At 38.0% G+C, this 72,089-nt stretch overlaps 2 protein-coding genes across 2 annotated transcripts; one reads left to right on the top strand and one right to left on the bottom strand.

The window, feature by feature from the left end:
• Positions 1–22,790: 22,790 nt before the first annotated feature.
• Positions 22,791–37,545, bottom strand: LOC121391143 (LHFPL tetraspan subfamily member 2a protein-like). Its single transcript, XM_041522871.1, has 2 exons — positions 36,065–37,545; positions 22,791–23,308 (listed from the first exon to the last, which is right to left on the bottom strand). Exons 1-2 carry the CDS (start codon positions 36,432–36,434, stop codon positions 23,094–23,096), a joined length of 585 nt encoding a protein of 194 aa, XP_041378805.1. The 5' UTR covers positions 36,435–37,545; the 3' UTR covers positions 22,791–23,093.
• Positions 37,546–50,185: 12,640 nt separating this feature from the next.
• On the top strand, positions 50,186–62,431 carry LOC121391154 (C-factor-like). Its single transcript, XM_041522877.1, has 5 exons — positions 50,186–50,350; positions 52,911–52,962; positions 54,201–54,388; positions 57,175–57,324; positions 60,642–62,431. The coding sequence occupies exons 1-5, from the start codon at positions 50,213–50,215 to the stop codon at positions 60,861–60,863; spliced, it is 750 nt and encodes a 249-aa protein (XP_041378811.1). The 5' UTR covers positions 50,186–50,212; the 3' UTR covers positions 60,864–62,431.
• The last annotated feature ends 9,658 nt before the right edge of the window (positions 62,432–72,089 follow it).

The raw sequence follows: 72,089 nt of genomic DNA on the forward strand, positions 1-72,089 counted from the left end.
TTAGGTCTCAGGTGCGTGTCTTGAGTGGGGTCTAGACTGTGGCGAGCGATGTTTTTAAGAGGGGCGGGTCATGCTACCCCCCAAAAAAAATACATTTAAAAAAAACCCCAATTAAATACGCTTGAAGCAAGGGCCGAGTTTTGACACCCCCCCCCCCCCCCCCCCCACACACACACACACACATGCGCCTGGATTTATATGCGTATTCTAATTTATACCTTTTATTTTTTAGTAAACGAAGTGACTTCTATTGTAATAAAAAAAAGAGAAAGAAATGTTTTATTTAACGACGCACTCAACACATTTTATTTACGGTTATATGGCGTCAGACATATGGTTAAGGACCACACAGATTTTGAGAGGAAACCCGCTGTTGCCACATAGGCTACTCTTTTACGACAGGCAGCAAGGGATCTTTTATTTGCGCTTCCCACAGGCAGGATAGCACAAACCATGGCCTTTGTTGAACCAGTTATGGATCACTGGTCGGTGCAAGTGGTTTACACCTACCCATTGAGCCTTGCGGAGCACTCACTCACGGTTTGGAGTCGGTATTTGGATTAAAAAACCCATGCCTCGACTGGGATCCGAACCCAGTACCTACCAGCCTGTAGACCGATGGCTAACCACGACGCCACCGAGGCCGGTCCTTTTGTAATAAATACATGTACTAATTTATTTGGTTGAATGTTCATATTGTGATACTCAAATGGCACCTTGCAGTAATATTTACACCTTTTGAAAATAGGGGAAACAAACACAATTCTTTAGTAATATTTAAACACATTGCATACTGGTGTAGCGCTAAACATTAGTCAATTTATTCAATACTGCGAGAAATAATAGTCTCACAGGACAGCACATACCGCAGTCACTGGGCACTGGTTAGGATGGGAAATTAATCCCCACTGAACTCAATTAGCCATCTTTAGTACAGGGCTTGAAACATTCTATCATATTATACCATTTCTGTATATCCATAGAGTTACGTGCTAAACACGATCAATGTGTTTGATTTCTTTATTATTCTTAATATTTTTATTTTTTATTTTTTATTTATGTGTAATATTGTGAAGTTGTTATGCTTCAGGTATTTGCATAATGGGAACTACATTTTGTTTGCGCGTATGCGTAATTCAGTTTGTAGGCGCATTATTTATGAATGGGTCGATAATGAGCCCATTTTAGTTTTTAACATTTTTACTACTGTTGACAAGCAGACGATAAAAAGAATCGATAATCGTTTTGTTCAGTAAAAAATAAGTCAGTTCCTACCGACGGGATGACATGCTGTGCAAGAGTTACCACATAAATACTTTATGCCTTAGCTTGGAATTACCTTATGTTAACATCACAACCGTGTCTCTGTGGGGTAGTGGTTAAGCCATAATGTCTAAGGCTGGCTGGTAATAGGTTCGAATCACGGTACCTTCTGCCACCCAGAGTAAGTTCCAACGGCTCAGTCTCAATGTGTAAAAGTTTGCTTGTTTTATTTAACGACACCACTAGAGCACGTTGATTTATTAATCATCGGCTACTGGATGTCAAATATTTGGTAATTCTGACACGTAGTCATCAGAGGAAACCCACTCAAACATTCGGTAATTGTGACATATAGTCTTAGACAGAAAACCAGCTACATTTTCCCATTAGTAGCAAGGGATCTTTTATATGTACCATCCTACAGACAGGACAGCAGATACCACGGCCTTTCATGTACTAGTCGTGGTACACTGGCTGGAACGAGAAATAGCCCAATGGGCCTGAATGTGTAAGAGCACGTACCACATCGACATCTCTCTCATTAACCACAAACAACTAAACAATAACTAAACTAAACATTAACCAGCACAGACGTACAGGCCACCATTTTTGTTCCGAGGGCAGGCTGATGTTTGCCCAAATTAAACGAAAATGACCGAAATAACTTTTATTCATATTTGTATTAATTACTATCACACAGATACACAGGGTTTCAAACGAATCCGTACTTATTATTACACGAATTGCAAAATTCAGTAAACTGATAGAAATATATGGTGAAACGTATTCACGCCAGCTCATCCCTTCCCCCTCCCCGAACATCTCCGTTGTTTTCGCCCGAATACGAAGAAGATATGCTCCAATATTTGGAGGCCAGTTGACCCACTGACCCCCACCCTCCCTCTATTACGTACGTGTATGTTAACTTGTGTCCCGGATAAACAGTTCAGAAAGCTGATGTGTTCCCAGAGCTGCACCTGCATGTTATGAAACTAATTGGATATAAGCACGGGAATGGAAGTTAAAACGAAAGTGAGAGAGTGTATTATTACTATATCTACGGTTTCACTGAGAGGTCATCATGGGGCCAGTAGCACTTCATGCGAGAGAAACTCTACCTGTGGACTGCAGCAGGTTTCTGATATTCACAATACAGTGTGTCTCGACAAGGATTCACCAGGGACTAAGTCAGACAGTAATAAAAGCAGACATGCACTCTGGCACAACTATCTTTTATAACGCACCACAACGCTCTGTCGAATGACATCTAGCAAACGATAAATAAATCATGATGGACACGTCCACCGCAAACCGGTATTCCCGTCTCTGGTGTTGCAGCCTATTGTAATGAAACATGCAGTGCATTGTGATTTATCGAATACTGTAACATCGGATAGCGCTTGTATTAATGTTATTTAATCAAACGTTAACATGTTGCATTTTAATAAACAGAATAATGGTGTTTTTTTGTAATAAGCAGGTACAATTTATATTGCTTTGTGAAGGACACTTGGATCGAATGACAGGTTTATGTTATTGGATACGACCGTAGAATGCTGAACAACCTTATAGTTGCGTTGCCTTGAACACAGATCAAATTTGTATTGCATGCGACTTGTAATCAATCTTAATAGTGACACGTAACGTATTTTAAGTGTAAGCCGTTAAATATGTGCAGTTTAGATTGGCATGATGGAAACCAGAGGTCGTAAAACACTCGTTGACAATGCGTCCTCTAGGGTGTATACAACCAAGTCAAATCCCACAGACGACAATAGTAACATATGTGGCTAAAACCACTGGGTATTAATCGACATATGTACGTTTGTTTTGTTTAACGACACCACTGGAGCACATTGATTAATTAACCATCAGCTATTGGATGTGAAACATTTTGGTATTCTGACACGTAGTCATCAGAAGAAACCCGCTGCATTTTTCCTAATGCAGCAAGGAATCTTTTATATGCACTTTAACACAGACATGACATCACATACTACGGCCTTTGATACACCAGTCGTGGTGTACTGGCGGGAACGAGAAATAGCCCAATGGGTCCACCGACGGCGATCGATCCTAGACTGACCGCGCATCAGGCGAGCGCTTTTCCACTGGGCTACGTCCAGCCCCCTAATCGATATACACAATGGATATAAATACTACCACCACTCACACTTAAAGTAAATCACAAAAATGGATGTCAAGCTGCTCATTTCAGACATGACGGGTAGCGTATATGCCTACTCTAGTTCCTCACCAAAATTGCCATGCTATTTTTTAGTAGGACCACACACGTTTCAAGCACAATGGTAGTTGGTACATTGACACTAGTTCAAACTTAAATTACAGGAATTTACTGGACATGAACCAATATTTTATTACAACACACACTTTCACGTCTGTCACCAATGGCAGGACTTGTGGTGTTAACGGCTCTATCAAAAGTGAGGTGCAGCTCGAACTTTGACCTAGCAGGATGTTATTTGGCTTAGTACTACCTCTAAGAGTTATGGCCTCAGAATAGAGTTATCCACTCCTTTGGTTGCCAAAATACGGAAATTAATGCGAGAAGATTTAGTTTTCTTGTGATTGGATTCTTGGCTGGTTAGTTGCTTTGTATTCTGAATTGTTACACTGGGTTTGACAGGGAAGAGGATGCAGTTAGTGAATATGTGCACTTGGTTTACCCTGGATACTGCATAATGTACCCCACAGCACCTTGAAGTCATGCAACATTTGTGTAAAATGCACAGAAATGGGTGTGATTCGATGCCTTAGCCCACGTGTGTTTGTTTACATTGATAAAATTACGTGAAAAAGAGCTGGCCCCAGGCAGGTAAAGTTTCTTGAGAAATGCCAATGGCCTGGTGAAATTAATAAAACTACTACAGCCTCGTAGTGTAATTAATTGTGTTCTGAGGCCTTATCGGTCTGAATTTTGGTTTTAAAAAAAGTTCGTTTTGATTAACGACACCACTAGAGCACACAGTTTAATTAATCATCGACTATTGAATGTCAAACACTTTTTAATTCCAACACATGGTCTTCAGAGAAAACCCTCTACATTGTTCCATTGGTAGCAAGATATATTTTCTATGCACTTTCCCACAAATCTCTCTCTCTCTCTCTCTCTCTCTCTCTCTCTCTCTCTCTCTCTCTCTCTCTCTCTCTCTCTCTCTCTCTCTCTCTCTCTCTCTCCCTCACACACACACACACGCACACCACAACAAAACATCTGCTTTGAAAGCATGACGTAACATTCGACAAATACACGGGCGTGTCATGTCGGTCTTTCACGCTTGAACGAAACCCTGGAAGCATGGCTGCCAGCTGCTTCCCAAACACGGGCTGTCGTTCCATCGTGTATCTCTACCTTCTAAATCAGCCCGTTACTAGCTCTCGTCACATACTACATGCACACAGCCGCTGTTAACATCGGAAACAATTCTATTACCGAAGCAAAATAAACATTTTCATTACAATGCGATTTCTTTTTTATGTTATACCCAATTACGGTTCAAAACAGAACAGAACATAACATAACAGAATAGAACTTTATTTACTCTCTTGGCCACCAATGTAGGGTGTCGTTTTGTAATAAAGTGTAATATCAGAGGAACATATATAACAATAAATACAAATAATCAAGACAACTTCAAAAAATAGTACATAAATATAGACCTATCCTATCAAACACCTATCTTGTGCATATATATATATATATATATATATATATATATATATATATATATATATATATGATAATTATTTCTTTAAATAATATTTTAAATACATATATACTGTACACTTGTTTTCTTTTATCATTTTTATTTATATATATATATATATACTTGAGTAGTACTACATTGTCTGTCCGGGACAGGGGCTGAATAGTTAGTAAATGTCTGAACCGTTTCTGGATATAGGCACGTTAATAACGTTTCCCAATCCTAATAGTTAGTTGTTAGTGGTTAGTGGGAGTTAGAGTTTGATTTGTTTAATTACACCACTAGCGCACTGGTGATAATTGAAAATTATTATTTTACTCGGGACATAAACGTGATACGAAATGGATGCTCGTTTAATATCCTATAAATATAATATGGTCGAGATGAATTAATTGTATTAATGTATCACAAATAAACCGTGATAATGGATCTTTAATCAATACTGAAAAATCGGGGCGGGACGTAGCCCAGTGGTAAAGCGTTCGCTTGATGCGCGGTCGGCTTAGGATCGATCCCCGTCGGTGGACCCACTGGGCTATTTCTCGTTCCAGCCAGTGCTCCACAACCGGTGTAAGAAAGGCCGTGGTATGTACTATTCTGTCTGTGGGATGGTGCATATAAAAGATCCCTTGCTGCTAATCGACAAAGAGTAGCCCATGAAGTGGCGACAGCGGGTTTCCTCTCTCAATACCTGTGTGGTCCTTAACCATATGTCCGACGCCATATAATCGTAAATAAAATGTGCTGAGTGCGTCGTTAAATAAAACATTTCCTTCCTTCAATACTGAAAAACGAATATGTTGAAGTGCACATGCTGTAAAATACCCGTAGAGCTGAAACGTTTTTAAGTCATGACAAACGATCTGGAAACTTCTTATTTTATCAGAACAGATGAATCTCAGTTCACTTAATCTCGCTATAAGTAGCATGTAATGCACACAACTAACACTCCTGTTACTGTGTTAATTGACAAAGCCAGGATTGTGTGTTGGTGTTGAAAGCAAAATACAATCAATCAATTGAAGCGTTGGACAGTTTCACAACTTCTGCTATTAAAGAGACATTTGAAACCGAAACCAGTATTATTACAAAATCTGCGATAATTCTCATATTGGGAAAGAACATACTAACTTCCCATTAGTTACAATAAATAAAATCCAATGCAATATTAACCGAGGAACGGCAAATCTACAATGATCGTTTTACTATGTATAAATATTATTTGGATCCATAAATGCAATATTTATATTCTATAAATGACGATGTAGATGTTAAAAACAGTTTTCAATAATAGGAATACATGCACGTATAACACCTGTCTACAACATCAAATGTTTTAATGATCATGGCGAATGTTCAATACAGATCATGTCTGTAAAAAGTCGCTTACCATGTGTACAATCATTTAAAAAGCCGTCCGTTTCTGTTAGTTTCAATATTATTGTTTTTCTTTGCATGCAAAGCAGTTGGTTTATGCCTTGAAATGTCAACACGCCTGCTAGCTATTCGGTTACGTGTGTAAATAAGTAAAGTCTATTCGCTAGTGCTCGTCGTGCAGCACACGGTCAGGAAAAACTCACTACAACGTCGCCAATTCGCACCATCATCTTTGCGGTTCATCGACAGAGCTTCGTCTGGGTACAGCCAATCACTCCCACAGACGTGTGTTCCTGGAAACGGTTTTTACAAATGGTCCTTGAAAGTACATTCGCAAGAACCATCGATACTAACGAGCACTTGAGAATAAAGTTCACGGAAACAAACCACTTAGAAAGACAGAACTGTAGGTGAAATGTAGATTTTTTTTGTCAGTAACGTCCGACATAGTTTGCTTTCAAATGGGACAGCAACATTAAGAAGTACAATTCTATGATTAGTGTGACTCCAGTTTAAAGTGCATTTGTCTGTGTACGAGGTAGATAAATTTGCTTTAGATCTGAGGGAAACCGGCCTCGTACTTAAGGCTAGTAGGTACTGGGTTCGCATCCCGGTACCGGCTCCCACCCCGGACGAATTTAACGCCACTACACCGACTTCTTTCTCACTAACCACTAACCCACTAACAGTAACAGACAGACAGCCCAGATAGCTGAAGTGTGTGCCAATGACAGCTTGCTTTAACCTTAATAATAGGATATAAGCACGGAAATAAGTATAAACAAACGAACGACACAGATCTGAGGCTGTACATGAAACAAGCAACTAACATACACGTAGATGGCAACTAGAAGTTTGATTACGATAATTACTAGTAATAAGATTTCTTAAAAAAAATTAAAAAAAATAATAATAATAAATAAATAAATAAAAAACCCACCCAACTTTGGTGTCAAAATGAATCTATTATACCTATTATTAAATAGGGTAGCGTCTAATAAAAAAAAAAATTCAGACGATTTGCGACTTTGAATCGAAAATATGGAGGAAGGTCTACTACTCCTGCTTTATGTATTCGGCAATATTCGCCTCGAAAATCAGCTGGAGAGGTTAATCACAGATTTCTCAGATACCATTGGACAAATCCGAGATGTTTCGAATTATTATCATTATCATTATTATTATTATTATTATTATTATTATTTATTATTATTATTATTATTATTTTGCAAAAAACCCCACACCAACAGATTTTAAAGCATAAACGGGATATGGGCGGGGCGTAGCCCAATGGTAAAGCGCTCGGTTGGTTTAGGATTGATCCCCGTCGGTGGACCGATTGGGCTAATTTTCATTCCAACCAGTGCACCACAACTTGCACATCAAAGGCCGTGGTAGGTGCTATTCTGTCTGTGGGATGGTGCATATAAAAAGATCCCTTGCTACCAATGGAAAAAAATGTAGCGGTTTTTTTCCTACTCCCGTCCCGAAATTAGCCAATGGCGAAGTCAGAAGTTAAGTCCGGGATAGGCGTGCCTGAACCTTCAGTGAATATGGACACGTAAAAAAAAAAAGAGTTCCCATCCTATGTAGCGGGTTTCCTCTCTAAGACTATATATCAAAATTACCAAACGTTTGACATCCAACAGCCGATGATTAATAAATCAATGTGCTCTAGTGGTGACGTTAAACAAAACAAATGTCATCTTTAACATTAGATGACTTCTTACGCCTGCTTTATGATTGCTTTTCAGGCCGATTGTAACACTGAAAAATCATCAGGGACAATCAGTCAACGAAAAACAATCCTATTGTTTATAAAGATGAAAGTGGCCTACCAATAAAATCTGCACTGTAAATAAGGCAAGCCATTCCATGTTACAATATTTCGTTTCCGTTTCCATTATTCGCTTGTAAGTAAACTCCTCCTTGTAATTGAAGAGCTTCATCAGAGACACAGACCGCAAAAACTGCACAACGTCTGTCAACAGTGCAACCGAGATCAAAGAGGCCGTAAATGACTATTTTCTGCCTGTGTGGTGCAGGGGGTGTATTATTTACCTTTGGACGTCAATGAAGATATCTAACAAACGTTTTTAAGAGCTCCGTATCCTTGATCACTGTGTGTGCGTTTACAATTCGCCGAGTGTGCGCAGCCTTCTAATAATAATTTTCTGTGGCTGTCAATCTATTGTGTAACAGATCACTCACTGTCATGGGCGAATCGAGACGACTGGGTACAGAGCGTGCGTTAGAGATCGTATAATATCCGGCATTTGCGATAATGAGTGTAGCTTTACACTGTGTTTACACCGTTTCTCTATTGCATCTATGGAGGCATGGCGCCGGTGCACCTTTAGCCATCACTCAAAGAAACGTGAGTGACGTGCGGACTCTGTAAGTACGATCAGTATGTTAAGATGTCCCCGAACAGCACTAGTCATGTCTTAACTAATGCATGTACAGTCGGTGATACTTAGGAGGAGGATTAATGCATAACTTAGTTCAAAGGACCTGTCCTGAGCACGCAGATGAGTGGCCTGGAATACCTTACCAGGTAAAATGAAAAGAAAAGAAGGTTACTGGGTTAGAGTAAGACTGGCGATACTGGCTTACAGTAAGACTGGCGATACTGGGTTATACATGTTGTAAGACTGGCAATACTGGGTTACAGTCAAACTGGCGTTATTGGGTTATAATAAGACTGGCGATACTGGGTTATACATGTAGAAAGACTGACGATACTGGGTTACAGTCAGACTGGCGATACTGGGTTACAATACGAATGACGATACTGGGTTACAGTAAGACTGGCGATACTGGGTTACAGTAAGACTGGCGATACTGGGCTACATTAAGACCGGCGATACTGGGTTACAGTAAGAATGGCGATACTGGGTTACAGTAAAACTGGTGATACTGGGTTACAGTAAGACTGGAGATACTGGGTTACAGTCAGACTAGCAATACTTGGTTACAGTAAGACTGGCGATATTGGGTTAGAGTAAGACTGGCTATGCAGGGTTACAGTAAGACTGAAGATACTGGGTTACAGTAAGACTGGCGATACTGGGTTACAGTAAGACTGGAGATACTGGGTTACAGTAAGACTGGCGATACTGGATTACAGTAAGACTGGTGATACTGGGTTACAGTAAGACTGGAGATACTGGGTTACAGTAAGACTGGAGATACTGGGTTACAGTCAGACTGGCGATACTGGATTACAGTAAGACTGGTGATACTGGGTTACAGTAAGACTGGCGATACTGGGTTACAGTAAGACTGGCGATACTGGGTTACAGTCAGACTGGCGATACTGGATTACAGTCAGACTGGCGATACTGGGTTACAGTAAGACTGGCGATACTGGGTTATAGTAAGACTGGCGATACTGGGTTACAGTCAGACTGGCGATACTGGGTTACAGTAAGACTGGAGATACTGGGTTAGAGTAAGACTGGCGATACTTGGTTACAGTAAAACTGGCGATACTGGGTTACAGTAAGACTGGCGATACTGGGCTACAGTAAGACCGGCGATACTGGCTTAGATGCTACTTTAAACAACAATATCCAGTGCGAAGATGGACGACTGAAATTTGTTCCCTTTTTGCATAGTTAAAAATACAATGTGGCTCGAATGTAGAGAAATGGAAGGAACGTATCCGTAATATTAGCGAGTTCGAGTCTTCGGTAGCGTACTGTTAGCTATCGACTAACTAAATTCTCACTAAAAAAAATCCACCTCGATATTATTCTTACCTGTAATACCAGCTTTTACCAATCTAGGAATTTAATATATACCTTATTATTTATTTATTTTCTAAGGGTATAGCGGATCATGCGAATGAGGTGCGATGTCTTGCGGACTGATCTCACCGATGGAAAAAAAGAAATGTTTTATTTAACGTCCTACCAGCCTAACCACAACGCCACCGAGGCCGGTTGATCTCACCGATGGATTCGTTGTTGTTTTTTCCCTAGTTCAGCCAGCACTGTACGATTGATAATTAAAACGCGATGGTCTTACCCATGGGAAAGTATAAAGATGAAAATGACCCTTGTTACTTAACGGAAGAAATTGATTATGGTTGCAGCGGTGTTCTTTCCTAATTTAACAATGTGTTTGGACACAGAAACAATTTGCAGAACAAGCACGCAAGGCATTATTTTCAATATTGAATGTATGCAGAAACAATTTCTTCAATATCGAAACAGTGCTTGCTGTTTTCGATATCCTTAGTTATGGTGCTGAAGTTTGGGGCTTTCACTCGGGTCATGATGTTGAAAACGTACATATACAATTTTGTAAAAGATTATTGGGAGTAAGAAAAGGAACGTGTAACGAATTTGTTTATAGCGAACTGGGACGGTTTCCACTTCAAATAACAAGAAAATTAAGAATTTTTAAATATTGGATAAAATTACGTGACACTACAAATTGTATTCTAAGGGGTATGTATGAAGAAATGGCACACTATGACGATAATTGGTTAATTAACATTAGGCACGAACTGTATTCACTTGGATTAAACTATATTTGGAATTTATCCAATGTTGACGACAGTATCTACATTATAATCAAAGAAAGGATATTAGATACGTTTATGCAATTATGTTACAGCAAAATAATGACAACGCCTAGAGGACTTTTATATCAACATTTATTAAATGAATTTAGATTACAAACATATTTAAGATTGCCAATGGAAACGCGTTATATAAAAGAAATATGTAAGATTAAAATATGCGCTTATAAATTAAATGTAGAACCTGGCAGGTATCGAAACATCGAACGATCAGAAAGAATATGTACTCTGTGTAATGCTAATGTTACAGAAGATGAATATCACTTTATAATAGAGTGTCCACAATACAAAGATTTGCGTTGTAAATATATAAAAATGTATTATTATAAACGGCCAAGTGTGTATCGTTTTATACAGTTATTAACCACCGGTAACAATAAGGAATTGAATAACCTAGGCAAATATTTACGGTTATATGGCGTCAGACATATGGTTAAGGACCACACAGATTTTTTGAGAGGAAACCCGCTGTCGCCACTACATGGGCGACTCTTTCCGATTAGCAGCAAAGGATCTTTTATTTGCGCTTCCCACAGGCAGGATAGCACAAACCATGGCCTTTGTTGAACCAGTTATGGATCACTGGTCGGTGCAAGTGGTTTACACCTACCCATTGAGCCTTGCGGAGCACTCACTCGGGGTATGGAGTCGGTATCTGGATTAAAAATCCCATGGCTCGACTGGGATCCGAACCCAGTACCTACCAGCCTGTAGACCGATGACCTAACCACGACGCCACCGAGGCCGGTCTTATCTAATGAAGCGTAAGAAGGATGTGTAATTACTGAACCCTTTCCAAACAGGTAATTAACAACACCTGTTAGCGTGTTTGAAATTAAAGCTGATCAACTACGATATACACAAACATTAGCAAGGCACTTACGATGCCTAATCACCGATTCATAGCTATTCTTGTACTACAAATGTCAGCAGTTGACATTTGAGAAGAAAAAGTGAAGTTTATGGTTTGTGTACGTATCAATAATTAAACATACACAGCAGCTGTAAACTGATTAGGTAATACTGTTAAGAGAGAAATAATAATTTATAACACGACTGAAAACCATATATTTATAACACATTGGTCCGGACTGAAGTCTATGCCTTGTATGGAGCCCCCCCCCCCCCCCCCCCCATTAATACGATTAATACCATGTTTAGTTGGGTGGTTTTTTTTTTTTTTGGGGGGGGGGGGGGGTTGTTGTTGTTTTTGGGTTTTTTAAACTACACCGCTGTTATTGACTACTGGTTGTCAAATATATTGTTATTGTGACACATATTCATAATTCAAGAGAAATAAAAACGCTACAGTTTTCCATTAGCTACAAGGGATAATTTATAAATACTTTTTCACAAACAGGACAGCACATACCACGGTCATTGATGTATCAGTCGTGGGACACTGGGTGGGACGGGGGAGACAACCACAATCAAGAGTATGGGTCCACCGAGGGGGTTCGATCATTGGACCCCCAAGTACCTCAAGCTAGCGCTCTACCGACTGAGTTCATTTCATTTCATTTCAACTTATTTTTGTGCTTATATCCAATTAAGGTTCAAGCACGCTGTTCTGGGTACACACCTCAGCTATCTGTCTGGATTAGTTGTTAGTTGTTAGTGAGAGAGAAGAGGGTGTAGTGGTCTTACATCTACCCATTGAGTCGTTAAAACTCGCTCTGCGTGGCAGTCAATACCTACCAGCCTTATGTTCGATGGCGTAACCATCCGATAGACTGAGTTGGATCCCACCTGAATAATGTATTAACCCAAATCCCCAATTAACAAACGTATACGATGGATGTGGTCTAAAGGTTGGAGTACATGTTACATCTTTTTCTGTCTTTGTCTTATATTGCTGCCACATATTTTTCTCCACATGGTTTGCTTATTCCATTCATTAGCGCGTGCCTCGTAATGCAAGTTGCGTTGTTTATTGCCACAAAGCACGTGTTTATTTGAACACTGTGAGGCACAGCGAGTCTTAAGACACCTAACTCGACACAATCCTGGGGGTCGTGGTGTAGACGAATTACAGCTCCGTGTGAAGCGACTACACACCTCTTCACCTACTGGGTAACTTAAGCCAATATCTGCAACTCTATACAAACCTCTGGCAAGCTCACATTTCGGCTCTGCTTTAAAACTTTCTTTGATAGTGTTCTGTTCCATTTTCACTTTCAACAAATACTTGTCCACCCAGCTCGTGATCCCGTTCGCGTGATCAATTTCAAAAGGAACCGCTTTTCTGTGGCGGAGGAATTCTTGCATACACCGCTCGCAGGTTTTGGTGTTACGGAAACAACATGCGTAAAAGCAATTCCCCAGCACTCATTATTCTACAGCTCTGTTACCTGTCTATTTAGAGATGGTTTTATTTATGAAAAAAAAAAAAAACCCGTCAGGAAACTACTCGACATCGAATATATCAGTTACATTTTTCCTTTTTTTTAATACGCAAAATATGCTGGTGGTCCCGTAGTTAAGCAGTGAAAAAAGACATTACAAAAGAATTAAGTATACGTGTCTGAAGAAAATAGTGTTTGTTTAGGTCATGGCATTGACTTTCCGTCTATTCCTGCTTTCTAGATCTTCACTTAGAAATACCAGGGCGACATAGGTTAGGTTTCTATACATTATGGCAAACATATAGCAATTCAGGCAAATATTTTAACCCTATTTCATAGTAAAAAAATGGGGCTAAAGGATAGTGAAACCAATGAACACATTAGGGCAGGTTTTCCCTGCTGCCAATATCATAATCTCTAGGAGAATGTTTCATGTTTCACACAAAGCAGAGGGGGGACGTAGCCAAGTGGTACCGGTCTCGGTGGTGTCGTGGTTAGGCCATCGGTCTACAGGCTGGTAGGTACTGGGTTCGGATCCCAGTCGAGGCATGGGATTTTTAATCCAGATACCAACTCAAAACTCTGAGTGAGTGCTCCGCAAGACTCAATAGGTAGGTGTAAACCACTTGCACCGACTAGTAATCCATAACTGGTTCAACAAAGGCATGTTTGTGCTATCCTGCCTGTGGGAAGCGCAAATAAAAGATCCCTTGCTGCTTGTCGTAAAAGAGTAGCCTACGTGGCGACAGCGGGTTTCCTCTATAAAAAAAAAACCAGTGTCAGAATGACCATATGTTTGACGTCCAATAGCCGATGATAAGATAAAAAAAAAATCAATGTGCTCTAGCGGCGTCGTTAAATAAAACAAACTTTACTTTACGTTCCCATCTAATGCACCACGACTAGTATATCAAAAGCCATGGTATGTGCTATCCTGTCTGTTGGATGGTGCATATAAAAGATCCCTTGCTGCTAATCGAAAAGAGTAGTCCATGAAGTGGCGACAGCGGGTTTCCTCCCTTAATATATATGTGGTCCTTAACCACATGTCCGACGACGTATAACCGTAAGTAAAATGTGTTCAGTGCGTCGTTAAATAAAACAGTTCCTTCCTTCACACAAAGCAGTGGACCATGGCAACAATTTCAACTTCCCAAGGTTTTTTTTTTAATTTTGAATTATACTGAGCAGTGTTCTTCCACAGCATTTCCCTTTGAACATGTTGGAACTTGTAGCATATTTATAGTGCATGTATGCGCTCTATATTAATTTGGTTTTGAGAACTAAGACCAAATAAAATAGAATTCTGGTCTCTGATCAGCGCGTGCGTTGATGTTTACTGTCGCGCGTCATTTTTTATTTTTATTTCCAACGGTATTATATCGATTTTTACCCGGCTTTTCTTGCTGTGACATAAAACTGCATTTGGAGCCAATGTTCCATCGCGCATGAACTAGGACGTGAATTCTAATTTCTATTTAAATATGCCCCTTATTTCGATGTCAAATATACCCACCTTTTCCTACAATCCCTGTTTAAACTAAATTATTAAAATAAAAGACGCTTCGCCACATTAGTTCTAGAACTTTGGTCTGGCCAGAGACCAACTGTTTTGGTTTTGTTGCCTAACCATTCAAAGAATATTTCAGAGTAAAAGTTAACACGTATTCTGACTGAATAAAAAGTCTATTCATGACCGAGTAAATGGCAAATCGTTAAAATGTCTCGAATTCGGCGAAGAAATTAATTCAGATTTCAACTACCACCGTTTGAAAACGATTGAAATCTCAAAGGGACGTAACTGGTTTGAGCTCTGACGATAACAACCAGATCACATCTAGAAGACGAATGCCATCTGCAACGCTCACGTTGTCGCCAGCAAACTGTATCACCATTGACATGCTATGTGACACAGTCGACTCATGAATGAATGAAAACCAATGAATTAGTGTTTAAACTATATTTTACATGTATATGCTAAAACACCACTTTTCATTTAACTGCGATGTCCCACCCTGCCACTACAAAATCAGCCCTGTACCAACCTTAAAGCGCTCGTTCGATGCGCTGTCAGTCTGGGATCGATCCCCGTTGGTGGGCCCATTGGGCTATTTCTCGTTCCAGCCAGTACACCACGACTGGTATATCAAAGGCCATGGTATGTACTACCCTGTCTGTGGGATGGCGCATATAAAAGAACCCTTGCTGCTAATCGGAAAGAGTAGCCCATTAAGTGGTTTCCTCTCTCAATATCTGTGTGGTCCTTACCCATATGTCTGACGCCACATAACCGTAGATAAAATGTGTTGAGTGCGTCGCTAAATAAAACATTTCTTTCTTTTTAGCAACCTGGGTATAAAATTAGAAAATGGTTAATTTTTGTTTGATTTATCAACTTCAGGGCTGTACCTACAGCCTCGCTTATTTTCCCCACAAACTCTAAAAAAGCAACAACAAAAACAAATGCAGGGGCGAATCCAGATTGGCATAAACCTGGGTGGCTGATGATCAAGTATGCGCCAACTAGACTATTAAATAGTATAAATATGTGAACCAGTGTCAGTTGGCCCAATATTGATAGGAAAGAACACATTATATTTGCGGTTATATGGCGTCAGACATATGGTTAAGGACCACACAGATATTGAGAGAGGAAACCCGCTGTCGCCACTTCATGGGCTACTCTTTTCGATTAGCAGCAAGGGATCTTTTATATGCACCATCCCACAGACAGGGTAGTACATACCACGGCCTTTAATATACCAGTCGTGGTGCACTGGCTGGAACGAGAAATGGCCCAATGGGCCCACCGATGGGGATCGATCCCACACCGACCGCGCATCGAGCGAGCGCTGTACCACTGGACTACGTCCCGCCCAATATTGATAGGATGCAGTCCATCACGAAAAGGGTTGGGACGGTGCCAATTGGATTACACTATATCCGCGTTTGGAATTTTGTATGTGACTGTAACACCATGCGCTTATTAACGTTTATGCATCATCTTCCCCGATTGGAAGTCTTTGGGCTTCTACCTTCATTCCTCTTTTACAAATTGGTAATGAAAACAGTTCAATGGCTAGAGGAATGAAGAGGTCATGCGGGTTACTTCCTGCATATTCCATGTTGTGACATTTAACTTGTATTCAGCATGTAATATTCAGCAAAATAAGCTTTCCTTTCAGCACGGTAATCCATGCTGAATCCACCAGAATTACCTCGCGAGGTTTCCCGTTCCCAATTACAGAGAAATTAAACTTAAATGGCAAACCCGGCTTTCTTTTCTAAGCTCAGCGGATGAAACAAACTGCAGATGGCCCACTAACCACAAGAACCGAGGGTAACAGTAAAAAAAAAAAAAAACGGAAGGAAAGTGATGTTATTTTGGCGACATCTCCGCTCCTTGTTCACATTTGGATGTGGGGTGGGAAATTTGCACAGTAATTATTATTTTATGCGTGGTTTAAAATAGTATTCAGTGTGTAGTATACAATGTTTATACCCGCGTACTCGTATTTAGTTCTAGAACAGCCACAATATATTTTAATTATTAATTATAATTATAAAATATTTAGTAATTGTATGTTTGGTTTAGGGTTTTAGATAAAAAAAACTCGCCACTGCTACATGTACATACTACTCGTTGCGATTAGCAGCAAGAGCTCTTTTGAATATACATTCCCACGGCAGGTCAGGTCAGGTCAGGTCATAGGGCTTAACGTATACATTCAGAGTAAGCTATTGTAGCGCACGCCTGTCATGGGCGCAAGTGTAGACTTATGCCGGCTCCTCCGTTTAGGACAGGAAAGAGTTTGGGGTGGGAGGGTGGGAGAGTGGAACGCCCGCGCTGGCAAGTGCAAGAAAGCGCCAGCAGCTTGACCAGGATCGGTAACTGGCGGCGGCATTTGTGGTGCTAGTGAATTCTGAACGTCCCTTAGGATTAAATCCAAATATTAGAAGATTGCGCAGTGTTTATGAGGTAACTTGGCGTATAATTTGGAACGGTTCATCAAAAATGAATGGAGCTATTTGAGTAATTTTGACGTAATTGGCCGAATTGTAGCTCATACTGGAAATTTCCACGACCAACGGCTTTTAATACACCACACATGGCGACTGATTGCTATGAACTCAATTCAGAATTTTATCACCATTCAGCTCACTCTTTCACAAAAACGCTCTCTACAGATTCAGTTGTTTCTCGACCCAACGTGGTTGGTACTGTCTTGTCTGTGGGAAAGTGCAGATATTTCTGTCCCGAGTCAGGCTACCGATCATATCGCAAGTCGGACTCGGGATAGGCGTGTCCCTTGTGGTATATGCGCACGTAAAACTGGGTACCTACCTACCTACGGTAGCGGAGTTCTCTCCCACTTTTCCCCGAATAAATATCGAAAGAATGATATATTAAACACCAAATTGTCGCACTTTAACATTTGCTAAAGGAAGGAAGGAAGGAAGGAAGGAAATGTTTTATTTAACGACGCACTCAACACATTTTATTTACGGTTATATGGCGTCTGACATATGGTTAAGAACCACATAGATATTGAGGGAGGAAACCCGCTGTCGCCACTTCATGGGCTACTCTTTTCGATTAACAGCAAGGGATCTTTTATATGCACCATCCCATAGACAGGATAGCACATACCACGGCCTTTGATGTACCAGTCTTGGTGCATTTGCTAAAGAGTCCTTAACCAAATATTTCTTTCTTTTCAATTAGCACACCAGACATGGCTGCTGGTTGCTATGAAACTCGTTTCAGAATTATCGTCATTCAACTCACTCGTTCGCTCCGGAAATTACAGAATCCACAAGCCTGTTTCGTAATCGTAGTTAATCTCTAAATATATGTCTTCAAAGTAGATATATCTGACTGGTGTCAAAGATATTTAAAAATTATAGAGATTGTTGTGTTTTTTTAGAGGATTTTTTGTTTACCACCGCTGAGCATTTCGACAGGGACAACGCGGTATTGATTCCGTCAGGACCAGACAGTTCAATCCATCTCCTCAGCATTGATCAATAAAAAAAAAATCACTTTAGCTTTTCTAAAAAAAAAGGAAGGGACATCAGTGAAAAAAGCAGTGCAAATTAACTGAATTTGATAGATCGTTTTGTGTATAGCTAAATCACAGTGACAGTGTAAAGTCTTTGAATAGTGTATATCCATCTTTCTTAGCTTTAAAGAGCTGCAAGTAATGGTGCTTGTTTGACACCATCGTTGTTAAAAAGACACAGGGAAGAACGCAAAGCGGCACCTGTGTGATTAGATTAAGTCTTGCTTTCGTGACGCTGAAGGCATTGGAAGAGTGGTTTGTTAACGTGTATAGTAATGATATACTGGTTTGGACCGGGCCCGTGCTTATAAAACTTTTAGAGTCCAGACTCAGTCTCTAATAACGTCACACGCATGCAATTTGTATGGCGTTGCCATGACGATAAAGTCTCAGACTCTATGAGAGTCTTGAGTTCAGACTCTAAACGATTTATAAGCGCCAGACCAGTTCTTCACGACATACGATACGCCACAAAAACATTCATGTAATCCTATAACATTAATTCTAAATTGTACAGCATATTGTGAAGGTAGAAAAAAAGAAAGAAAATGTTTTGAAACACAAAATATTTCCGATGTTTAATATTTTTGCAGTTATAAAAACTTTGTTCAGATGTATTTTTTATTATCGTGGCAACGTAATCCAAATGAAACATTATTAATTAAAATAATATTACATTTTGTTTACCAGGTTTTTCATTTATTTAAATCATGTCCCTGTAATTGGAGAAATAAAGACAGCAGGAGCCGTAAGAGGGGGGGGGGGGGGGGGGGGGGGGGACGTAACCCAGTGGTAAAGCGCTCATCTTTGCACGGTCGGTCTGGGATCGATTCTTGTCGGTGGACCCATTGAGCTATTTCTCGTTCCAACCAGTGCACCACTGGCCGTGGTATGTGCTGTCCTGTCTATGGCGTGGTGCATATAAAAATGTCTTGTTACTAATGACAAAAATGCAGCGTGTTTCCTCACTAAGATAACATAAAAATTACAAAATGTTAGACATCCAATAGCCGGTGATTAATAAATCATTGTGCTCTAGTGGTGTCATTAAACAAAACAAACTTTTACAGTGGCCGTAAAATACCAAATTTATTGTATATATAATCACAAAAGGGCTCAAAAGAAATTTAAACGTGTTTTCCAACCGTAACTGCAGTTGCACTTGGATGGTTAATTTACTCCACAAAAGTCGGGGGGGGGGGGGGGGGGGGGGACGTAGCCCAGTGGTAAAGCGTTCTCTTGATGCGCAGTTGATCTAGGATCGATCCCCGTCGGTGGACCCATTGGGCTATTTCTCGTTCCAGCCAGTGCTCACAACTGGTGTAACAAAGATCCCTTGCTGCTAATCGAAAAGAGTAGCCCATGAAGTGGCGACAGCGGGTTTCCTCTCTCAATACCTGTGTGGTCCTTGACCATATGTCTGACGCCATATAACCGTAAATAAAATGTGTTGAGTGCGTTGTTAAATAAAACATTTCCTTCCTTCCACAAAATCGGTTTCGATAGTGTTAGGTGTGACTTTGACGTGTTATGTGTGACTTTATAATCCATCTCCCACAGACGTTGGATATCGGCATGTGATATCACAAATGTCACACAGTGTAAGAAAACAACTGTTCGTCATCCGCTTCCTCTCCAAGTCTTAGTATAAGATTCTCATCGGGTCCGCGTCAAGAGTAGCGAAAATTCCATTGGCCGGAATTCGTATGCGTATTATACGTATACATAATTCATAATGCACAGAGTGACCGAATCCGCAGCCGCATGTACGCACAGACGTACAGATACGCGCAGATGGAATCTACTCAACCCATTCGCATAGAAAAATGACAGCTACGGATTATGCCTTACGGATTACGGATTACGTATACGCACTGACAAATGGAATTTGCGCTTTAGTGTTTGTAAGTATGCTTTCAAGAATGGGAGAAGGCACATCTCTTTATAAATAAACAAAAAACACGACCACAACAGGAGCTACTTTTCGATCAACTACGTCAAATCAACCAATTAGCTCCATTCTCAATTTTGATGAACCATTCTAAATTACGCGTCAAAATTGCATTCAAGAAATTACGCAACATTTTTTTATTTGGCTTTAATCCTACAGGACATTTGCACATTCAATAGCACCAAAACCAACCCTCGCCCGCTACCGACCCTCGCCCCCTACCGACCCTCGCCCGCTACCGACCCTCGCCCCCTACCGACCCTCGCCCGCTACCAACCCTGGTCGGGCTGCTTGTGCTCCCTTGCACATGCCAGCGTGGGTTACCCCCACTCCCAACCACCCCAAACGTTTTCCTGTCCTGGACGGAGGAGCTGGCGAAAGTTGACAACTGCACCCATGACAGGCGTGTGCTACAACAGCTTGTTCTGAATGTGCACGTTAACAACCACCACCACCACCACCACCACCACCACAATCACCACAAACAAATATAATGACGCCAACATAGGCCCCTTCACATAAGGTCAACTGTTTGCCACGATGAGATAAATTTTGATTATGAAGGTACCTTCCACAAACAAACAGATGGAAACCTTGGGACACGCTCCTTGCTATTCTTTCTTACCCGGGAAACTTGGCTAGGGGCCATCATCTTGTAGTAATTTTTTTAAGCTTAAGTAAAGTTTGTGCAAACATCACTGACACGTCAGAGTTATAGCAGTTCAAACATAATCTGGGAATAGAAGCAGCGTACAGTAGAATCACTGACGATGTGTCTATAAACGAGAACACGTGTTCGATTCACCTGATCAACAGCGGGTGTAAAGTCGGGCGCTCGCGTTCATTTACCTAACACATTGTTTATATAAAACTAATTTTTTTCTAATAACAATAATAACAACAAAAACAGCTACAACAACGGTGATAACGACGACGACAACGACGACAACAACAACAGTAGTTCACCACTATATACTTGGGTAACAAAACACCTACTATAATTACCCAAACAAACCCAACAACAACCAGAAGAAGAAAAAGTAAGAAAGAAACAAAATCATCAACAACAACACAGAAACAATAACAACACCACAATACCGGTTTCGGTGGCACAGTGGTTAAGCCATCGGTCTACAGGCTGGTAGGTACACGGTTCGCAGCCCGATACCGTCTCCAACCCAGAGCGAGTTCTTAAGGGCCCTATGGGTAGGTGTAAGGCAACTACACCCTCTTCTCTCTCACTAAGCACTAACCAACTAACAACTAACACACTGTCCTGGACAAACAGCCCAGATAGCTGAGGTGTGTGCCCAGGGCAGCGTGCTTGAACCTTAATTGGATATAAGCACAAAAGTAAGTTGGAATGAATGAACACCACAATCCACCATTATTCTTGTATAATAAAAGATAACTAACTACTAAATGTTCTGACATTATGGACAACAGCTATTCTTACTGGTAAGCTAGTGTGGGGTTGTTTGGTTGGAAAAGGACTTGTTAACGGGATCTCAGTACTGCTGTGTCACATAGGCAACTCCTTCCCACTACCAGAAAGAGATTTTTAATATCCACTAGTCGTTAGACCGGACAGCATATACCATAACCTTTGATGCTGCCAAATGTAGGTCACCGACTGAATTGTCTTGTGGGTTCAATTCTATGCCTTGTGGGTTCAATCCTAGGCCTTGTGGGTTCAATCCTAGGTCTTGTGGGTTCAATCCTAGGTCTTGTTGGGATCCAACTCAGTCGGTAGACGACTCGCCTGAGGCTCTTGGATCGTAGGGTCGAACGTCTGCGATGGACATCTTCTCTGGTTGCTTTCCCCCATGCCAATCAGTGCTCGACGACTGGTATTTCTAAGGCCGTGGTATATGCTGTTCTGTCTGTGGGTAAATGCATATAAAAGATCCCTTGCTTCTAATGGAAAAAAGGTAGCGAGTTTCCACTGAGATTATTTGTCAGAATTAAGAAATGTTTGACATCCAATAGCCGATGATTGTGCTCTAACGTTAATACGCCAAAGGGCGGGATTTAACTCAGTCGACTGAGCGCTTTCCTGGGGTTCTTGCGTCACAGGATCGAACTATCTCGGCGGCTCCATTCAACTGATTGGGTTTTTTCTCTCTCTCTTTCTAACCAGTGCAAGGTCCAAGGTCGTGGTATGTGCTTTCCTGTCTGTAGGAAAGTGCATATAAAAGATCCCTTGATGCATTAGGAAAAATGTAGCGGGTTTCCTCTTATGACTACGTGAGTTATCAAATGTGAGTTATCAAATGTTTGACATCCAATAGCTGATGATTAATAAATCAATGTGCTCTAGTGGTGTTGGTAAAACAAAACAAACTTTAACTTTAACTGCATCAGATGGGCGCTCTACCACTGAACGAAATCCTGATCTGGTTTTTCTGTTCCAATGTCGTTTTAACTGCACAGGTTAACTAGCACAATAATACGTCACAACAAATATTTACAACGCTTAAAATTATTTTTATCATTAGCAAAATGTACAGAAATATTACATTCAACAATAATTAGAAACATTTGTTCACATAGTACTATCTAGATATCATTTCTTAAATTAAAAAAAAAAACGTATTTCTCTGAAGTCGTACTGTTCCTCCACTGTCATTGCGCACTCGCTGGTAGCCAGTATCCATATAAGCACAGAATGACACATATAAACATAATTTACGTCTTCAGATGTGTGTACAACATTCATTTTACAAGTTAAACATTTTTTTTTTTTTTTTATATATATTATTAAATTATTGAGGGTTAAGAAAATATTTCACTTGCTTTCATGTCTGTGAATTGTGATAAGAAGGGACAGAACATTGAAATAGCAGTTCCCATAATTCCTAGCATATAGCTCCAGCCAATCAAACAGTGTCCCGCGTTGAACGCCGAAGCATGGTCTCCACAGTAATGGCGGAAAAATGTTGACCCGGATCCCAGCGGGAAAACCAAAAGTCCTGCGATCATTGTGAGCACTGAAACGAAACAGAATAAATGCATTTAAATATTTATTAATGTATATACATGTTTACTCAACACAATTAATTGCACTTTGCTTTTGTCATATTATTTTCGCAAGTTTTGATAACAGACGATTTTTTAATAATTGTTTTAGTAAAATGTACCCGTGGATTTTTGAAGTATTAGTTACAGGTTGGTTCTAAATTACCGTTTAAGAATATGCTATAACGTGGACACCAAACAATATCTATTGACCCCCAATTAACTGTGCTGAGTATATTACATATGTTAGTCATGGAGGCAGGGAAGGAATTATTTGTTCAACGGCACCTTTACTACTCAGCACATTTTAAACTATGGTTATTTTGTGTTCAACACATGATAATTTCGACAAATGTGTGTGTGTGATGAGAGAGAGAGAGAGAGAGAGAGAGAGAGAGAGAGAGAGAGAGAGAGAGAGAGAGAGAGAGAGAGAGGAGAGAGAGAGGTGGTAGAGAGAGGTAGGGAGATAGAGGGGGGGGGGGGGTACTGTTCTATCTGTTGAAAAAAATGCATATAAAAGATTCCTTTAAGTTTCTGTCTTTCGGTGGGAGCATTCGCTCTCTCTCTCTCCATATACCTCTATACAACATATTTTAAGATTCTAGGAGGAAACCACGTTTTCCTCATCTTTAGCTCACAGATTTAAAACAGCAGGTTAAATAAACGTGAATAGGCTGAACGTTTGCCAATCCAATCCGTTCGTTGGCGGCGTCAAACCCTCCGGTGCCGCATGGCTCTGGGTGGAAACCGTCTGTCTCATGGTGAATATCTTAACTTTAAATTACATCAAGTCTCGGCCATTACAGCTCTCTTATTTAGCGATTTAACCCTAGCACATTCGGTGATTTGTACAATTTGAGAATAATCTATTTATATTTTGGGAGACACAATTTGCATAATCACATTGGCGTAACCAGGGGTCGAATTGTGCACAAATACGGTTTTGATTATGGATAACGGGGTGAGGGTGGGGGTGGTACGGGGTGTGTGTTTGGAGTGTCGCAAGGCAACTGTTGCGTTCGGTTCAATAACAAGACTTGGAATACCAAGGCAAGTTGGATGAGCACATGGTAAACTTCCTTCTAAAAAGGGACACAAAGAAAACATACTATCAAGTTTCTCAGACAAAAATTATTTCACTCTATTGGAATGGCAAGGTTGCAAATCAGTTAACGGCCTGTCGGTGGTGTCGTGGTTAAGCCATCGGACATAAGGCTGGTAGGTAGCTGGTTCGCAGCCCGGTACCGACCCCCACCCAGAGCGAGTTTTGTCGATTCAATGGGTAGGTGTAAGACCACTGCATCCTCTTCTTTGTCACTAAACAGACAGCCCAGATTGCTGAGATGTGTGCCCAGGACAGCGTACTGGAACCTTAATTGGATATAATCACCAAAATAAGTTGAAAAAACAAACAAAAACATTTTAAGTGTGTGTGTGTGTGTGTGTGTGTGCGTGCGTGCGCGCGCGTGTGTGCTCATAAACTGTTCCTTAAGCTAGGTCCGGCCCTGTGTATATGGAAACACCTGTACTGGTTGATCTTATCTTGGTGATAGGGAGAGACAAGGCGAGTCTTAAGAAGTCTTCATCTTTTTGTCGATCTGCCAAACTAGTCATTTGGTCAAATGATTATAAGGCACCTGACTAATACCAGCTGAACGGTGCAGGTTGTGTGCGTGTGAATGTAGGCTGTATTCTTTCAAGTGTTTATTCGTTATTTCAGTTCAACTTATTCCCGTGCTTATATCCAATTAAGATTCAAGCACGCTGTCCTGGGCACACACCTCAGTTATCTGAACTGTCTATCCAGGACAGTGGGTTAGTTGTTAGTTGGTTAGTGGTTAGTGAGAGAGAGAGAGAGAAGAAGGTGTAGTGGCCTTATACCTACCCATTGAGCCCTTAAGAACTCGCTCTGGGTTGGAGCCGCTACCGGGCTGCGAACCCTGTACCTACCAGCCTGTAGTCCGATGGCTTAACCACATCGCCACTGAGGCCGGTTTTATTCGTTATGTAGTCGTATTAAAAAAATTTATAAGTAACCCAAACGTTTGACTAAATGATTGAGTTGATGAATGATGAATGAATGATATTAGCATATTCACATTTTTAGATGTTAAGGAAACACAAAATGATACTTTAAATTTAACAAGCATTCTCTGAGAGTACTGCTAAAGCATTACATGTCCCCGATTCAGGTTACCCCCCGGTTTCAAATTACCCCCACCCAACAACCAGTAAATTTTCACAAATAGGGTATATTTTTTACATCGAAACGTTGATGTATATATTAAGTATTCCTATAAAATATGAAAATTCATATTACACGAACACATATTTTGCATAAAAAGTATGGAAACCTAGATAGAGTAGATATCAGAATTTATGTTTAAGCAAATATTCTCTATTTCTTGTATACTACTACCTAAGTTCAGATATAAACTGTTAATAGTTAATACGTAAATAATAGAACACATAATATGTCTGTCCTATTATATTTTACGTATAGCCCCTTCCTGCGTCGACATCACGTCGTTTGTGTATATACACGGACGTTAAACAATGATTCAGTCACTCACCGTTTTTCTCCCCAGGAAATATCACTATGTAAAATTAGTCTAATTCACAACACGTTCATGAATCGCCGTCTAGTTTGAGATATTAAATGGGTTAATCCGAAACTTGGGGTAATTTGAAACTACCATATATGTGCAAGTTACCCCCCCCCCCCCCCCCCCCCCCCCGTTTCAGGCTACCCCCGGGGGTCGTTTGAAACTAAGGGGGGTAGCTTGAAACTAGGTTCAAACTACCCCGGGGGTAATCTGAACCTAGGTTCAAACAACCCCCGGTAATCTGAAACTAGGTTCAAACAACCCCCCGGTAATCTGAAACTAGGTTCAAATTACCGGGGAGTAACTTGAATACGGGAGGAATTTGAAACTGGGACACCGAGCCCAAAACAATTTCGTATCTCATAAGTACAAGGGCCATAATTCTGTGAAACATTAGTAAATCGCCATGAATAGAAAGTCAAACTTGATCTGTAACAGTACACGATAAAGCTACATACCAAATTTCAGCTTAAGGTCTCATTACACAGTTGACTTCCACTATAGTTCCTGATTGTGACACGTTATGGTTCACATATTCACTTCTAGGAAATGGTGAAGAATTAAATCAATATGTATGTTTAATGGTAAGACTTCTGACTATTATGCCCACGTTATTTTGTAATATTGTGCATTGACCTTTTGAGACATGGGTGTATAACGCAAGAGACAGCCAGAGTGAATCGGTTAATGAACCACCTGTTCGGACCGGTACTATAGCCAGATGTGGTCATATAGCAAAAAACTGAGATGGAAATGTTCTCAATACTGGAGTGAAAATAAATGCTTATATAATGTATGTTAGCAGTGGTGTATATTGTTAGTGCCAACGAGAACTCGATCTATTGTCAATTTTCATTTGAAGTTAGGCAATTTACATGGGTTTCAATGGCAAATGACATCTGTGTTGTGAGACCTAATATCTTGAAGCATTGTGAAAAAAGGCCGGAAAACTATACAATACATACATACATACATACCAGTCCAGGCAGTTAAGTAAATTTGCTTATTATTTTGCCCAAGTCAGTAAAATGTATTTCTTTTTATTCTTAAGACTATCCAGAATTAGAAATCCATTGGTAGCATTTTTTTCAGTCATTTGATCATGGCGGCCATCTTGAAATTCAAAATGGCCATAATTTTGGGATACTTTACATATATTTTGACTCCCAGTTAACATAGAAACACAACTCTTGTGTCTATATTTATGAGGGCAATGAACTCGCTGATAACAATTTTATTTAGTCATTTGGGCATGACAGCCATCTTGAAATGCAAAATGGCCGCCAATTAACTATTCTTATATATATGTTTACTCACAGTTGACTCACAACAACAATTTAGGTATCTGTTTACATTTATGAGCTCAGTGAATGAAGTTGTGAAAACAAAATTTGTTGTCTGACCTAAGCGCCCATCTTGAAATTCAAAATGGCCACCATTTTAATATGTTTTTCTATATATCTCAGCTCTCGGTTAACATAAAAACACAATATGTACATTTATGTAGCCATGGATTTATTGATGACATTTTTATAGTCATCCAATCGTGGCAGCCATCTTGAAATTCAAAATGGCCACCATTTTAATGTATTTTTCTTACATCATAACTTCTGGTTAAGGCAGAAGTACAATTATTTTTATAACCATCCTCCAGTCATGGAACCATGTTAAAATTCAAAATGGCAGTCATATGGAGATTTAAAAATGGCCACCAATTTTATCATTTTATCCTAGTCCACATACATTTTATGTGAAATAATTAAAATATTGCATTACTAATGACTTTCATGTTCTAGATTTTAAACTAATGAAATAGAGGAACAGACAAATTGTAAACTGTAATTCACAATGACACATTACCAGGGCTCACCCATTTAGTATCTGGCTAAATGAATTTTGTTTAAATTAGCCACTTTTTAATAATTTCTAAAGAAATATCCTAATTAATGTACATGTATCTGAAAATTGACTAAAATTAATTATTTTCCATTGTGACCACTGATTAGGCATCTACTTCGTCTGTAATGTCATGTGTATTACAGTAACCATCACCACTTGTAGAGTTCTGTACATTGCAGGTTGTATTTCTTACAGGTTCATCTACCTGAACACTTACTGAAATCACAGTTGCATCTTATCAGTTCTATCACAGCCTCTGGTGCAGTTGCACCTACAACCACATTTACAAATATATCCTCCTTGGTCCAACCATGGGTCTAGATCACTGGATGTAGCATGGAATCCTAAGCTAGGATATTTGCTTGGAGATATGCTCTTTGGGTAAGCTGTTATTTGATATTTGGCAGCGTTTCCACACTTTGGTTTGGTGATGGTGTCTTGAACTTCTATCCTCTCAGAATAGAATAGCTTAGTACCATGGAGTACTGACCTCTTTGTATGATTCATGAGTAATTTCAAGCTGGCTAAGAGCTTCAGATATAGCCAGTGGAGCTTTCCCGAATACATTCAATAGCATTTGTTTGCATATATCGGTACCATAGATTTGTCCTGTTGTGTCACATCCAGTCACTACATGCAACCCTGGTACTGTTGGTTTTCTTTCTGAACCCACTTCATCATCAATTAGTTGCATGTTGATCTGGTTGCGACTTATGTCTGTACCGATAATTAATGGGATCAGTGTGTGTGTGATCTTCTCATGAGCCACATGGTTTGAAAGTAAATAAACTACTACTACTCAGGATAAGAACTAAGTCTGTGTCTGGTGCAGAAATTCACTTCTAATCTGCTATATATCTTGTCGGTGAACAGAAGCATTTCCTGCATGTTTTGATTCACTATTAGATGGTTACATGGGTGTAAGATTTATTTTTTAACACAATAATATTTATGAAAGATGACATCAGATATTTCCACTAACCAAGCTACAGATTTTCGAAGCTATCTGAGCGCTACGATATCGAAAACTATTGCAGGCCATGATGTGACAATGACACATGATTCCTCATACTTGTGAAGTAATCGGGCCAGGCAATCAGGGTTTTATTACCATTAGGATACACAAATAATTATATGTAAATCACAACCAGATCAACCTGCAAACATTGTATAATGAACTGTATCTAGATATAGGCTCGGATTACCAGATGTTCATGCTGTAACTGAATATGACACAACAGGGCAATTGGTGATGGTGGACATCAATAAAGAGAATTCAATTTATTCACTAAAGCTCCATATATAAGTAACACCAAAGTCAGGTTAGAATCGGTGATGAACCATAGAAAGAGGTCAGTGAAAAATGTGAAGATATTACTGCATGGAACCAAGCATAAGAGTCATTTGTACAACTGATGCAGCTACTCTAAGATGAAAAGTTCAAGAAACCATCACCAAACCAAAGTGTGGAAACATTGCCACCTACCTCTGGGGTATGAAAACAGCATACCCAAAGAGCACATTTTTGAGCTCAAGATGCCATGCTACATCTGGACATTCTTGATCCAAGCAAACTTGGTTGGGTCAAGGGGGGGGGGGGGGGGTATATTTGTGACTGCTGTTGGAGGTGTAAGCTGCACCAGAATATGTGGTAGAACTGATCAGATGTAATTGTGGTGTCAGTAAGATGATAGATGTACTGTAATTTAGTGTAAGCGACACAACCTGCAATGTACAGAGCATTGCAAATATGAAACTGAGGAGGCATGCTGCAATGTGCATACTATTACAGATGAAGTAGATGCCTAGTAGGCCATTATGCATTACAATTTACAGTTGGTATGTTCCTTTATTTCATTAGTTTGTCATTAGTATTGCAATATTATAATTATTTGACCTAAAAATGTACTAATGAAAACAAAAGTTGCATTTGTATGTAGACTAGGAGAAAAAAGTACTCCCCAAATGATTACCTTGGTGGCCATTTTGAATTTCCATATGACTGCCATTTTGAAGTTTAAGATGTTTGCCATAATTGGATGACTATAAATCTAAAAAATTGGATTCATTGACCACTGAAATATACATCTAGACAACAAAATTGTGCTTCTCCATTAACCATGAATTGACATATTTGAAAATATATATATTAAAGTGGCGGCCATATTGAATATCAAGATGGCTGACAAGACCAGACAACAATTTTCCTTTTTACAAAATAATCATCTGAGCTCATAGGTGTAAACTGACACCAAAATTATTTTTCTGTGTTTAATGGGAGTAAAGATAGAGAAAAAATATAATTGAATGACGTCCATTTTGAATTTCAAGATGGTTGCCATGTGAGATGAATAATAAAACAAATGTTTTAATTCATTAACATAATATGTTTAAATAGTCCCCAAAAATATGTTTCTATGTTAAATGGGAGTGGAGATATATAAAGAAATTATATGAAAATGACGGCCCTTTTGAATTTCAAGATGGCTGACATGATAGTGGTCAGAAAAAATGCTACCAATGGATTTCTAGTTTCATGGGAACATATGACCAAAATTTTATTAACTTGAGCAAAAAAAAATGCAACCTTCAAAAAATGAACATAACTCCCTAGACTATACAGACAGACAGACAGAAGGACGGCGGCAAAACCTGTAGTCCCCTCCGTTTTGACTTATATGGGACTAATAACGATTGCAAATAATTATTTGAACAATTACAAAGAAGTATTAGAACAATAAAAAAAGTAGTTTTTCTCGACATTTATGAAAAGACTCTTTGCGAAACAAACTGAATAAAAAAAAAAAAATATATATATATATATATAGCTTTCTAGTATTATCAGACGAATAATATTGTTACACAGAATATATTATCTCGTAAATTCCACCGTGGTAGTTTGCGCACCCACCTTATATATATATCATTAAAATATACCGGAACAAACTAATTCCAAATTGCTACCGAGGGCATAATTTAAAGTCGACTTCTGTTTTACGTCCCATTTGCTGAAGACACGAGGCATGCTTGCCGCTATTGTAAATGACTTTACAAGCCAGTAATGAGCCTCACACGTAGTGCCCGGACTTCGTTTACGACCAGACGACCACGAGTGATGAAGTTGCCTGTTGCCATCATAGGCCAACTCTATTCTTTGGTGGAATTGATCGGCCAAATCCAATTACTCGACAAAGAGCGAGAATGGGTTTTAGGTTTTTCACCGTCTCATAAAGCGTAATGAAAATAGAACCCTAAACGAAATACTAACACATATACGTTCTTCTCAACCGTATTACCTGGTTTCAGTCAGTAATAAATTTGCTCTAGCAGGAAATTGAAAACTGGAGGGAAAAACACCAAGTACTAGTTATGCCAAAATATTCAGGGAACAGGTTGATGTTTTGGCTCCCGGCCTCGGTGGCGTTGTGGTTAAGCCATCGGACGTAAAGCTGGTAGGTAGCCTACTTGGTTCGCAGCCTGGTACCGGCTCCCACCCAGAGCGAGTTTTAACGACTCAATGGGTAGGTGTACGGCCACTACACCCTCTTGTGTAACTAACCACTAACAATTAACAACTAACCCACTGCCTTAGACAGACAGCCCTCATAGCCGAGGTGTGTGCCCAGGACAGCGTGCTTGAACTTTAATTGGATATAAGCACGAAACATAAGTTGAAACAAAAAGAGATGGGTTGGCATTGTTTGGTACAAGAATCAAATATGTTTTGCCTTAATTAATAGTCCGTCCCACGGGGAACGCCTTTTTTTCTGCGCCTATTGCACACCAAAATAATATATTTTTGCTATTTCCAAAACACTTTTACTTTTATTTTTACGTCAAACAAAACTGAAATTATTTACAAAAAAAAAAAAAAGAATAAACAAAATGTAGGAAGATGGGACGGACTATAAATAGATAACTACATTTGCTAAATCCAAGACTAAAGTTAAACGTGCTTAAACGACCATCTCCACTGAGCTACCAAAGTGTCCAAGGATATCATATTCTTCAAAATGATCTAATACCTGTATTGCTATTGTAGTTATGGTGTTTAGAGAAGCAATATGAATTTAATGTTTTTCAGTTGTTAGGTAAATAATGCAATGGGATGTAATTTTGTTATTTGGCTATTGCAAACGTGCTGTGCATCAATTATGATGATTTATTATTTATTACATACATTGACATGGAATGTATATATTCACACAAACCATAAAAGTGATATTCTGTGAAAAGTCACGATTTTTACTGTAAAAGTCATATTTTCACTGCAGTTAAGAATATTCACATTTTTATTGCTGGAAGTTTTCTTATATGAAACATACTACAGGTACGTCCCTTGTACATTTTTACGGTTTAATTAATGAGGCGAATGTAGAAATTGTAATTGTTTAGTTTCATGATTACCAGTGCATCTGATGGTATTTGAAAAAAAACAGTACCGGTAATTTAAAAAAAAACAGTACCGGTAATTTGAAAAAAAACAGTACCGGTAATTTTAAAAAAACCCTGTACCTATCACAATTGGATATGAAGTGCAATAACGGTGATATAACTGAAACTGATTGTGTGTGAAGGCAAACGAGGGTGACACAATGTCCTGTATTGCCTTTAAAGAGACATACCCAAGTTTTTAAACACTAAGACATATTTTTGACTTTATAGCCGTTTTTTGATAACTGAAATCATATTTTACTTATATTTTATGGTTTAGATTATCAATTTCCGTACATTCGAAGTGTTTTTGGTCATCCTGGTGCTTTTAATATCACAAAATGCATTTCTCATATTTTTAAAAACGAACTTGCGTCTGAGAAGTAACAGTTATGGAATCGAGTTTTAGTCTATTTTTGGAGGGTATTTCACCATTTCAAAGTCACAGACTCATGTTTCACTCAGTTGTAACTGTATACAAATGTGTTACAGGTTTGTAGATTAACTAAACGTAGTGTTATTTTTCACGGGTTGAAACTAGGGTATGTCCCTTTAAGTGCTTCGATTCAGGTTTTGGACGATCTCTTTGCCAGGCACATTTACACAGCAGTTATTAAACAGAGGCTAATGCTGACTGGAATTTCTTTTATAAGGAAAGAAATGTTTTATTTAACGACGTACTCAACACATTTTATTTAAAGTTATATGGCGTCAGACATATGGTTAAGGACCACACATATTTTGAGAGGAAACCCGCTGTCGCCACTTCAAGGGCTACTCTTTCCGATTAGCAGCAAGGGATCTTTTATTTGCGCTTCCCACAGGCAGGATAGCACAAACCATGGCCTTTGTTGAATCAGTTATGGATCACTGGTCGGTGCAAGTGGTTTACACCTACCCATTGAGCCTTGCGGAGCTCTCACTCAGGGTTTGGAGTCGGTATCTGGATTAAAAATCCCATGCCTCGACTGGGATCCGAACCCAGTACCTACCAGCCTGTTGACCGATGGCCTAACCACGACACCACCGAGGCCGGTTTCTTTTATAAAGTCCATGATCAAGTAAATTTTCTGCAAAAGTTCCCCTCCGTTTCACCAAAATAATTGCATAAACATACCAAGGCACCATGTGTTTTTAATCTAGTTTTTGTTGTTGTTGTTGTTTCCTTTTCTAATAGAGAGATGAGGCGGTGTTAAAAAGTACAAAAAAGGTATATACTAAATAAACTATTTCATAGTGTTTTTTTCGATTACGATTTTTATATCAACGAGTGATGTGTAAAAACCATATTTTCACTCATCACTCGTTGACATAAAAGTCGTAATGGAAGAAAACACCATGCAATAACCTCTATATCTTCTGTTTTATAGCTTTAACAGTAAAACAGGCGACCACTTTGGAAATATTGAAGTTTTTTAATCAGTGAAGTAGGTGAAATGCTTTGCGTTGTACGATTAAAACTTTTTTTTCTCTATCTTTTACAGACTCCGAAACTAGTTTCATCAGACGCTAGTTACCAGGACCTGTTAATGTGGAACCATGTGGTTCTGTTTCTGTTTAGTTTTATTACTAGCTGTTGAGGGCTTCGCAGTAACTAACACTCGAGATGTTCTACCTGGCTGTTTTGCTGTCTTGAAAGTCACAAAGCTTCCCCGTTCAAACAACAACAACAACAACTCTAAACAAAAAACAAACAAAAAACAAGAAGCAAAAAAACTAAAACAAAAACAAACAACAAAACAACAAACAACAAAAAATTCACCCAACGAAAGCACACACACACACACACACACACACACACACACACACACACACACACACACACGATTAAAAAACAACCCTAACATGCCCCCAACAAACCAACTAACCAACAACAACAAGAAAACAAAAAGGGTGTTTTAGTGTGTTAGGGGGGGGGGGGGGGGGGGGGGGGACAAAAAACCCAAACCATATTGTTTCAGAAAACTTAAAACTATTTTTGTTAATAAACCATCAGAACCACTACAAACACATGAAACACGTGTGAATAAATTAATCTTAGATTAGTTTTCAGAGTGAGCTAGACACAGGTATAACCGCACTGACTCCTAAGATGTAGATCAGACCAGAATGGCGGAAACTGTCGAATTCTTCTTGAATAAACTGATTAACCGTATTGATACGAGAGAATCCACTGAAATGGATATTACTAACAACGGAAAGACGCTAGACAGAGAAAGCAATAAAGATTATAATTAGAGTTTTCTAACTTTATAGGATCGGCTTTACGTCGCCAAAAGAAATCAGATCAAAGTGCATCTCTGTGATATGCTTTCAAACAGTTCCAATTAAGAGTAAAGATACGTTAGTGTTTAAAGATTGCCTACACATAATTTTATTATTTCCAATCACATAACTATTATAGGTTTTCTTTTGCTGTGAAAACAACTAATTTGATTAAATACCAATACAAGCTTCTTTTTCTAAGTAGATGAATGTACATACCAGCCTTGTTAAATAATCGAACAAAAATCACGTTATTCAAAATCTTTTAATTTGCGAGAGAGAGAGAGAGAGAGAGAGAGAGAGAGAGAGAGAGAGAGAGAGAGAGAGAGAGAGAGAGAGAGAGAGAGAGAGAGAGAGAGAGGGGGGGAGGGAGGGAGGGGGGAGAAGGAGAGAGAGTGACAATAATTATTTTCTGTTATTAACACATCGTTATGGTTATTTTATTGACTACAAATAGTGGGAATGTTTTGGGGCTCAAAAATATATTTTAAAACGTTATTATAAATGTTTAAAAAGAAATAGTAAGATGTAAATAACTTAAAATATATACTGCCCGTGTTTAACATTGGGCTTACTGTGAAAGAAAAAAAGCAACAACAGTAATACATGTAGGTTGTAAGCGGAGGCATCAACACTTTATAGGAACTTAAAGGGACATTCCCGAGTTTTCTGCATTATAAGATGTTTCCTACTAATTAAATATTTCTACGATTAAACTTACATATTAAATATATTTTCTTGTTTAGAATATCAGTGTCTGTATATTTAGTCTGTTTCTGGTCCTCTGAATATTTGTAAGAAGCCCAAACTGGATTTTCTCGTCAAATAATTTCGTACGTACAAAATTTTTATTTTATGACATAAAATGAAATTTAACCTAGTACAAATATTAGAACAACCAGAAACACGTTTAATATACAGCCACTAATATTTTATGCAGAAAAATATATTTGATATGTAATTTCAATCATTAAAATGTGTCGGTCAGTCAATAACATCTTAAAAATTGCAGCAAACTCAGGAATGTCCCTTTAATAATTTGATGAAACAGAACCTCATGATAATGCCAGTGAAACGTTTTGGTTTTGTGAGTTAAGAGCGGGTGTTAGTCATATTATACCCTGTAATCAGGCGATCTTATACAGACAAAACAGTTCAGCAATTCGGTACTACTGCATTATGCATGGACCTCCAATGACGTGGTAGTTACGCATTTCATTTTGTATTGGAAATCCCATTATTTATACCGACCAAAGACGCATCAGTTAAATTCCAGTGTTTCATTTCACTTTGAAAGTCACAAGTTTTCTTCAATGTATGCAAATTTACAAAATTAATAAAACCTTGTTTTGTCTTAGTATATTTACAAACCAGCAATGAGTTCGAGATGGTTAAAATTAGTTACTTTTCTGAACAGATAACCAAAGTGAATCAGCAGAAATTAGTTTTACGCTACATAATAATTAAGATTAGAGGCATTAAGTGTGTATTATCTATGTGACAAGCCATACGTGGCTGACCTACCTCCCACCGCCTGTATGTACCCGGCCACCAGGGACAGCCTCCTGTTGCTGAGGGACTCTCTGACCAAGCCGAGGTCGTACAGCGCCAGCACGGCCGACAGACACAGCAGCACGCACCCCGTGCCGTACAGCACGCACGCCGCCTGCCACGCCCCGGACGGAATGTTACCCAGGTGGTAGTAGCCGCCGTACGCCGTGCACACGTCTTTATAGTTCTCGTACAGGGAGTCCATGTAGCAGTAGCTGACCATCCCGAACGAGTGCGTGTAGTCCAGATGGATGATCCAAAATGGCTGCAAGAACGTGAAGCTGCACGAGCCAGCCACGAGCACAGACAGCACGGTCCACAGAACTAAAATCGGCGAAACCATTGGTGATATCGGGCATGATCCGAGATCCTTTTTGGAATTAGGTGTTTTGAGAAACAATCGTTTTGTATATTTCAGGTGTTTAAAACATAGAGGTACTAAGCTGCGTGTTCTGTTTTGTCATAATGAAACCACATCCATTAAAACAACTTTAATTTAACAAACATAGACCTACGAAACTGTATGTTCTGTTTTGTCAAATGAAATCACATCCATTAAAATAACTTCAATTTAACAAACATAGACCCACGAAACTGTATGTTCTGTTTTGTCAAATGAAATCACATCCATTAAAACAACTTTAATTTAACAAACATAGACCTACGAAACTGTATGTTCTGTTTTGTCAAATGAAATCGCATCCATTAAAACAACTTTAATTTAACAAACATAGACCCACGGAACGGTATGTTCTGTTTTGTCAAATGAAATCGCATCCATTAAAACAACTTTAATTTAACAAACATAGACCCACAAAACTGTATGTTCTGTTTTGTTAAACGAAATCACATCCATCAAAACAACTTTAATTTAACAAACACAGACCCACGAAATTATATCTTCTGTTTGTTAAATGAAACTACATCCATCAAAACAACTTTAATTTAACAAACATGTCATGTCACAGAGCTAGTAAGTCGAAATCCAGTAAAACACTTGAGAGTTTGTATTGTCATTGAAAACAGATTCAAGACGTGTATAAAAAGATCTTTTCCATCTTTACCACCTTGTTTGTAACAAGAAAGTGTCACTAAGATGCAATACTTCATTCACTTCAACTCACTGGTTTATTATACTTGTTTATTATTTCTGTAAGAAAAATCGATGTTCCAGAGGAGCGTAATAAATAAAATAATAATCAGTCGGCTGTAAATCTTCAACATCCTTCGTTTTTTCCTTCACAAAAGAGAGAAACAGTCACAAACAACGCACAACTTTGTCAATGTCAACCTTCAAAAGATGCCAGACGTTTCACATATAGGATTCGTCCCCATTTGAAATTGTTTGCTACAGTTTTCGCATAGCTTTCGGCATTGCGGCAACTGTTGCTGTATGAAACCGTGGTACGAATTCCATAGAGTTCCGAATGCACACGAGTTCGCCGAAGACTGCCTAAAGCCCCGCACCGCTGTCTTAGACGTATATACATGTAATTGCAAAACCTGCGAAGACTTCACAAGACTTGCTCGGCGCCTCTCGGCTCATTATTCACGAGTTGCTCAAATTGACGAGCGATTCATTATGAAGCGTTGGTCGCTGTTAGTATATGAAAAGGTTTAGATTAGTTTCACATATGGCTTGTGAATAAAATGTACAGATACAGTTAAAAATGTAGTGTGAAAAGTTAGATGTACAATTTATATCATACAACTTTTCTTTTAGTTTTTGTGGTTTAAAGGTACATTATCATGGATTTACACGCCCTTATTTCTCTAAAAATTAATTATAAATGAAAACTGCATTCATTTGGAACATAAACCCTCGTTATTGTATCACCCAAAACGATTTAAATGAACCACGGGGAGCGAAATCCGTGTCAACCCGCTCGGCAATTTTTATTTTTGAATTTGGGAACTCTTCTATTAAAGGCAGCGTTGTAATAGCTTATTGAGCTAAATATAGCAGGCACGGTGAATACTAATATACTATGAAATTACCTATGGGGCTATAACATACTTGGCATAATACTCAATTTGACAGGGTGCAGTATGGACGTTGTAATCTAAAAAGGCGTACTAGTCCGGTGTTTAGGTAGTCTAACGATACATTTCACAATACGTGTGTGTAAGTTAAATAGTAGTCCTAACTGTCGCTGTTTCTATAGCTTATTATCATTCAGTGCATTTTTATATTTTTAATAACTTATTTTTATTGTTTTCGTTTCTGTTTACCCACTTCGCTGAGATCGGCAACGATCAATATTGCATCGGCTAATGGATGTCAAACATTTGGTAATGTTTTTACATCTGGCCATAGAGATAAAACCTAATTAAATTTTCCTATTTGTACAAAGGAATTTTTTAAGTGTGCACCATCCCACGGACGAGGATAGCACATATGACGACCTTTGATATATACGATTCGTGGTGCAAGAAACTGGAACAAGAAATGGCCCAATGGCCGCACCGACAGGGATCGATCCCAGATCGTCCGCTCATCAAGCGAGAGCTTTACTGGAAGGATGTACCGTTAAGTTAACAGTGAACATTGGGCTATTTTTTGTTCCAGCCAGTGCTTCAGAAAATGGCTTACCTAAGGCCATGGTATGAATTGTTCTGTCTGTGGGATGATGCATATAAAAGATTCCTTGCCCCAACCGCTTCCCTGTCCTTGACGAAGAAGCTGGCCTAAGTCGACACCTGCGCCCATGGCAGGCGTGCGCTACAACAGCTTGTTTCTAAATGTGCACGTTAAACCCTATGACCTAACCTGGCCTGACCTGACCTAATCGAAACGAGTAGCCCATGGAGTGGGGCAGAGGGTATCCTTTCTAATTATATTTGCTGGGAGCTATACGCAGTTAGCTGTAAGTGCTATAATAAAACCCCAGAGTACAACAAACGTATAGGTGATATTAAAAAAGATCCGCCATCAGCATTAACAACTGAGATAAGTTTAACATGATCAGCTGTTCGTTATTCATGTGCTATTGTAGTTCTCTTGCAGATCATGCACCATTATAATTATCTTGCAGATCATGCACCATTATAATTATCTTGCAGATCATGCACTATTATAATTATCTTGCAGATCATGCACTATTATAATTACATTGCTCTTCATTTTTGTTTAAATCATTCTATATCTGGCAAGACACGTGTGTGTTTGTGTATGCAAAAATGTAGTTTTTTTCTCTGAATTCTAGATTTAGTTTCAGCAAATATATACATATTCGCAGTGTTTTTAGTGGAGGTAAGTAGGGGTGTGAGTGGGTGAGAGTATAGACCTGGGAAGAAATGAATGGTTCAAGCACGTTTTTCTGAAGATATTTTTTGTTTTACAATTTTGTGACTAGAACCACAATTGTAGCATTTAGGACTTTAATGGATTTTTTTTCCCAACACTAATGTACAAACAATCTCTCTCTCTCTCTCTCTCTCTCTCTCTCTCTCTCTCTCTCTCTCTCTCTCTCTCTCTCTCTCTCTCTCTCTCTCTCTCTCTCTCTCTCTCTCTCTCATAATTTCGGTAGTAAGGAAAAGCAAAGGAAGCTGGTTCCATGCTTATATATTTTAAACAGTTCCACTGTGAACACTGAAAAGACAATTGCAGTCATCAACCTGACAGTTCAACCTGTTAGTTCACTGGACCATACAGCAGATTAAGATTTACTAGGAAACTCGATCCCTGGTTGGCACCTAAATATTTCCCAGACGTTCGATTCAACGCCAAGACCATCTGGTAATGCCAGCTGTGTACGGGGAGGAGCGCAAACCTATTAAGTATCGCGATTTGACAACGTTTGACGGCCAACTAATTATATGTAATTAACCTCTCCCAAAGAGGCTACAGACCGTACTTCCTAGGTGAAGATGTTGCTTTATGGCAAGGAAAAGAACTGTTTTGGGGGCACGGTGTTGTATTGAAAACAGCTTTGGTGCCAGAGGAATAATAAAATGGTGCCATGTAAATATTGAAATACGTATTAATTTACTCAACGAAAATACACCCCAGATGCACATTATCTGTGATCCTTTTGTTAGTGTTTTGTTTTGTTTTTATAAAATAGTATCTGTGATTTAGTTTGTTTTTTGAACTTGTGAAAATTTTGTACATGTTAACAATAGACTATTTTAATTTTGAACAATACTGACTGATTTTCTTTTCAACATCGCTTCAGTAACAGTAGCTGAAGCTGTAGAACCAAGCACGTCTTCCTCCTTACATTATTACTACTACTGCCACTACTACTACTGCCACTACTACTGCCACTACTACTACAACTACTACTACTACTACTGCCACTACTACTACTACTACTACTACTACTACTGCCACTACTACTACTACTACTACTACTACTACTACTACTACTGCCACTACTACTACTACTGCCACTACTACTACTACTACTACTACTACTACTGCCACTACTACTACTACTACTACTACTACTACTACTACAACTACTACTACTACTACTACTACTACTACTACTACTACTACTACTACCACTACTACTACTACTACTACTACTACTACTACTACTACTACTACTACTACTACTACTGCCACTACTACTACTACTGCTACTACTACTGCTACTATTACTACTACCACCACCACCACAACAACAGCAACAACAACTACAACAACAACAACAACTACAACAACAACTACTACTACTACTACTACTACTACTACTACTACTACTACTACTACTACTACTACTACTACTGCCACTAGTACTGCCACTATTACTACTGCCACTACTACTACAAATACTACTACTACTGCCACTACTACTACTACTGCCACTACTACTGCCACTACTACTGCCACTACTACTACTACTACATCTACTGCTTCTACTGCCACTACTACTACTACTGCCACTACTACTACTACTACTACTACTGCCACTACTACTGCCACTACTACTGCCACTACTACTACACACTACTACTACTACTACTACTACTATTGCTACTACTACTACTGCCACTAATACTACTACTACTACTACTACTACTGCCACTACTACTACTACTACTACTGCTACTACTACTACTGCCACTATTACTACTACTACTGCTACTACTACTGCCACTACTACTACTGCCACTACTACTACTACCACTACTACTACTACTACTACTACTGCTGCTACTACTACTACTACTGCCACTACTACTACTACTACTGCTACTACTACTACTACCACCACTACTACAACAACAACAACTACTACTACTACTACTGCCACTACTACTACTACTACTACTACTACCACCTCTACTACAACAACAATTACTACTACTACTGCCACTACTACTACTACTCCTACTACTGCCACTACTACTAAGTATTTCTTCTTCTACTACTACTACTACAAATGTACTACTACTACTACTGCCACTACTACCACCACTACTACAACAACAACAACAACTACTACTACTACTGCCACTACTACTATAACTACTACTACTACTACTCCTACTACTGCCACTACTACTAAGTACTTCTTCTACTACTACTACTACAAATGTACTACTACTACTGCCACTACTACTACTCCTACTACTGCCACTACTACTAAGTATTTCTTCTACTACTACTACTACTACTACTGCCACTACTACTAACTACTTATACAACTAATACTACTAGTACTACTACTACTACTAACTACTTATACAACGACAACTAATACTACTCATACTACTATTGCTGCTACTAGTACTACTACTTCTTCTACTACAACTAACTACGTTTACAACAACAACAACTACAACTACTCATATACTGTTACCAACAGTACTACTACCACTATCACCATAATTACTACCACAATACCATAACTACCACCACATTTACCACACACACACACACACACACACACACACACATTAAATTATAAATAAATAAGTAAATAAATAAATAAAAATAATTATTGGAAAAAGATATTGAAATTACATTGGTTTTTCTCGAGTGCTTGTTAAGAGAAACGTATTAACGAGCACGTGTTCTTCATAATACAGCAATTAAACGATGTAACAACGTTCTTGTAGGCTAGCAGAAAACGTATTGCTAATCGCAAGCAGTGAAATAATTAGTCAATAAAATGGACAACTGCAATTAAATCTACAAACAACGTTTCCCGTCTAATCAAACTATATAAATGTTACATGAGATTAGTAAAATCCAAACTAGTTAAACTAGTTTAACACACTATAGTAACTATGATACTAATGTACGGCGGACCGGGGGGAGGGGGGGGAGGTTGGGGGATGATAGTGGGGGTGGGGGCCATTATTTTATTTTAGCTAGCATTGAAGATTTGTAAAATTTGTATATGTATTTTCAGCAAAATGTATTGGTCATATGAAGAACTCATTTTTTGATACCAGTTTCGTCAACAGTCAATTTTCAATATTAAATATTTGCTTACTACTAAGTGCAATTATTAATGAGATTGATAACTTATAGTGATTTCCCTAGAAATTTGGCAAGGCATGGTAGACCAAACACTTTTGGGGCATTTTCACCATTTTCGGGGCACTTGTTTTTTATTAAAAATACACAAAAATGAATTGAAATAAACGTTAATGTAATTTGTGTGCTTGTTTTAATAAATGAATGGCAAAAGATATAAAAGGCATATTTTATTAATTAATAATACCTTTTTGGGTGTTTTATAAAGGCCATTTGAGAATTAATTAGTGAAAAGGGCTTTTTTAATCTCAGGGCAGCATGGTGCTGATTAAGGCAAGATGGTGCTAGACTATTGAGGTATGGTGCTACACCATGCTAAAACAAGCTAGGGAAAACACTAACTTATGTGCTCCTCTGTACTTTTCAAAGAACAAAACAAAACAAAACAAAAAATTAAAAAATACAACAACAACCCAACAAAAACAAAAACAACCCAACCAACAAAAAAAAAAACCAAAAAAACCCAACACACACGCACCTCATATTGCAGTATAGATTATTAAGATAATATGCGTGAATACCTTGCCACCCCAGAAACTTTGATCAATATGAAATGTTGAAACACTACACGGAAATAGTAAGCTGCTAGTTGCACATCTAACAGAAGTGCCAGTTGTTTGCATTCGATTATGACAGATTCGTGATGTATATCTCGAAAATATGCCTCAAATGTCTGGTGCTTGTGATACCATCTGCACGACTTATACAAAACAACAACTAGTATTCTAACGAGATGCTACTGAAGTGACAGAGCATCTTGTGCACACACAGAAAAACCAGTTTATTTCGACCATCGGCGCACGCGCTCTTGACAGATCTTCGGATAGACACGCTGTTGTCATTATTGCCACATGACGCTAGTCTACGTGATATATATGACAGATGACATACTGACGAGCCACGGAGGAAATTACTATGCCGTTACTGCATTAGAAAGCATTCCAAACAAGCCATCGTTTAAGCAGCTTGTTAAAACGTAGGCACGTGTGGGTTGTATTGTGTAATGTGGAAGGTAGTGTGCCTTTTTGTGTGCTCGATGTACACGTTTCAAAATAATAATATAATATATAATATAATATATAATGTAATTAACTGTAATATAATATAATATAATATAATATAATATAATATAATATAATATAATATAATAATAAATGACTTCCAGTTGGAGATGTTTGAAGGGAATGAGGTCGATTTCGACAGAAAAATTGCTGGCTATTTTAGGAAGCTTCAGACATATTCCCCTTTAAGTCCTTCCAAGGCATTTTGCATTACTCTGCGAGAGTTTAGTGAGTTAAGTCCAGGCACGGCGGAAACAAATAGACACTGGGGTGGGGGTGGTGATAGGTTTGGCTGGGGGGGGGGGGAGGGTTTTTGGGGATGTTTGAGCTCGAGGGCGCAAAGCAAAGTTTCTAAGGGGTTCGGGGTATGCTTCCCTGTAACATTTTGAAATCTAGATGTCCTGAAATGCCATTTCCTGCAAAATTCATCTCTGCATTAAGATTTACTACCAATAATATTTTTGATTCAGAATTATAGGGGGTGAAGCCTCCGATAAGCAGCATATATAGTCCGTTTGTGTCAAAAGGATTCGATGAAGTGACACATAACTGTATAATGTTAAAACTTATTTTAACATACTCAAATAAGTTCTTTTTGAATACTGAACTCCATTTAAAAGGCACCAGCTAATTTTGTTGTTGTCGCATGTGTGAGGTTTCTATAAAACAAACAATAACCCTAACCCTTGAATACAATTTGGGGGTTATTTATTGACTACCAGAATACATGTAGTGATACAGAATCAGTTAAATCAAGTAAAAGTATCACTGCGCGTGCTTTACCTGGCTGTTTTCTTCATACCTGTATCACAAAATAAAAATTAACCTAACGCAATTTGATGGTAATGTATGGTTTGTATGTAAAGAAAAACTGTTTTATTTAAACTGACTTGTTTTCTTTAAAAATGTTTTATTTAAGTTAGTATGGGTTTAAAACTTAATGTTTTAATATGAATTTTAATTGTATTCGTTATATAGTTATATGCCAATTTATCGGTTCTCTTTTGACGCAAACGGACTATAGCCTGGGTTCTCATGATCTAACGACAACAAACAGATATGACATCTATAGTTCTCGAGAATGAAGGGTGGACGAGAAGACTAGGAATTTCTGTGTGGATGAATGGTGGTGTTCTAGCAATGGCTTGTTTAATGAGTAAGCAATAATTTAACAATATATGTAACAAATATATATATATACACACACACACACACACACACACACACACACACACATACACAGACACATACACATACACATACATATACATGTTTTGTATAAAATAATGTCGCGCGTTTAATATTATAAATGTTAAGATAGCAATTTTTTTTTTTTAAATCCCACCTGAATGAGAATATATTTAGGTATTACTTTGTATTGTAAACTTCTCGCAATGACTTTCCAAGTTAGAGGAAGAGTCGACAGACTGTTCTTCTATAATTAGTTTTTTTTTTCCAGAACGATAAATCATCAAGCAGTTCCTGTGAATGTTGTTGTTTTTCTTTCCTGTCTACATCTGTTAAAGCTGATGGCAAACACCGCCATTGACAGCTTAGCGCTTTATCTTAATGTCAACAACCCAACAGGATGCAAAACTGATTTGTCGTCGCAGCATTTCATAAAAAGCCATTAAAATCTCTTTGAACCTTATTTTATTTCCAATCCCAGCGTTGGGAAAAGCGACGAAACTACTTCATTAAGATGTTATTGCCCAATGCAGCTAAGCGAGGATGGTATAAACGCACGGGTCATTGCCCATCACGCCAACTAATAAAGAGTGTTAACTCAGCCAATTTGTGAACTTAAAAAATACTTTGAAATACATTACTTCAGGCACAATGCATTATGGGTAACGCAAACGGTCCGTGAGAATTAGCTACGTCTATATGGCGTTGATACACTGACTGTCCTTGACAAAGAAGTCCAGGAATGCTGGGCTCAGTTAATACATTTGAGTTGATGATAGTCAAGTAACACCTAGTGTTGTATTCAACTACTGGAGTTTTCAAGAAATAAATAAATGTTCAATTTAACGAAGCACTCAACACATTTATAACACGGTATATGGCGTCGGACACACAAAGATAATTAGAGAGGAAACCCGCTGCCATTACTCTTGGATTAGTAGCAAAGAATGTTTTATATGGATAATTCCATAGACAGGATAGTACATATCACGGCCTTTCTTGTGGAGCACTTGCTGGAACGAAAAATAGCCCAATGGATCCCCCCGATGGGGATCGATCCTAGACCGACTGCACATAGGGCGAGCACTACCACTGGCTACTGGATTCCGCCCACTGACATATTAAAAACAATAATATGTGTTTTTCTGTCTGTTCCCTAATGGCAAATGTTAATCCAGCATTACTAAAGTTACACTTTGTTTTGTGTAACAATACCAACAGAGAATATTGATTTATTAATCATCGGCTGCTGAAAGTCAAAGTTTTGGTAATTCTGACATATAGTTTGAGAAGAAACCCACAACATTTTTTCCCATTAGTAGCAAGGGATCTTTCATATGGACTTGCACACAGAAGAACAGCGCACATCACGTCCTTCGATATACCAGCCGTGGTGCACTTGTTAAATTGGGAGGTTGAAAACAGCCAGGCAAGTCGATAAGAGTACTTAAGGACGTGTCCATCTATAATATGTAAACCTCTCAAGAGTTTTTGTCTTATTAATACGACTTGACATGCCCTATTTACTCTTGCAGCGCGATGCTCAGTTTGTCTCGAGTTGATGATAGCTCTTAAATCCCTTAAATCATCCAGGGATCATGTCCGAGGCATTTGCTTTGGAAGGAATATCTAGGCTCAGTGCTCGCGATGCCTAAATTATCTCTCTTTCTTAGGTAAAATGAGGGAATATACGAAATTGTTTATTATGTTGAGCATACTATATTACCTGCCCTCAAACAGTGTGTGTGCATTTCAACTAAAACGTTTCACTCAATATTAACATCATCATCCGACTCATCGCCATCAATGACAAATGTGTGTATTTTGCATAACTTAAGAAATATTTTTTTAAATAGGAACATTGGAGATTTATTTGGTGATTGTTGTGGCAGCCATGTTTCAAAATGGTCACTTTAGCTGTTAAGAAAACCAGTGTAGGTTTCAGAATTGAACATAGTTATTGTTATTTACACACCTAATAACACAAATTTACATATATAAGTTCGTTACACATCTTGTAGTTTATTGCTTAATGACATTGTTTTGGTGCTTTTATTTTTAAATGGCTAATATTAATGATTTACATTATAGACTAGTATTTCAAGGGAAGCATCAGAATTAACGCCAAACAGTATTCATTGGAAAAGTGTTATGTCCACCTTATCTCTTTGGGGAAAGTGACTTACATATTTAATTATGTTGCAAACATTCTAAGAATTCATATCACACTGGTTAGTACATATGCCCAATGCACATATTGCAGGCATGAACCTTGTAGGGCATATGAGTCACATGCACCTGGAATAATTTTGACTGATGTGGTGGGGACGAAGATGAGATTATTTTGAGTGCTGTATTCCATGATAACCACCAGCCCTTAGAGGAATGTGACCATTATTTCTTTTGTATGCCTTTGTTGATGACGCTGCCTATTCATCACTCAATGTGTGTGGTGAAAACGAAAGTTGGCATTCTGAATCCCAACCAAATATTCGTAACTATCCTGGACCACCCTTTGTATGCCAGTGACAAACGTATCGAATGTATATGCCTATTAAGTCACAGTGAATGTCACTTAATTATGCTTCTCGGATGCCTTCATATGAAGATCGTAGCACTCAAAGTTGTAGAAGATCTATATTCTTGACGGTAGTGAATTAGTGGATGTCCTATATATATAGTTTGGAATTGCCTCGTTAGGAACGACAGACTCCTTTCTCAGAAGCTGCTAATGTGACACATCTCCACCATCCTACAGTAGAAGGCATGTATGATTTATACTTCATGTCAGCCAAAGACTGATGCAGTCACAAAGCTGAATAATGAACCCCGTTCCAGTTTTGTTTTCCAGTTCTGTAGAAATGAAAATAATGTTCTTGCTCTGAACATTTGAAAAGCAAACTTTCCTTTGTATATTTAAGTATTTTATCATTATTGGTTTCTTGAAACAACACAAACTAGGTGACTTTCAGTCCATTTGCAAGATTTGTTGACACTTAATGTATACACTGTTGCTGTACATGCTGAATTTTGGCAGGGTGCTTCAGTATAAAAAAAAAAACAAAAAAAACATGGTAACCAATCTCAGATCGTTTCAAGGTGAATAATAGTTCTTGAAGGAAGACTGTTCCAGGTTATTACATTTCTTGTCAAGTACATACACATTTTGCTTTAAGTAGGTGATGCTGTCACTGAAGGACATTCTAAAATCTAAATGAACAGTCTTCTTGGTTCTGGCCACAGCAGCAATATCCGTGAAACTGAATATTTTTAATAGCCATGATTTACTTTTGACGCTAAAAACACTTTTCAATAACTGGATGCCCATGTGCTCTCTTGAAGTCTGGGACCTGACAGCTGTCTTTCATTGGTCATGTTCCTTTGGCTGCTGTGACAAAATGTTTTTGATCATTTGTAGGAGCAAGAAAACATATTGTGCCACTGGAGACGCAATAATTATTACAGATTTCTGTGCTTAGACCAGCATCCTCAGAGCACGGAAAGTGCTTTTAACCGTAATTTAGTATGCAGGAAAATGCAGTGTTCTATAATTGGCATTGCCAACTAAATCGACACATGCCTTGCGTTGGAGTAACAGAGAGCTAGAAAGTTAAAGTTTGTTTTGTTCAATGACACACCATTAGAGCACATTGATTTAGTAATCATCGGCTATTGGATGTAAAACATTTGGTCATATAATCTAAGAGGAAACCGCTATACTTTTCGTCCTTTGATGTGTCAGGCGTGTCACACTGGTTGAGACAGGGGAAAAAACAAACAAACAAAACTTGAGTTCACCTAAGGGATTTAGTCCTTCGACTGAAGCACCTCAGGTGAACGCTCTACCGGACTGAGTTAGTCTACCACGGAGAGCTAGAAGTCAGTGTAGACAATTATGTTGTAGGCCATTAATGCATGTCAAAAATTCCGTTATGTTACTGCAAGAAATGGTGTTGAAATGTTTCAAAGTTTTTCTATTATGCAAAGACATGTCAGTATGTTACACAAGCAGATCCTGGGGGTACTAGGGCTGAAACCACCTTCATGACATACTAGTATTTGCTGTATTGTGACAGGCTGTCGGGTCAAAAACTATTTGTTATTAACTCTTTTAAAAACAATCTTTAATATATTTTGTCTTGCAGCAAGGGGTCATCTATAAAGTACATTTGCCCAGAAGGGGGTGGGGTTGTGTTCGGGCATCACAAGAATGTATTTTATAGGAATCAAATAGATGCAGTCCATACTCCTAATTGTGTCGATGTACTTTTCAGCGTGGAAGATCAATTTACACCTGAACATGGGGGGGGGGGGGGGGGGGGGGGGGGGGGAGGGTAATGGTAAAATATACAAAAAGTGTACATGCAGGAGGTGATGATAAAATAATCCTTGATTTTGAAAAACAAACCCTTATGGATGGCCACCAATTAGTAGTCTGAAGGTCAGGTCAGGTCAGAGAGTTTAACGTGCACATTCAGTGCAAGCTGTTGTAGCGCACGCCTGTCCTGGGCGCAGGAGTCGGCCTCAGCCGTTCCTCCGTCCAGGACAGAAAGTAGTCTGAAAGACCTACTACCCATTTTATAGTGACATTAATGCCTACATTGTACACACTAGCATGACGATGTGTGTACCCCCTATTTTTGAATTAAACTGAACAGACCCTTCTGGTCCCGTGCTTATAAACCTTAAAGTCTAGACTTTAATAAAGTCCAGACTTTAACGTCATGGCAACGTCATTCAAATAGCATTACGTTAAAGTCTGGACTCTATTAAAGTCTAGACTTTAAGTTTTATAAGTACGGGCCCTGGGCAGAAACTAAATACCCCTTTTTTGACAAAAACTGTGCAAAGTTTGTGGTGAATTTGACCAACTATGACATCTAGTACCGGTAGTTAGAATATATCAGTCCCCCCCCCCCCCCGCCCCGCCCCCAAAAAAAAAATAAAAAAAAAAAAAATAATAATAATAATTTCTATATCCGCCTCTAACAACAACAAAACAAATATTTATGCATGTTTTAGTGTAGTTTACATCGTTTCTTTTATTTTAACATGCTACATACCAATATTTTAAAGATAATACACAGTGACACCTTATTTTACTAAGTGCCTCGAACAGATTTATAGTGGCCTTGATATTTATCAGAGAAAAAAAATAGAACGATATTTTTGTCTGAATCTGTACACAATAGTGATTATAAATATCATTGGTTCCAAAAAGTAACACAAAATTCCCACAGGACCTATTTTAGCAACATATGCCCCTACACTATGCAGGCCTATCGTATTAATTATTATTGTGGTTGTGAGGTGCCAAAAATGACATGCATAGTCTCCCCTTGTTCCGTCCCTACCCCAACCCCGGTCGGAACAAGCATGAAGTTGAATCCATCCACCGTTCTCATTACCGGAGCAAATCGAGGACACGGCCTGGAATTTGTAAAACAGTTTCTTAGCTTACCATCTGCACCTAAGCTTTTATTTGCTACATGTCGTGACTTCCATACTTGTTTGGTAAAAAGAAAAAAATTGTAGGATGTTATTTTTAGAAACTTGTTTCAGTAAATGAATTTTCGTGAATAACTTTACTTCGGTTAAACGCAGTGAAAATGAACGATCTTTGTGTCACTAAAGTATTATAGACATGCATTATTTTATTACCAGCAAAATAACTATTCGATAATGGGAGTGCATAACCATGCAATTTAGTTGAAAAAACACATTTTCCATCTTGATATGATCTGTGTTAATGTCTACAATGGGACACAGCACAACAGTGGCGTTGTTTTGACTTCCTAAATACCGTCACGTCCCTAACTGCGTTATGCTTCCAACTCCGTTCAGTTTGGTTTCTCGTACACGGTTGGCGCAATCAACATCCGATTTGTTGTCGTCTGCTTGTCGTTCATTTGTGAGGTTTTTCTTCACAGTTCTAGAACATTTTTATCAACAATAAAGTTCAGACAAGTAAGTATGTAAATACAAAACTTTACAAACTCTATTAAAATCATTAATTTTACAGTCGTTTTTGTTTATTCTTTAAAATTACCGATATCGGGTCCACATGACTCGTAGAAATTGACTTAAAAGGAGGAAGGTGAATTAATATTCGGTGCGTGTCACATGACCTCACACGTGCCAGATCAACAAGGCCAAATCATTAATATTTACGATTGTAAACCTCCTGTTGTTAGAATTTGTATCATTTATTAGATTAGATCTGTAAAAGGTACGCTACATGTGTGTGCCTCTACTGTAGTGAATAGTATTCATAATCCATTCACAACAATTGTCAATTCATTAAAAACAATGGTATTTTACAAACTATTCAGTGGTATGAACGTAATGCCTATCCGTAATGATATCGAGTGTTAGCAATGGGTGTTGGTAAAACGCGGACCGGACCGGACCATAATGCTCGACAAACTGAATTTTTCATTTTAAAACAATATTGAACAAAGTCTTCGTCAACTGTGCATAGTTAAGATACATAGTTTTTTTTTTTCATGTAGTGGCCTTAAAAATGGAAAATGACGAATCGCACATGCGCGGTACGATACTTTTTGCAAATGCATGCACCTGAACGCAGTTAAACGTTGTTTACTAGAATGGATTTGCTTTACGTCCACATTGTTGATTTTTATGTTAACTGATTGCAACTTATTTTGTTTCACGTATCGTAGCTGAAAAATGTAGAATAATTACTAGTATAGTATTTTCGGAAATATTGTATTCGTGTTTTTCTCGTTAGGTGAACGCAGTTTGGGACGTCGATGGTAAATAGGACCTATCTAGTCGTAATTTTACTTAGATCCTTTTGGGTAAATGTCTCTTTATTATTATTATTATTATTATTATTATTATTATTATTATTATTATTATTTGTTTAACAGTGCAAACATTATTTTGTGAAACTTAATGCTGTCGTAAGCAGCATCGGTTTTAGTGTTACAGCGTCGAGTTTATCGTTATTATAGTACTATGCAAATATAACAGTGACGTCACTAGGATACTTAAGAGTGCGTTTGACTTGAACGAGGGCATAGTGTGGTGTAACACTAGAATTAGATTTTACAAGTTTTGTTTAAACTATTTGATGGGTCTTGTTTAGATTACGTTTAACTAACATTCACCCTGTCAAAATAATTGTCAGTTCCTTACATCTGAATACGTTCATTGTTCTGTGTTTCATGTTTTCTAAGTCTTATTAAAGGGGTGGTAGGTTGTTCAGTGGTAAAGCACTTGATCGATCCCCATCGGTGGGTCCATTGGGCTGTTTCTCATTCCAGCCAGTGCACCACGACTGGTATATCAAAGGCTGTGGTATGTGCTATCCTGTCTGTGGGATGGTGCATATAAAAGATCCCTTGCTACTAATGGAAAAATGTAGCAGGTTTCCACTAAGACAATATATAAAAAATGACCAAATGTTTGACATCCAATAGCCAATGATTAATAAATCAATGTGCTCTAGTGGTGTCATTAAACAAAACAAACTTTAACTCTTCTTCTTATTATTATTATATTTTGCTCCATCTTCTCATGACATTTCCAGGTATATGCATTGAAAAAAAATATATATTTGAGAAAGGTGTTTCGACCCCATAACCCCTCCACCGTCTTCGTACATGTCTAAAAGTTGATATTTCATTATAAACTCTCCAGAAAGTGAAAGTATAATTGGCAAAGTAAAATCTTGACAAAACAAAGTTTAGTGAAAATTATCACAATAATTACAACAAATATATGTCTACCAATTTTCGGTTAAAGACGAGAACATTTCTTTTAGTTTGCCTCACTATTTGCTACTTAAATTTCAGACATTGCTTCATTATTTTAAAACATTAAACAGTAGTTGCTAATAAATTTTTAATTCAGTAGAAATGTCAAAATTTTGAAAACATGTTCTCTGAAATGGTCAAATGGGGTACAAAATCCTGTTCGTTTTTAAAAGAATGAATTCTTACTGTAGTATTATTGTTTTATTATGTAGTGTATGATACATTAAAATTTATTATTTGTATTTATTCAGTACATGCTATAATTTGTTCATTGAGTGCTGGTATTATTTCAGAATCTACAGGAGCTTATACCACACAATCCAAATTTAAAAGTAATAAAACTAGGTGAGTTTTATTTTATTTTCATAAAGTTTGTTTGTTTTGGTTTTGTTTAATGACACTACTAGAGCACATTGATTAATTAATCATCGGCTACTGGATATCAAGCATTTGGTAATTTTGACATACATGTAGTCTTACAGAGGAAACCCGCTACATTTTTCCATTAGTAGCAAGGCATCTTTTATATGTACCATATACCACAGACAGGATAGCACATACCACAGCCTTTGATATACCAGTTTGTGTTACATTGGCTGTAACTAGTAATAGCCCAATATGGGCCCACTGACATGGATTGATCCTGATTTATTTTCATGTTCTATGACGGGTTATACAGGCATTCAGTGGTAACAAACATAAATCCTTTCCCAAAAGCCAATGGTACTGAAAATTCCCAATTGGATGTGATTTTAACAAAGTATTTTTAAAATTTTATTTAATCATTTAGGGGCTTTTAAAAAAAAAAATCTACATTTTCACTTGCATATAAAAATGTACTCTTTTTTGGGTACCCCACCCTTAAAAGTGTACACTTTTTTATTAACATTGTTTTTTATTTTAAATTAAAAATGTATGCCTTCTCAACCCACCAACACCCAACACCCATCCCCAGCTTATGATTTGCATGCTCATGAAAATGTTGATGAAACATGAATGGCCATTAAAATGGATAATGAACATTACTTTTCTTACAGTATGTAACATGCTATTGTTTTACATTTTTTAAAGTTAAAAGTTTATTTTGTTTGATGACACCATTAGAGCACATTTATATAATCAGCGGCTATTGGATATCAACATTTTGTAATTTTGACTCATAATCTTTGAGGAAACTCACTACAGTTTTCGATTAGCAGGAAGCAATCTTTTATATGCACTTTTCCACAGATAGGATAGCTCGGTGGTCTTTGATATACATGTACCAGTCATGGACCCTATCAGAAAATGGGTCTACTAAGGGGATTAGATCCTATGACCAAAACAGCTTAAGCGAGAACTTTACCTACTGAGCTAGATCCTACCTCATACACACATGTATTTTATAAATGCAATTCCTCATATTAAAATGTAATTAACATGTCATTAATGGTCACATGGTGAAAGAGTTCTCCACAATTTAGTATGACAATGTCAGGCTTAAGAATTAAACTAATCATGTGGTTAATTAAATGCATGTACAGGTATATAATTATATCTTTCTGCAGAATAGCTATAGAATGCCAAACGTTTAATTTTAACAGATGTAGATGATGAAATGTCCATCAAGGATGCCTTCAAAACAGTAGAAGGCTACCTACAGGGTCATGGTCTCAACTTGCTGATAAACAATGCAGGCGTACTGGAAGAAGGTGGAATCAGCGACACAACAGGAGACAGCATGATGAGACTCTTCAGAACCAACGCAGTCGGCCCATTCCTTGTGGCACAGGTGTGGCACACATTGATTACCATGCAACAATCTTTCAGTTATTTTAATTTCAATTTTCAACTCAAGTTACCATTATAAATCCTTGAATACCAGGCTTGTATTTAACACTCTTTTTTTTAAATGTGACGCTCTGAGACAGATTTTGATACTCTATTGATGGTGTTAAAGAGATTCTGCCTCTTATTCAAGGCAGGCTTCTATTTTTTTGCATGCAAAATTTTCTAACATAACCTTATTGTAACATCATATTCTAATGTAGGCTTCCAAACTTTTTGTTACATGTGGTAATTAGACTGTTATCTCGCTGAGAAATGAAAAAGTCCCTTCTTCATTCCTGTTCTTGTCATGTGGTTGTAAGCTTTTGACATGTGACGGAAATGATGAGTATAACATTATCTTTAACCTGACAAATTACAGTAGCAGAAGTTGGTCTTTATGTAAGACAGGCTTCTATTCAAGGTGCAGCCTCTATTTTTATCGAGGCTCTGTATCAAGGATTTATGGTAAATTGATTTGATTGGAGTGGATTAATTTAATTTAATTTTTTGCCTTAAATTTTTTTAATAATTTGCCAGTTAATGAAAATAATTAAACCTAAAAGTTGATAAAAATTTAATTTCAGATTCATAATTCTATTTGTCACTCAGTGTGCACAAAATGTATACATAAAAATATAGCAGCTTGGTCCCATTATGGGTTTTGTTCTTGTTTGCTGCTAAAACACTCCCAAATACATGTACATGTATATACTAAACTACAACCACATCCACATGCACAATTTGTTACATACCACACTAAAGTAAAGATTGCTTTCCTTAATGACACTAATAGAGCACATTGTTTAAATTAATTATTCATTGGTTTCTGATGTCAGACATTTTATAATCTAATATTATATAGAATTAGCTTACAGATAAACCTATATTTGGCAGCAAAGGATTTTATTATGCATTTTCCGACAGACAGGACAGCACATTTCATGGCCTTTGATATGCGCAACTAGTTGTCAGACTCTGGTTGGGATCAACTCAATTTATAAGGCTCATTGAAGGAATAGAATAGAATATAATAGATTTTTAACGACATCCCAGCACGAAAAATACATCAGATATTGAGTGTCAAACTATGGTAAAGCAAACGTTAAGTGATGATCAGCATCAATATAAAAATTCAACAGTTAAATAAAAGCACAGTGTAAAGAACTGTGCAAAAAATACAAATATCACAGAGAGGTAAAATTAAAATTTAGAATAAAAGTCAGTATCACGTTGAAATGCCCATTGAAGGAATACAAAACCAATGCACTCATTCATTCATTTCAACTTATTTTCGTGCTTATATCCAATTAAGGTTCAAGCATGCTGTCCTGGGCACACACCTCAGCTATCTGGGCTGTGTGTCCAGGACAGTGGTTTAGTTGTTAGTGGTTAGTGAGAGAAAAGAGGGTTTAGTGGTCTTACCTACCCATTGAGTCATTAAAACTTGTTCTTGGGTGGGAGCCAGTATCAGGCTGTGAACCCTGTACCTACCAGCCTAATGCACTAAGGTGTACAGAGATCGCTAGTCCTAGGAGACGATGCCATTTCTGCCACAAAAATATCTCTGATATTCACTAAGACTATGGAAGAGATGTTTCCTTTTGACAGCTCATTAATACCTCATCCAGTACACAGGTTTATGATTTGATGGAAAGAAATAAGGGAACGTGGTAATTGAGCCCAAATTTAATAAATCGCTATGAAAGTTAAACTTGATCAGTAACAGTACATGATAAAGCTATATACAAAATTTCACCTCAGTATTTTCAGGTATTGCAAAACAAAAGTCCGGAAAACAAATTTTCGTATCTCCTAAGTTCAAGGGCCATAACTGTCAAAAATGAGTAAATTGCCATGAAAGTTAAACTTCATCTGTAACAGTACTGATAAAGTTATAAACAAAATTTCCAGTTCAATATCTCAAGGCCTTCTAAAAAAGAAGTAAAAAAACCCAATTTTCACATTGACTAAGTTCAAGGGCCATAACTCCATCAAAAATGTGTAAATCGTCATGAAAGTCAAACTTGATAGGTGACAGTACATGACAAAGCTATACACAAAATTTCAGGTTAATATCTTAATGCTTGGAAAAAAAAGTCTGAAAAACAAATTTCATATCTCCTAAGTTCAAGGGCCATAACTCCGTCAAAAATGGGTAAATCGCCATGAAAGTCAAACTTGATCTGTAACAGTACATGATAAAGCTATACACGGAAAACATATGTGAGACAGATGAACGGACAGACAGACAGACAGACAGAAGAACGGAGATAAAACCTTTTGTCCCCTCTGGTTGGATCGGTAGAGAACTAATTAGCTACTATGTGCAGGCATGCCTGTATAAAATACAGAGATGAAATGGGGCACTGAATGTCAGCAACACAGTTAACTTTTGATACTATGGATGAAGGTTTTAACTGCAGTCACCTGCCTCGGTGGTGTCGTGGTTAGGTCATCCGACATAAGGCTGGTATAGATACAGGGTTCGCAGCCTGGTACCAGCTCCCACCCAGAGAAAGTTTTAATGAATCAATGGATAGGTGTAAAACCACTACACCCTCTTCTCTCTAACTAACCACTAACAACTAACTCATTGTCCTGAACAGACAGCCCAGATAGCTGAGGTGTGTGCCCAGGACAGCATGCTTGAACCTTAATTGGATATAAGCACAAAAATAAGTTGAAATAAATAAATAAATTGCAGTAATACTAGTACATAATACATGTTTTTGTCTTTGAACTTTTCAGACATTTCTTCCAGCCCTTAATCGGGCAGCCAAATTAAACCCATCTACCGGAATGAGTTGTAACAAAGCAGCCATTGTGAATATTTCCAGCGTTGTAGCCTGCTTTGACCAAAATTACAATGGAAGCTTGTACGCATACAGATGTTCCAAGGTAAATAGTAGTTTGGTGGTCTCGGTGCATAGAATAATATATAAAGCCTGTAAGCCCTTAATGACTTTCCTTACACTAGTATGATACATACATGTACATGTGTGGATGTGTTCACATAAAAAAAAAAAAACCATCAATTGCAATTTATACAAAAGGCTCATAGAACGGAACAATTTGATATAGCAAAGTTAATTATTTGCAGGGATTAGAGCTGGGCGGTATTGGAATTTCAGGTTCAGTATCAGTATCAGTATTTTGGGGATGTCTTGGTATCGGTACGGTATTTGGTATTGGTACAATACCGATACCAATATCGAGCAGTTTTTATATCCGACTATAAATGCATGCTCGAGTTAAGTCTCACCCACTAATTTCATCTGTATAAAATTAATTTCATACACAAGGCCGTCATCTCTCTCTTCTTTTAAGCTATTTTGCATTTGTCAGATATATTTTTAGTGCTTTTAATACTAAATAGCGGATAAAAAATTTCAATGCCGAAATTTCAGTATTGAAAATTTGCTCAGTACGGTAAATTGGTATTGACATCATACTGATACTGAACAGTATATATGGTATACCACCCAGCTCTAGCAGGAATAAAGCAGGTTTTTCAGACTATCAGTATGTGGTGTACGATCCCCATTGCTGTGATGGCTACCTGACACCAGTATCTTTTGGACAAGGTCAACTGGTTAACTGCTGCCTCGATGGATGTTGCCCCAAGCCTGGACAATGACCTGATGGGTATTGGAAATGCTAGGCATGCTTCCATCAGAAAAATTTTTTCAAGCACGCTTGTTGAGGGCATGGCCTCTGATTTTGCCAGAGATTTCAGTCAACTAGAGAAATGGCCTGATGCAGTAGTCTACTGTAGAGCAGCTGTTGAGCTCACTTTGTAGGTGATCTCAGAAGTGTCTGACAGGGCTCAGATCAGGGCTCAGGGTTTGTCAGGTCATGGTCTGAATGTGTTTAGAGAAGTTCGGAGTGATCCAGGCTAAGTGTAGTGTGTTGCTAAAAGACAAAGTTTGTTTGTTTGTTTTTGTTTAACGACACCACTAGAGCACATTAATTTATTAATAATCGGCTATTGGATGTCAAACATGTGATCATAGAGGAAACCCGTTACATTTTTTCCATTAGTAGCAAAGGATCCTTTATATGCACCATCCCACAGGCAGGATAGCACATACCATGGCCTTTGATATACCAGTTGTGGTGCACTGGCTGGAACGAGAAATAGCCCAATGGGCCTACCAATGAGGATCGATCCCAAACCGACCACGCATCAAGTGAGTGCTTTACCACTGGACTTCGTCCCGTCCTAAAAGACAAAGTGTCAGTGGGTATGGAAGAATGGTAAACATGAGGACATACAGCACCTGGTCAATAAAATGCTGAACAGTGATGTCATTCCCTTGTGGCTACAGGTACTTCAACCACGCATTATCACACTGGGCTCTCACACATCAGTCAAATTCTCACCCTGAGGTTGTTAATGCAGTAGTGGGAAACTATTGGTGAAAATGTGTCTGCTCAAATCAGTTCAAGATAGTTGTCAGTCACCCTAAAGGCAAAACATCACCATTTGTCGTGTCGTTACTTGCTGTAGTGGCTTAATATAGTCCGGTTTAGGAAATAGTTTCTCATAAAAAAAATACTACAAAATTCTGATATGCTTTTCGAAATCTTTCTTTGATGATTACATGTAGGTTGACCTCTGTAGTATTTAAATAACCCATTGGCTTGAAGTTACTTGTTATATGTAATACTAACTGATAACAACTGTGCAAGTGGTATGGTACCACTTGTAGGACAGCAACACAAGACGGTGGTCGGGCATAAGGGCCATTATTTGAAAAATTTCATGGTTGACCTATGTTGATTTTTTTACACGGTACATGTCAGTTGAGAGCACTCCCTAAAATTAGTAGTCACATGACCTTCTCGACAGTGTTGTATTTTTCACAGAATATATTCTGGAAATAGAAATGTAATCTAAAGGCTCTCTAAGTCTAAAGATATGTGGGAGTCGGTCTCTGCATCGTGACTAGAATAGAATGGAATGATTGTTTAACATGCACATTCAGAGCAAGCTGTTGTAGTGCACTCCTGTCGTGGGCACAGGTGTCAGCCTCAGCCGGCTCCTCCATCCAGGACAGTAAAGGTGGGTGGTGGGTAGGAAGGGGGGACCACCTGCACTGACAGGTGCAAGGGATCACCAGCAGTCCGACCGTAGACGGTAACAGGCGGAGGGGGGTATGGTGCTATGGAATTTGGAATGTCCCGTAGGATTAAACCAAAGAGAATGGGTGCGCATTTTGATGAAGGAGTTTAGGTGCAATTTGGAACAGTCGATCTAAATGGAAAGGTAGGGAGCTACATTTAGGTTTGGAATTAGTGGGCCGAGAGTAGCTCGTTAATTATGTGGTGCTGACCATGGTGACTGTCTCATTGTCCGGTTTTATAGCTAATGCATGAATAAACAAAAATTGTGTATCTTCTGTAATATCTGCACATGTTTTTATTGAGCATCACATGCAGTTTCAGGCATCTGCTTATCCCATGCACAAGGATGGCTGCATGTAGCAGCACAGCAGTATTCATTTAACACCATCCGTACAGTTTTTTGCACAACTTTTCAGTTTCCAACAAACACCCCCTCTCAACTTTTCAGTCTTAAATCAATTAAAATTCAAAACAAACAAAAAGTGTATTTCTTTTATTTCTCAGTATATGTGCATAGCTTTCACAATTGTCTATCATTTTCAGAATCATTTTGTTGACAGTGTTGCACTTATAGTCCATCGAACAGGGAATGCTTTTTTTCATACTATGGAATTTACTACATGTTATTTATTTCTGAGCTGATTGTTTTCTAAATTGCACACAAACATTTTTTTTTTTTTTTTTTTTTAAACCACTTTTACTTTTCTTCTTATGTCAAACCAAACTGAAATTATTTAAAAAAACAAACAAATTGTAGGTGGATGAGATGGACTATTATAATATGCTGAGTGTTATTATATCAGGCTTTCTGCCAGAAAGAAATGTTTAGGTATGGTACTATGGAACTGAATGTTTACAATGTGTGTTCTGAATGCAACCACAGCTGACAAGGGGTATTGGGGGCCTCCCCCAGAAAGAAAATGGGTTAGGATTAGGCTTAGGGTTAAGAAAATCATACAGTAATGAAAAGAGTAATTAATTTTGTCAAAAAGGTCAACTTAAAAACAAAACAAATCTGCACAATAATTTGGTTATGGTGCCATACCCATTTTGCCCTGTATTTGAAAATTGTGTATTCTCTTTTGAAGGCTGCTCTGAACATGATAACGAAGACGCTGAGTGTGGACCTAAAGGACAACCTTGTCTTGTCGGTGTCCCTAGACCCAGGCTGGGTCCAGACAGACATGGCACCCATGGCTCACACACTTCCCCGTGACAGGGTGCACGACATGATCAAGGTGATGGGCGTCATGAATGAATCATCAAACGGCTTGTTCTTCCACGCCGAGGGATTCCTCATTCCATGGTGATTCTTCAGCCACAGATTTCTCATCACTAATACAGTGCACCGTGCCACACTCTCTGTACCAATATATACACGATGAATTCATTATAGTGATTAATTCATTATGGCAATGAATTAATTATAACATATAACATATAATAGCTGCCCTTCTCGATTTTCATGTATAGTTTGTTTTCCCATAAAAAATTTGTTTCCCCATAAAAAATTTGTTTCGTTTAACGACACTATTAGAGCACATTGATTTAATAATCATCGGCTATTGGATGTCAAACATTTGGTAATTTTTACAGTCTAAGAGAGAAAGCCTGGTATATTTTTTCATGAATAGCAAGGCATCTTTTATATGCACCATCACACAGACAGAATGGCACATACCACAGCCTTTGATTACCAGGGTTTTTTCCCATAAAGCAGCAAAGTAAATTCTATATGTCTTTGAAGAGGCTGTCCCAAGTTTATTGCCATTGTTAGAATACTGCTAACACGTGCCTTTGTAACAGCTACAATTTCTTATTGAATACAGCTTCTTGTTTTGAATGTCATTGTCTGTATATCCAGTGTATTTCTGAATGATCTAATGTTTGTAGTAGTCCCAGTTTCATTCATTTTGTTTCATAATGTATATTTTATCATATTTATGAAAGTATTGGCTGATGAAATGCAGTTTAGGCTACTCCAGCCATTAGGATGATATTAAACACTGATAAATGTATTTAATATGTGATTTTAGTAATTACAAGGCTCTAAGCTCTATTAGTCAGAAATAGTTTACAGTGGCAGGTACAGGGTTCGCATCCCGGTACCAGCTCCGACCCTGAGCGAGTTTTAACAACTCAATGGGTAGATGTAAGACCACTACACCAATGTCTCTCTCACTAACCACTAACAACTAACCCACTGTCCTGGACAGACAGTCCAGATAGTGGAGGTGTGTTCCCAGGACAGCATGCTTGAACCTTAATTGGATATAAGTGGCAACAAACTGTAAATGTTCAGGTAAAATACACATACATGCTATTGTAATTTACCAAGATGGACTGAAAGTAATTTAGAATTAAACATGTACCTATTTATTTATTATCACCTCCTTGTCGATGTTTGAAAACATGAATATTTGTTCAGAGGTTTTTTTTTTTCTTCTTTTTGTTTTATTATTATTATATTCTGAAGCTGTTCAGAGTTAAATACATGCGTTCAGAATGGACTTTAATCAGCTTTAGAGTTTTTCCCATGATGCACCATTCTTTGATTTGTTTGAAGTGTTATATACCATCTAGGTCACATTCAGATGCAGTTCGCTACAATCTAGGTTGCATTCAAAGGCTGTTAACTGTTTAAACTTGTGATGGGATCGGAGTCTTTGCAAAATTCCTTTGTCAGAGACCATGTATAACAGAGCTTTTTTAACAACTAAAATTTCAGATTAAACATTAGGGGTGGGGGCAAAGACATGCTTTATTTAACGACGCACTCAACACATTTTATTTACTGTTTTATGGCGTCAGACATATGGTTAAGGACCACACAGATTTTGAGAGGAAACCTGTTGTCACCACTAGATGGGCTACTCTTTCCGTTTAGCAGCAAGGGATCTTTTATTTGCGCTTCCCACAGGCAGGATAGCACAAACTATGGCCTTTGTTGAACCAGTTATGGATCACTGGTCGGTGCAAGTGATTTACACCTATCCATTGAGCCTTGCGGAGCAGTCACTCAGGGTTTGCAGTCGGTATCTAGATTAAAAATCCCATGCCTCGACTGGGATCCGAATTCATTACCTACCAGCCTGTAGACCGATGGCCTAACCACGACGCCACCAAGGCCGGTGGGAGGGGGGGGGGGGGGGGGGGCAGTCTAATATTTGCCTCATTTAAACAAAAATGCTCAAAACAGATAACATTTATTCATATTTGCATTACTGCCATATAGCTTAATAGGGTTGCAAATATTGTGGGTAGAATGATGGAAATACATGGTGAAAAGGTTTCAGGGCAGCTCATTTTGCCCGAATATTGCTATCAATTTTGGCCAAATTTGAGTATTTGCTCCAGTACGGGGAGGGCATTTTTTCTCCCCTTCCTCCCTTGTGTCGTACGCTTATGGACATGTACCTATTTATTTATTAGCCAGCTCCTTGTCAATCTTTTTGTTCAGTGGTACATTTGGAATAGACTTTAATCAACAGTGTTTTCCCCATGGTGTGCCATTCGTTGATTTCTTTAAATGTTATGTACAGTCTAGGTGACATTGAAATGCAGTTTTAGTGAAAATGAGACCATATTTATGAACTTGCCTTCGGTATTATAGCTGTTAAGTGTTAAAAATGTGAGTAGTTAAATAGGCAGTTAATTTTCCAATGATATTAAAACAACCCACCTAATTTGTTAAAGCTGTAGTTGTGTTTGTATTTGCATAGATTTTCACTACGTCGTCTGATTGTATTAACTAGTGTTTTGAATATTTGATAACAGCACCAAAAACACAAAAGCACATAAACACATAAACAAAACCCCAACCCCAACCCCAACCCCCTCCCGCCCCCAAATTTTGGAGAGACAGTGTCTGATAGTCAACCATTTAACTGTTTAATACAAGCCAGTATGTACTGTTATAGATGATTTCCACGAATGAAAACATAACGTCGTTATTTCACAGAGGTAGCTTTACACTAGTTATGGCAGGAAACTGACGAAATGACGCTAAGTACAGCAAGCTTCTTCTAACAAATCATTTGTGCTTTAATAAGAAATCGGCATAATGGTATTTAATATTGATGATTTTCTTTGTTGTTGTCATAATATATTTTCCAATATTTTTTGCATTAAACGATTTCAGAAATGGAAGAGATCTTTTGTTTTAAGTGTGAATGGTATGTGTCTTGTCAAATGCGATTATGCGTATTCTTGAATATCAACTAACAACATAACTACTAGGTTACTGTCTACAGCTAGTTAAATCTAAAACAAATTGTATTCATTTAGATTACCTACCCCTTTTCAACTGTAGTTTGTACTTGTTTATCGTGTACATTGTGGTGCTGATAATCAAGTAAGTAAATAACGTCATGGTAATAAATAAATAAAATAAATAAATAATTAAGTAAATAATGTCACGATTTTATTTGAGTGTGACTGATTTATCATTGGGTGAAATTTCATGTAGGGGTACTACAATACCTTCAAAACCGTATTGCGATATATTAAGTATTATATTACGATACAAAGAATAAACTCATATTTTAATGAACGTTTATTAGTTACAATTGACATGTTAAATCATTTAGTCCATATTTTTCTTCAAGAAAATGTGCATGCGACAGCAGGTTTCCTCTCTCAGTATCTGTGTGGGCCTTAACCATATGTCCGACGCCATATAACCGTAAATAAAATGTGTTGAGTGCGTCGTTAAATAAAACATTTCCTTCCTTCTTACAGAGGAAACCCGCTACATGTTTCAATTAGTCAATGGATCTTTTATATGCACTATCCCACCGACAGGATGGCACATAACATGACCTTTGTTATACCAGATTTGGTGCACTGGCCACCCGACGGGAATTGATCTGAAACAGACCGCGCATCAAGTGAGCGCTTTACCACTGGGCTACATCCCGCCCCACCCCAACAGGTGATTCGTGTACTTTATTGGAACAGATTGTAGCACATTTTGATCGACATGTGTCAATTTCATTTACCCTTAAATAAACTTTTAATTTAAAACTGCAATTTAACTGGGTATTTTGAACTGCAGCAGAAATTATTAATTATGATCAGCATATTTAGTGAATATAAATTCAATATAAGTACATTAGAAATGTACACAATTTTGCAACCACTTAAAGGTACTACTAGTATATCATAGTTATATGTGAGCATCTGTTTGTGATAATACCGGCCTCGGTGGCGTCGTGGCAGGCCATCGGTATACAGGCTGGTAGGTAGTGGGTTCGGATCCCAGTCGAGGCATGGGATTTTTAATCCAGTGACCGACTCCAAACCCTAAGTGAGTGCTCCGCAAGGCTCAATGGGTAGGTGTAAACCACTTGCACCGACCAGTGATCCATAACTGGTTCAACAAAGGCCATGGTTTATGCTATCCTGCCTGTGAGAAGCGCAAATAAAAGATCCCTTGCTGCTAATCGGAAGAGTAGCCCATATAGTGGCGACAGCGGGTTTCCTCTCAAAATCTGTGTGGTCCTTAACCATATGTCTGACGCCATATAACCGTAAATAAAATGTGTTGAGTGCGTCGTTAAATAAAACATTTCTTTCTGGTTGTGATAACTCAGTTTTATTCTATTTCCGACACTACTTTAGTATTTAAGAAACTTAAATTTTTTCAGCGGTAAACATTGTGTACGGTCCATTTAACAGGAAGCATTTAGCAATCATGGATGCCACACTTTAAAACCTACCTTTAATTATTGTCACACACGGCTGGTCATAACATCGAGTGGGTATATATTCAACTGTCGTTTCATCTCTTATTTTATTTAGTTATTCGTTTGTAAGAAAAAAAAATTGGGGAAAAGGAACTATACTATTTAAAATCTGTGTTATAAATGGAAGAAATGTTTTTTTTGTTTTTTTTTAAGCAACAAGAATAACAACAACGACAAAAACTCAACCCCAACATCTCAATATTTACGTTACGTCTGTTCTTGCAGCTGGTTGTAGAAGATCTCCAGAAATAGCTTTTTTAGGCAGATTTTCATAAATATTTAATTTCATTTCAACTTATTTTCGTGCTTATATCCAATTAAGGTTCAAGCGAGCAAGCTAGTACGAGCAACAGCCCAATGGGCCCACCGACTGGGATCGATCCTAGACCGACCGCGCATCAGGCGAGCATTTTAGCACTGGGCTATGTCCCGCACTCATTTGTGTGCTGTGTGCTGTTTCACAAATGATGAGACTTTGCAGCCAATTGTTTCCCAGTACCGTCACCTACAAAATAAAGTTTTAAAATTTAGCTTTTATTTCCTTTAAAATATATTCTCAAACACTTTAGGTTGCCTCATATCCCCTCTCCCCCCCCCCCCCCCCCCCCCCCCCCCCCCTTTCCCCTTCATCTTTGTAGTTATGGCATTCATGCTCCATAGAATCATCTTGTCCACATATCTGCGGCTACCTACAAATCTGTATTGTGTCGTCTAAAGGGGCCAGTACCACTAATCTGTGAATTTAAAAAAACCCACACACAACACCGTATGTGATAAGTTCACGACCATTCACAGTGAGTAGGCTTTGTGTCTGCGCCTTAAACTATCCGAGCAAATGAAAGTCGTGGCTTATACATGTATGGGTCATTTTGAGGTACAGAAAAAATGTTTGGCAAACGGATACCCCGTAGCAAACCAAGGTCATATCGAACAGGGTGGGGCAAATTCAGGTCAACAGATAAAAAAAAGATGTATGATAATGAAATCGTAAAGCGTGTATCGTGAGTGTATTTTTCATATTCTTTAGGAGTTTACACACTGGATTTTTATATATATAAAATAATTTCTTGGAAGACGAGTAATATTTTCGGAATAATTTAATTTAATTTAATTTAATTTTATAAAAGACCAGTAACATTTTCAGAAAAACGTTATTTATATATATATATATATATATATATACAGTGAAACCCCTCAAGACTGGACCCTCTGTAAACCGGAATTCCCTCAAAACCGGACGTTTTACAGAGTTCCTTTATAAAAACCAGTACATAACTGTACCTCTCTAAACCGGATCCCTCTTAATACAGGACATTTTTATTGGTTCCAATGGTGTCCGGTTTAGAGGGTTTTTACTGTGTGTGTATATATATATATATATATATATATATATATATATATATATATATATATATATATATATACACATATATATATACATAGGCCTATATACATACATATACATATGTGTGTGTGAGTGCACTATCCCACAGACAGGATATCACATATCACGTCCTTTGATATGTCAGTCGTGGCTAGAACGAGTAACAGCCCAATGGATCCACCGATGAGGATCGATCCTATATCAACCGCGCATCAGGCGAGCGCTTTACCACTGGGCTATGCCTCGCCCTCATATGAAGCTATGTGCTGGTCCACACTTTAGGTGGCCTCACCAGCCCCCAACCCCTTTGTGGTTATTTACCCCATACTACAATATGATTATATTTTTATAAGTTTTAGTTGAACCTATTTTGTAATAAAATTTGGAAAACATTTCATTTAATGTCATTTCAATTTATTTTCGTACTTATATCCAATTAAGGTTCAAGCACGCTGTGATGGGCACACACACACACACACATACCTCAGCTATCTGGGCTGTCTGTCCAGGACAGTGGGCTAGTTGTTAGTGGTTAGTGAGGGAAAAGAGGGTGTAGTGGTCTTATACCTACCCATTGAGTCGTTAAAACTCGCTCTGGGTGGGAGCCGGTACCTGGTTGCGAACCCTGTACCTACCAGCCTGTAGTCCGATGGCTCAACCACGACACCACCGAGGCCGAACCTATTTTGTAACAAAATTCAGAAAACAACGTTTTATAACGCTGGCTTAAAGGGACTATCCTGACTTTTTAACGAATGTAATTGCATATCAAATATATTTTTCTGCATAAATTATTAGTGGCTGTACATTAAACGTGTTTCTGATCGTTCTAATATTTGTACAAGGTTAAATTTCTTCTTTTTTTCCCCCCTAAAATATCTTTTTTTCGTACGTACGAAATTATTTGAAGACAAAAATCTAGTTTGGGATTCTTACAAATATTAAGACGACCAAAAACACATTGACTATACAGACATTGATATTCTACACAAGAAAGTATATATTTAATATGTAACTTTAATCGTAGAAAGATTTTATTATTCGGAAACGTCTTACAATGCAGAAAACTCAGGAATGTCCCTTTAAGACGCTGAAAACTGTCGATTCTGTTTATAAATGAAAAACTGACTGAGACTTAACTTTTCTCAGTGTGTGTACTTGGTATGACAGCGATTATTCATGTGACAAGGTTAATTGATGTGTTTCTGACCCGCCCGTGTTTGCGGTTCTTTGATGTGGTTCACAAAGATAAACGAATTCGTTTTTATCAGTGACATATATCTGTCGAAATAACAGACTCAGACGTCTTCACTACACTTATCTTATTAAATTAATGTTTTTGCGAAAACAGTACATCGTCACGACGAACATTACACATCCGCATTATTCATACTAATTAATAATTTATAGCACGAGGAAAAGGTGTAAAGCAATGAAATGTATTATGATCAAATGCATAAATATTCATTAAATGGGCGCTGCAGGCTTACCAACAGCGAGCGCACGAATAATAATTGTGAAAGCATTTATAAACGAGCATAGACATTTGCACACACGTAGTTACATGGACAGATGGATGGATGGACTGGGTAATGACACGTTATCAGATATATTACCATATTCATATACTTACCTTCATTTGATATCTAATAGCCGATACGTATCTTTGTGTTGGGGTGTCGTTAAACATTCATTAATTCAGATTTATATCATGATTATATACTAGCGTAACCGGAATTTTATGTTGGTGTGGGTGGGGTGGGGGTAATCCACACTATGTATGTCTGTATGTATGATTTTATAGAATTTAATACAATTTAAAAAAAAGAGAGGTTTTATTGGGGCATGGGTCGAACCATTTGGCTATTTAACGTTCCAGCCAGTGCACCGCGACTGATATATATCAAAGGCTGTGGTATGTGCTGTCTTGTCTGTGTGATGGTGCATATAAAAGATCTGTTGCTACTAATTGAAAAATGTAGCTGTTTTCCTCTAAGACAATATGTTAACACATTACCAATTACTTGACATCCCATAGTCGATGATTAAATCATCAATGTGCTCCAGTGGTGTCGTTAAACAAAACAAGCTTTAAACAAACAAATTTTGTTTAAAATACCATTGTCTGTATATCCAGTGTGCTTGCAGCTATGAGCAGTCTTTTTTTTTAAATATTTATTTTGTAATATATATTTTTTCGTACGTAGAAAATAATTGGAAGTTAAAATCCGGTTTGGACAAACATTAGGGCAGCACACTAATATTCTAAAACGTATCTTTAATGTGTAATGTCATCAAAAAGGTTCTGTTGTTAGTCGTAAACGTGTTACAAGGCACCAGACGTAGGATAAACCCTTTAATTGCATTGTTGGAATTTTAAATCAGCTGTGACAGCTCGATGATGACGACGATGATGATGATATTGATCATTATGATGTTTAAGACGATGACGAGAACAACGAATTCAACATTCTTTTTTTCTTCTGTCCACTGAAGTTCATTTATTTATATTTTGTTCTTGTACACCCCTCCACATCTATTTATCATTTCAACTTTGTTTCAATTCTTTTGGTTGATCCATTCTCTGACTGTTTTTTCCCGGTCCAACCAGTGGCAGACGACTGGTATATCAAATGTTCTAGCATGCGCCATCCTGTCTGTGGGGAAATGTATATATAAGATACCTTGCTAATGGGATACTGTAGAAGGGTTTCCTCTAAAATTTAAAACTACCAATAGCCGATGATCAATAGTGTAATGTGCTAATAGTGGAATATTTAAACAAAAACTTAAAGTTTTAATTTTTCGTTTCATCCTTCGGTGATATTTAGTTTGTCTGAAGACTGTTTCAAAATTAACATTCTATTTTTCTTCCATACAATTCTTGTGGCTTTGCGTCTGCTTTTCAGGCTTTTCTGTAGATCTGTGTCCGTCTTTTATTAATTACGTTTTGTTCATTTGAGAGTCGCTTATACCAAGATGACACGTAAGCAAGTTTTACCGGTCTCACAGAGGTAAGTTTCTCCATTGCGTCCCATCACCAAGTGAGACCCATGACATTTACCTTTATCCCTACTCTAGATATAAACCAAACAAAATGTGCCCCCCCCCCCCCCCCTCCCCCATAACTTCACATGTTGTTCTTATATGCCTGGATTGGGAGTACAGTATTAACATCAATACAATACAGATACACCATAAATTACTATTAACATATTACATGGTTTTGATCACTCAAAGGGCGGGGCGTATCCCAGTGGGAAAGAGCACACGTCCGGTGCGCGGTCAGTTTGGGATCGATCTCCGTCAGTAGGCCCACTGGGCTACTTATCGTTCCAGCCAGTGCACCACGACTGGTATATTAAAGGCCGTGGTGTGTACCATCCTGTTCGTGAGATGGTGCATATAAAAGATTACTTGCTACTAACGGAAAAATGTAGCGGATTTCCTCTATAAGACTATGTCAAAATTATTAAACTTTAACGCAGATGATTAATAAATCAATGCGCTCTTGTGGTGTCGAAAACAAACTTTTAACTTTAACGTTGTCCACTTTACAAGCGTCATTCATTTTATATTTATTTCTTTATAGTTTATATATATATATATATATATATATATATATATATTTGTTAGTTGACACATGTAATACTATTATCTGCAGAATAAAGTTAAATGATGTGGTTTTACTTGCATCATCTAAACTCTTAACAGATACATGCAGTTTACTTATACTCTGTGTGGCTTGTGAATTTTTGCACAGCTTTAAAAAAAAGTGCGATATTTCGCGATGGCGGTCGATTCGAAACGCAAACATATCAATGTCAAAACACAACAATACAGTTCACACTGACACTTCTAGCATCACGTGTCATCCAATACTAAGTATACAATATCTCCACTTTCTCTACTTTCAATCCAAACCAGCATTTTTCATATATACAATATACGTTACTGGTCATATGCTCCCTGTGTTGTACAGGGAGCATATGGCCACCGAGCGAAATTGCCCAAGCAGCAGACAAACAAAAGACTATTCACACTGGCGAGCAGTTTATAGCTCGTGACCATTATGTTATCATTTGATAGTGGCGTCCTACCTCAAAGATCACAACACCCGGGGCATGATATGGCGACTTTTCAATAGGTGGGACATTTCTGTTTGATTTTCATCCTCGCTAGAGCGTGCGAGGCTCACAGAATTTCACATTCACCAGGGTAGAGTTATGTCTTTAAGAGGCGTGCGTGACTTCTTTGGATGCTTGATATTTATGTTAATAAAGCATTAATAGGTACCACTTTGCTGGGTGGGTTTTTTTGTGTGTGTTTTTTTTGTTTGTTTGTTTGTTTGTTTTGTTTTGGGTTTTTAAATAAGATGAATCTCGAGAAAGACAGAACGTACACTTGGACAACTAAAAACGTTTAACTTTTTTTTTTAAATTGGATACGTTTTGTAATGAAACGGACAAAAACAATAAATGCTGTCAAAGGATATCCCAGAAGTGACCATTTACAACCAGATGCTCATTTGAGGAAAAGAAAGAGAAAAATGATTTAAGCTATCTATAATCACCAACATTTCTATAAGACTGCATTGTATTCAGTTGTTATGTTGTGTGTTTACTACAAAAGTTAAATTTAACACCCTTGACAATATTAACGACGTGTAGCACAAAGTTATTTAAAAATAGAATGTCTTCTTGAAATATTGCCATTATATTTCTCTCTTCTACTTAAATAAACCAACATTTCATGAAACATGAAAGTAAATTTTAAACAGTACGTTCCCCAAACTACTATGATCAGTATATCTTCAGTTCACGTTAAGTGTTTGGCGTCCATCATAATACGTGGTTAATACTTATATCAGAAATGCAGACGTGGGGTAGTGGCTATACATCATCCCAATACCTGTTCCACCACTTTTTGATCTTATCCTCCGGAGTAGCCAGGGACAAATAGATTTGTGTTCGTCGCAACGAAGCGTGGACGGTATGGAGGTATGGCTTATTTTACTGTTCGTAGCACATCGTCCCCACCCCCTTGACCCCAGGAATGACGCGGAGACTTAACGCACACACTCGGAGTTTCGCAGAAAATGCACTATGATACGTCTGTGGTGTGCATTAGGTAAGTAGTGATTAGTTAAGTATTAATTTTAATAATTAACGTTGTTAATTATCAATTCTGAATTGTTGTTAAGCATATTTCTAAAGTGTTTTTTTTTGTATGGTGCTATCTTAGGGAAATTTTAAAACACTCTGATGAAGCCTGAACAGCCGAAAATTTGAATTATAGAATATGACTTTTAAAGGTGGCTTCTGACTTTTCCTTATATATATATATATATATATATATATATATATATATATATATATATATATATATATATATATATTCATAAT

Source organism: Gigantopelta aegis, chromosome 3 (genome assembly GCF_016097555.1).
Source record: "Gigantopelta aegis isolate Gae_Host chromosome 3, Gae_host_genome, whole genome shotgun sequence".
NCBI classification, from domain to species: Eukaryota; Metazoa; Mollusca; class Gastropoda; order Neomphalida; family Peltospiridae; genus Gigantopelta; species Gigantopelta aegis.

Bases quoted from the DNA above. Each gene is read 5' to 3' on its own strand.
- LOC121391143 (XM_041522871.1), bottom strand. From the start codon at position 36,434: ATGGTTTCGCCGATTTTAGTTCTGTGGACCGTGCTGTCTGTGCTCGTG. The intron at 23,309-36,064 runs GTAGGTCAGCCA...GTTTCGTTTCAG, and splicing joins GTACATACAGGCGGTGGGAG to TGCTCACAATGATCGCAGGA.
- LOC121391154 (XM_041522877.1), top strand. From the start codon at position 50,213: ATGAAGTTGAATCCATCCACCGTTCTCATTACCGGAGCAAATCGAGGA. The intron at 50,351-52,910 runs GTAAAAAGAAAA...GTATTATTTCAG, and splicing joins GTGACTTCCATACTTGTTTG to AATCTACAGGAGCTTATACC. The intron at 52,963-54,200 runs GTGAGTTTTATT...TAATTTTAACAG, and splicing joins TTTAAAAGTAATAAAACTAG to ATGTAGATGATGAAATGTCC.